At 38.8% G+C, this 72089-nt stretch overlaps 2 protein-coding genes across 3 annotated transcripts in view; both read right to left on the reverse strand.

The window, feature by feature from the left end:
- Positions 1–8572: 8572 nt before the first annotated feature.
- LOC135744850 (stonustoxin subunit alpha-like) lies at positions 8573–58456 on the reverse strand. Of its 2 annotated transcripts, XM_065263228.2 has the most exons (5): positions 58404–58456; positions 58213–58307; positions 11258–12958; positions 11089–11173; positions 8573–10994 (listed from the first exon to the last, which is right to left on the reverse strand). In XM_065263228.2, exons 2-4 carry the CDS (start codon positions 58301–58303, stop codon positions 11133–11135), a joined length of 1833 nt encoding a protein of 610 aa, XP_065119300.1. In that variant the 5' UTR covers positions 58304–58307; positions 58404–58456; the 3' UTR covers positions 8573–10994; positions 11089–11132. The 2 variants fall into 2 exon arrangements, with proteins under 2 accessions (XP_065119300.1, XP_065119299.1); XM_065263227.2 differs by lacking the exon at positions 58404–58456 and having other exon boundaries at positions 58213–58397.
- Positions 58457–64920: 6464 nt separating this feature from the next.
- LOC135744962 (immunoglobulin lambda-1 light chain-like) overlaps positions 64921–72089 on the reverse strand; it is a 9863-nt gene continuing 2694 nt past the window's right edge. Inside the window, exons 3-4 of the mRNA XM_073814168.1 lie at positions 66004–66033; positions 64921–65442 (exon numbers count right to left, since the gene is read on the reverse strand). Of these exons, the coding sequence (XP_073670269.1) occupies positions 65123–65442; positions 66004–66033 (350 nt within the window). The 3' untranslated portion in view covers positions 64921–65122. The remainder of the gene's footprint in view (positions 65443–66003; positions 66034–72089) is intronic.

The raw sequence follows: 72089 nt of genomic DNA on the forward strand, positions 1-72089 counted from the left end.
ACTGACTTTATTTGTAGTTCATACTGTTTTAATACCCTGTATTTTCTTTCTCATTTTTAGGAAACGCACTTAATTACCATTGTTTATTTTTATACCAAAGGTCATACACTTGCAATCATTATGTTGATATCCTATACTGCCCTACAAAGGCAAAAGACATTAACTCACTAGAGTGTAGAACTGAGAAAAATGACTTTAAAGTTTAGACTTTTTAGTGACTTTTGTTTTTTCTAAAAAAAAACAACAACAACAACTTTGACTCAAGATACTTATCCACATTATAAAGGAGGTCTTGAATGTCCCCAAAATATCAATAACTAATTTTCGACCAAAAACGAAGTTACTGCCTTTTGCCTTTGTAGGGCAGTATAGTTTTATAATAACACTTGAATCCATTGTGCGAGCTGTCTCTTTAATACTGCGTGCTTTATATACATGTTGCCGCTGATTGGACTGAAGTTCTGACCCCCCCCCCAAACAAGAGAAAACGTATCACAAACCCTGTTGCACATCCAGGAAACATGACGTTCAACCAGGGCGGGTCTACAGGGGGGCTGGGGGGGGGCATTGCCCCCCCAGATTTTCCTTGTGCCCCCCCAAAAATGTCCAGCCAACCTTTAAATAACGGAGTCTCTTTACATAAAAAACGTCTTCTTAAGGCAAGCGCTAGCGTTTACAGCTCCCGCCCACTAACGTCTGATTAGCTTATTCAAACCGTGGAGGCCTTTTCAGCAGTATTTAAGTCACAGGAAAAGTGCTACTGTTCTCTATGACGGTAACTAAAAAAAACGCATCTTTAAAATATATATCAAAAACAATGCAATTTAGTATTAAATAAACGTAATAACCCAACACATATTAAATTAAAACTTTTTTTTATAGTAAAACATGCCCAAAATAGCCCCTTATCCTTTCTTAGACTCACCTCATTATTTATTCATGCAAATACAACAGCCAATGGCAAGTCTCCAGCAGCATTTAATGTGTTTGTTTTAGACGTAGTTATGTTTATTAAAATTAGAATATTCAGTTTGGTTGTGGCATACTATCTAGTAGATATAAATGATATAAGATGGTTATACAGTAAATATACAGTATTGTAACAGCTGAGCATTGTGTGCAGTTTTAAATTCAAATTTTAGCGGTTTTGTCATCGTCATTCATCAGCTCATTCAGCTCGCGTTTGAGAAAAACTTCACACGCAAAAATCTACAGACTTTTAAGTTCAAGAGGAGCTTTCACTCCGCAAGGTCATCGTAAGGTTAAACGTTGTTTATAATGTTGCGTTGTATTATAATATCTAATTTGCTGTGTTATAAACAAAGCAGTGTGATTTATCTTTGGTCTCGTCGCAAATCACACTTACAGTATTTTAGGGCTTGTGCTTTTGTCTGGTGCTGTTATAGGCAAACAGGATAACCTTTGACGAATTTTTCATGCATGTCAAATTGCTTACATGATGCAACAATATATTATTTAAAGCATTGTTCTTTGTTGTGATATTTGAGGTTGCTGCAGCAGCAATTATAGGGTCAGGAATTAATGACAATACAGCTTATCACATTGAAAATACATTATTTTACATGAAGAAAATGTTTGAGTAGTGGAAATAAAGTTCCTAACAAGTGTTTATTTAGAATAAAGGCATATGTTGGGTAGGGTAGGTATAAGAATGGCTTTAATTTATCTATAAGTAAAATAATAGATTACATGCAGTGTAAACATTAATAAAATATAGCTATATGTACAGCTTTATATTTATATCACCTGCTTGCCTGATTTCATTAACTGTGACTAAATGTGTCAAACTAGTGTAATCATTATAACATTATAAATCATTAATCTAATTGCATCTACTTTTAAAATGTGAACGTGCAAAATGACATATAAATTGCTTTTTATTATAAGACATGCAAAGTAATATTGGATTGAAACATCCATAATTTTAGTGTATGAATCATTTTAGTCGAGAAATGGCTGCCCACCCAAAAATCCTGACTGCCCCCCCAGTCCAGAAAGCCTAGTACCGGGCCTGCGTTCAACCCGGAAACCGTAGCTAAATGTTGCGCACCATTTTAACTTGAACGTGCTACAGGAGTGGATCTGTTGAGAGGGAGAGAGACTTTTGATGTCAGGACTAATTTCTTCTTCTGTTTACCCAGATTATATTGTTGATTAATGTATTTATTGGTTGATTTGTTTCTGAGTAAGTGAGCTCTGGATATGTATTAAGTGTTCTTTAATTGAAAAGAGAACTGAATCTCTATATATTTGATTTCTTTTCTATATGATGTTAAGTATTATCCTGATTTGGGGAAAGTATGGGGAGGGTGCCATTTTCGTTTAATCTTTTCTTTTCTCCTGTTTATGGATAGACAAGGAGAGAGGGAAGATTGATGTTATTTATTTTCGGGTTATCTCGTTCTAGGTAATTTACTAAGATTTCAGGGTTAGTTAGTTTACGTTCAGTTTGTTATTTTGGCCTAGCTCTCTCCTGAAGATTGTTCCCTCTTCTTATTATTATTATTATTATTATACTTTTTATACTTTAAACTTTTTATTTATTCCTTTTGTGATTTGCCATTTTATATTTTTCAAATACAATATATAGTTTGAATCTGTGTTTGTGTGATTTCTGGGACACACTTTTAGTCATTTTCAAGGATTTTTACAGTAACCTACTGGCAACACTGTTGCCAGTAGGCTACTGCAAATAAGATTTACAGTTCTAAACTGTATTTCCATTTTACAGTATTTAAATGCTACTGTAAATATGTAATACAGTGTGCTACCGTAAAAAACCCAGGTTTACAGTATACTACTGTATACTATACTACTATTCTTTTTTTATACATTCATTTTTATTATATTTAAATTAGCTATAATTTTAAGATAAAATTAATTTTTAAATTTTAACCTACAGATACTGCTAACATTTAATTCAAAGAGACAATTTAAAATATTGAAGCCTTTATTTAAAACAATACAAATACTTTAAGAAGTTGTGTGAAAACATACACATTTCAAATCATTTGCAGTAAGACATTTAAAATAACACAAATTATAAACATACATATGTATAACACAGATTACAGGTTTAGTTAATCCGAAAATTATAATTTTATCATTTAAACAATGATTTTCTTTGGTTTTCCAGTTACAATGGGCAGGGGCGTCATGCACCAATTTTTTTTAAGGGGGCACAGTGTCAAAAGCTCACAGAAATGTGTGCATACACAGACATCAAACGAAATATTATAGAGCTTTCAGTCTTTTCCATGGCACTTACATTTCTAACAATCTGAAAACCCCTGCTTTCATCCAAAAACTTCCAAAATATGAGTGATGACTAACTTTAATATCAAATACTATTCAATCGGAATAATGACACATTTGCATCATATTTACATCTGAAACGGCATGTTTTATTTATTTAAGTCTTAATGGCTTGTTTAATTGTGTCATTAATGCATTTTGCACAACAACTGCATTATCATATAAAATTAATGTAATTTTAAATTCATAAAGTATATAAACAACGAAAATGACATTAAGCTATAGCCACGTGATTGATTTTAATGTTCAATAATGATTAAAAAAAAATATGTTTAGATAAAATTATTAGAGGAACGGATTTTTGCATTAAATTTGAACTCATATGTGAGCATGTGAGATTCCGCGCCCTTGTGAACTTTGGCGTTGTGCCAAGAAGATGAATCTCTACTAATATAACGTTGAGACGGTCACATTTAAAACCATACATTTTCTACACAGAGGAGGTTAACTGCACATTACCGTACTGGGGTTTGGAAATGTTGTGAGCGTTTCTAACACGTTTTAATTCCTCAGATGGCCAGCAACAGCAGAGAGCTCGTGAGCGCGCCCAGACGCCGAGGACGTCTGCGACTGTGCTGACTGCGGCGCCAGATGCCGCCAGAATAAAAGTAATGTAACATGATCAAAACACTATCGGAAAATCTCCGAAAAGTGACAAGGATGCAGCACAGAATGTATAATATTGTGCATATTAAACAGATTAAAAGTCAAATAACAGATTAATGGACGCTTATTTAATTTTGAGGTTTGACAATGGGAGTAGTCTGTGACTGTTACGCATTATAAAATGGATCCACATTATACGTGCGATATACTTCAAGTGTCCCAAATACATAAAAAAGGGGTGATAAAAATATAATCCATATAATCAATTTTGACCCATCATTTCTCTAAATGAGTAATGCAAGTAAACAGCTTTACCTGATGGATAGGATGCTCACAGTCAAGTTTACTGTCAGGTCTGCAACAACCAGGATATACCAACAAAATATACACATCAGGAAGAAAGTGTAGATGCAGTATTTGGAGAGTCTTTGGCATAGGACTTCACTCGCAATCATGTCTGCCTTTAGACGACTTTAAATTATGTCAAGTTACATGGAGTTATGCTATAATGATTTGGTGTTATACATTTTGCATCCTACTTTTGAAGCTAGAGAGGTGATCATGATCCACTACCACTGTAACCAGAAAACCCTTATAGATTATATAGATTAAAACTTATATAGATTATTTTACCTTGCTGGTCTTTTTTCATTCTCTCCTCTCGTGTATCTTCAACTGAAAAGCGCCGCTGTCCCAGGGAAAGTCTTGTTTGAAAACTCTTCAGTTTATGTGCACACCTGAAATCGGTCCTCTGAACACCTGAGCTGCTACATGGTTCCTAAGCTAAAATAAGTCAACGCCTGTGTGTATACAATTGTCAAAAATGATGATTTTGAGAAAAATAAAACAAGGATTTGTGTGAATAAGGAAAATATCGTCAAAAGACTGTTTGAAAATATACAGTAGCATACAGCAATTTTCAAAAATACAGTAAATTACTGTATATGATGTATGATGTCACAGAAAATTCCCAAAATGCAACGCGAATTACAGTTATGTACTGTATAAATAGTTTACAGTATTATACTGGGTGATATACAGTAAATAACTGTAAAAATTACAGAAATGTCTAACAGTGCAGGAGGTTGGATTCTCCTGGTATTCTCTCTCCAAAAATTAATTTTCCTCATTAAAGTAAATTTATTTGTTACTTTGTTGCTGACTCCTAAACCCTAGATGGGTAGGTTATGTAACGTGTGTGTTTTTAACGCATTGTAATCGCACTTATTTTTGCACCGCGGAACATTTCTCATTGGAGTCGGCGATTTCGGCGGACCGATTATACTGGAGCACCAACTAGCGTTCATGACTTCAGACAACAACAAACCACAGTGAACATGAACGAAGAAGCTGATCAGATCGTTTTGGTTGGCCCCGTGGATGGGAAATTTTTTCATAAAAAACGAACGTATGGAAGCGTCGATAAGAGCATGGTTGTGTGTAAGCTATGCAACAAGGAATTCACATATCACCGCAGCACATCGAGCCTCAATTATCATCTCAATCAAAGAGTATAGAAGTACAAGAGGGGAAACTCAATAGAACGTTCCATTGCAACAACAGCGCCCAGCAGCAGCCCCACGAATCCGCCATTTTGGAATGAAAGCGAATCGGGAGTCAACTAGAGGTAATGGCAATATCAGCTACTTTCTACATTAAAAGATCAAATTCAAACTGAATGATGATTACACAGAAAAACATAAAATCAGACCAGTGAACATTAATCCCTTTTTACAATCTTCCACTTTTATATAGGCTAATTTTACATAGATACATACCGACATAAACTCATCCACACATAATATTTTAGCTCCATATACACACATATACATCTGAATTGCTCGAAATGGATTAAGTAAAATAAAACACAGCCACTGTCCAAAAGTGGCAATTATACTGTAGGATAACAGACAGAACAATGCATCATGTTCTATAAGATTATAATGTTTGTAGTTTGTATGTACAAAATATATTTCTACCTAGTGGGGTTGGTAACTAATAATAGTAGTAAATGTGTAAAGTAGCATAAAATAGAATTACGAATGAGAGTTTCCCCTCTTGTACTTCTATACTCTTTGTCTCAATGCAAAACATATAGCAGCTAGCGTGGACATTAGCCCGACTCCGAGTACAACGACTTGGTTTAACAAAAATAAACAATATTTTGTTGCTTAAGCTTATGTATTCAGTCATTATTCATGGTATACTAAAAATCCATGTGAAAAAATAACTTCTCAATGTTCTCAGGTCATATTTATATGTGATTAAAATGTGATTAATTTCGAATAATTAATTACAAAGCCTTAATTACAAAGCCTCTAATTAACTGAAAGTTTGAAATAGACCATGGTAATTTAAATTGATTTAATTTATATTTTAAAATGTAATTTATGTAAATGTAATGCAACACATTTATAAATATTGTGTTTGATGACATCGATTTTTTTATTATGTAAGGTTTCATGTAATGTTCAAAACACAATTGTTAGTCATAGATGTTACAGTATTAGTCCAATATGATGGTTTGTTAACACAGCACAGAATTAAGTGTTCAGATGAACAAACTTTCCATAAAAAAAGCGAGTGGCCCGACATTACATGAAACCTTACATAATGAAAAAAATCGATGCCATCAAACACAATATTTATAAATGTGTTGCATTACATTTACATAAATTACATTTTAAAATATAAATTAAAGCAATTTAAATTACCATGGTCTATTTCAAACTTTCAGTTAAAAAGGTAAAGCCAATCACATTGTCTGACCATGTGCAAAATGTGCACATGTGCAACAATATGCCTGTTTAGCTCTCTACCTCAAATTGGTTTTAGTACATGTGCCTGATTAGAAGAAAATAAAGGTGGCTTTTGATAGATTACCCATTATTCTGTGTTAATATGTGGTATAAATGTATGTACATATATTGCAGGTTGCATTTTTATTAAATATTTGTACATATATTTCATGTATATATTTCCATATAATTTTCAATATATTCTACCATATAGTAAACATAAATGTGACCCTATATCCGTACATATATTGTTAATACATTTTCACATGTCTATTGGAATACAATATGGCGGATATTTATAAATATAATATTGTATATTTTTAAGATATATAAACACATATATTAAAGGTACAATTTGTAAGATATTTGCAGTAAAATATCCAAAAACCACTAGTCTGGTGTTATATATTTTGTCCAGCTGATTACTAACAATATCTATAATGTTTTCAACTACTTGTAAATTATGAGAAAATTGCTGCCCTAAACAGTGACACGGGGCAGTGCAGTCGCCTGTAAATGACGTTAATATCTACGTTACCCTTTGTTACTGCCTTTACTGACGTAAAAACCACATTACAACAGTGTCGTGGACAAATGCGGAAGTAATAGCGTCTGTCGGGCCACTCACTTTTTTATGGTAAGTTTGTTCATCTGAACACTTAATTCTGTGCTGTGTTAACAAACCATCGTATTGGACAAATACTGTAACATCTATGACTAACAATTGTGTTTTGAACATTACATGACACCTTACATAATGAAAAAAAATCGATGTCATCAAACACAATATTTATAAAACTTGATTACTTTACCTCATGTGTAACATGATTACTCGCTCCCGTCTGATTGATGGCCATCAGCGATTGAGTTAAAGACAACAAATCCCATTAGTCTACGCTGCTTCAGAGAGTCAATAATCTACGTCATTGTTATTGATTTGATCTGGCGCCCTCTAGCGGCGCAGATTATACAAATTGCATCTTTAAATTAATGTGCAATATATTAAAAGCAACAATTATTTATATATTTTAAAATATACTGCAATATTATATATAGTATATATAGACTATATGTTTCAACATATTACTCCATATATTGCCAATATATACTGCAATAAATTATGTATATTTAGAATATATCAACATATTACTCCATATATTGCCAATATTTACAGCAATATATTACGTATATATAGAATATATGTATCAATATATTACTCCATATATTAAATAGTATAATGAGATGTATTTACTTAATATAAGAAAATGGCAATTATTGCAGTATTGTCCCATATATTGCAATATATCACTTACACACATATATATATAATATAGTCTTATATAAAATATCATGATATATTACGATGTAAATTGCATAATATACAGTATGGAGACACATGAAATATATTGTCATGTAATATTGAGAAATATATATATAAGGGCTTATATGGGCACTTTAACCAGAGTAGTACATGTACATACCAACCAAGAGCTGACATAAAACCAACGTCCCCAAGTGTGTTTTTGTTTGTGAGGGAAATTTATGGAAATAATGAAAATGAGGGTCTAGACTTTAGAACCGATTTCCTTGTTATCAGAAATAATCTACTCTAAGGAGACTCTTTATTGATACTTTGTGCAAGTCTACCATTAAGTTTGGGCACGAAAACTGTTAGCGTTTATGTTGTTACAGCTGAAGCTGTCTATAGCTCTTATTGAGAATATATGCATACTGCTAATTTGGAAGCAGCGAGACAAGAAGGGTTGCGGATCCAAATGCAGTTTATTCCAAAATAATTAGGTAAAACAAAAAACATGGCATGTAAACACAGGGGACACCAGCAAAACACGAGTAATATACGACATTGGCCAACAAACATAGTGTGAACTGACAGAGTATATATATACATGATAAGAACCAATAACAAAACATAAATAATGAGTAACTATGACAACAAACAAGGTGGAGCATGAATTCAATGAATGTCCATGGCAATAAACATGGGGGCAGAGACACTAATCAACATGGGGAAACAGGGCAGACTAATGGCGCTTTTCCATTGCATAGTACCCCACGGTTTGGTTTGGTTTGGTTTAGTTTGGGTTGGGTCAGCTTACTTTTGGGAACTTTTCCATTGGGTGCAGTACGTAGTATCCGATATCTTTTTTTTCGTACCACCTCGGTTGGGGTTCCAAGCGACCCGAGCTGATACCAAACGTGACGCGAAAACACTGTAGGTCACTGATTGGTCTGAGAGAAGTGTCATCGCTATAATGTAAATATTAGCTTTAGCTTACTGCTAGCTTGCGCTGTCTCAAGCAAACATGTTGTTATCTGTGTTCTGCTATAAGTTTCCAAACACCCTTTTAGCGAGGAAAAACATCCACAGGTTGAGAATCCGGGACACCATAACAGTTTTTTCCAGACTTGGAGTTTGTGGCGGCACATTCGCGACGTGCACGTCCGCATTATATATGCTTAAATGCAACTTGAATGAGGCTCAGCAGAGCGCCGTCGACTGACGCCACGGGTCGGGTGTTTGAACAGAAACTGTCATGTGAGACAGAGGTAACGTTACTGATAAACGCGATGTGCAAACATCTATTTGTGGTGGCCAATTTTAATTTTGTGGCAGACTGAGAAATAAATGAATGGATGGGAATGTACAACAACGCTCTCACGTGTATGATGTCACAGCAGTAGGCAGCGTAAATATAACAACACGCCTATAATCCCTGGCACTGCGAAGTGATACTAAACTCGATGGAAAAGCTAACCACGCCAAAGTGAGGTGAGCTGACCTGACCCAAACTAAACTAAGCCGTGGGGAACTATGCAATGGAAAAGCGCCATAAAACACAGGTTACACAGGGACAGGACACGTTACACATATGTTGATAGTTTATTAAATCCTTAGTTGGAATTATTAGTGTTTTCTTTAGTTGGTCGCTCTACTGTTGGATTTAATGTTTATATTTTTCTGATCATTTTAGCAATGTGTTTAGCCATTTTCATGATCAGCTACAGTATTCTCCAATTATAAAACAAAAAGTGTTTCAGTTTAATTACTTTATTGGTTATACATACTGATACATCAACAATCAGCATATGAAACTCAACCAAGACTCTCAGCATGCATTGCAGTTGTTATGTTTATCTGAATAATTTTTATCATTGTCACCATTGTTGAGGTTTTTTGATACGTGTTGGATGTCCAAGTTTGTCATTAAAGTTTTCTGTTCATGCATTTGCTAACCAATACAATTATGCCAGATATTACTGGTTTAATTTTATAATCTTTTACATTAACTTCATTTTATTACAGAAATATCAAAGATGCAAACAACTTCAGTTTAACTTCAAACATCTCTAGTTTCCCTCTGAGATTATATGATGTACACTGCAGAGGAGTGGAATGCATGGCTGTTGTAAACAAAGTAAGCTGTCTGGAATTTGCCAGATGTTGAAAAAGCAAAGACTTTTAGGACTCTATAGTACATTTACATTCATGCATTTGGCAGACACTATTATCCAAAGCGACATACAGTGCATTACAAGGTATACATTTCTTATATCATTATGTGTGTTCACTGGGTTCGAACCCATGATCTTGGCTAACACAATGCTCTACCACTGAGCTATACAAGAGCTATGAAGTTATAAGACAAAGATTAATGTATTTGGCTCTGATGGCAGCATCTTAAAGGTGAGGAGTACAATGTAACAGTGCATGCTATCAACAGTAAAGCATGGTGGAGGCAGTATTCCTGTGCGGAATTGCATAAGCGCGGCAGACGTTGGGGAGCTGCAATTCATTGAGGACATCATAACTTTCACATTTATGCTAAGCGTTGTAGATTAATCTAAGAAAATACATGTTTAATACAGAAGAAAAGCCTTTTTGAATACTGTTACTATAGCTGGATGCATTTAAATAAAATACAAACCCAAAGCATCAAAATCATATCCACTTCTCCCTGTAATGCCGTAACATCTTCCTGACTTTACATCAAGTTTCACAGGCTCACCCAGTAACATAGACTTGACAGAGGACACTACTTGTTTACCTGTACTTCTTGCAACAACAAATTTCAAACCCCTCAACTTTATTTTTTTATTTGGTCACAGAGTTACAGCTAGCATTTTTTTATTATCCTCAAACACAAATTCTTCTTCTATAGTTTATTTTCTGTTACCAATTTTAATATTCTGGCCATTGCTGAAAATCAACTGGATGGTGGACAAGGTGTCATGCTGGTAAAACAGAGGACATATATTTAATCTGTAAGAAATACAAATATTATGATAATATAGCTGGGTAAATTTTAAACAAAAAATATGCACAGACCTTTTGGTAAGAAATGCTGATCCCTTGAATGTTGTATCTTATCTTTATTTACCACTGCCTTTCCTACCCACAATCACAGGATAACCTGAGAAATATAAAAAAATAAAACAGTGTTTGAAATATATGTGTGTAATTGCAAATAAGTAACAAATGTGGAGATCAAATTTACCTGGAGACAGTTGAACAGAGACAGTATCACTTGCTTCACTCATTGCCATTTTACCCACTATCCTGTAGCAGATCAAGTACTGCTTTCCAGACTCCAATGCAGTCAGAGTAAAGTTTTCATCAGTTGTGTTTTTGACAAGCCACTCTTCTTTTTCTTTTTCTTTTAGTTTTACCTCCTTGTATTCCACCCTGAACTGCACTGTTTCTTCACTTAGGGGCTGTAGTATCATGGACACAGTGTTTGCATTGACGCTCCTCACTATGGGTTGGGGTGGTTTGGGCGTTGAAGGCTGAAACTGTTTGTTCATCAGATTGCCTTGTTCATATAAATAGATGGAGGAACCTGGACTGGAGGGATCAGAGATGGCAGAAATAGTAAAGCACATTCTCGTTTTGTCTTTATTGGCCTGTGAAAAGCGTTTGAAGTTAGACAAGTTCTCTCTCATCTTTGCAACGATGTCTGGCTTTTTGAACCACTTTGGGAAAGATGGCAAAGCTTTTTTTTCATCTTGCTCTTTAAACCCAGATTTCAGGAATGCATTCAGAGTTAGAAGATATGGGTCTTCATATTTCAGACATGTCAAGGCCAAACAGACCACTACATCAATATCAGGATTAAGGAGGATGGTTTTCAGACCATTTGAGTCTTTAATTTTGATCCCATTTACAGATTTGGTGTAGGAACTCAAGAGGTTAAGTTCAGACTCTGTGTCATCTAACCACTGGTTAAGCCTGTTGGCACAGAAAGGGGATTCGTTGTGAATCTTCAGGATCTCTTTCAGTGACTGCTCGTTTTCTCCACCTCGAATAGCAGGCAAGACTCTGCCCAGTTCTTTCTCTAAAACCAGCTTGTAAATGCTAAATGAGCTTTGGAATGTGCAAAGCCTCTCTTTAATGTCATGGAAAACATGTACCAGTGTATTTCTGAACAGGTCATTGTATCTTCTCTGTATTCCTTCCAGCTCATTCATTACAGTTTCAATGTTGGACACCCGAATTGTGCTGATTTCTCTCTCCAGACGAGCTGCTTTTTCATTTAACAGAGAAAGAGGATAGAGACAGACTTTTATTGGAATCACATTCTGTGGATATTCCTTCAGCAGGGTGGGAAGCTTCTTGTACACGTCCAATGCCTCCATGTATGTGGTGGGAAGATGCCCAACATGGAAGTCACCATGAAACGTGCAGCTGATGTCCTCAGCTTTTTTTATCTCATCCTCTTTCATTTCTACAGCTCCTGTCCCATCAATGGAAAAAGAAGACATCTTCTTGACCATTACATTCAGTTCCCCTTCAATCTTCTGCTTGTTGTCATCATGTGAGAATGTTCGATCAAACACCATGAAGGCCTGAGCTCCGTATAGCACAGATGTGATCACATGAGTTGCAGTTTTCTGGTCAAATACCTGAGGGTAGGTGATATGTCCAAGCTGGGACATAGTGAGCTGTTCAAATCTTGTGGTTTCTTGGTAATACATTGTTACTCTGGACTGTTGGTTTGAGGATTTGTTGTCATACAGATACTTGGCAGATCCCCCAACCTCCACCATCCCACTCATGAAGCTGGCTTTCAGTGAGGCACTTACATTCAGGAGACTGCACTTATCAGAGAGAGAGTCAGCGCTACTTAACTTCAAATCAGTATGAAGCTGTGAATGAGTGTCCACTTCAACCAACAATTTTTTATCCCAAAGAGTAACACCTGAAATAAGAAGTAACAAGAAATAAAGTTAGTCAGGGTCTGTATTTATCAAGCTTCTTTAAGTGCCATTTTAGTTTTAACAGTTAAGAATTTATGAAATGTTCTTCTATTTTAAACTTGGTTAAAAAAGCCAGTTCGGTTTTCTTTTGGATTTCGTGGTGTTTTATTATATAAAAATTCTAGGCTATATAATTCAGCATTTGCTCTCTTTATTGGTTTGGTGAAAGAAGACTGCTGTTTTTATAGTGTTGCTTTTAGCTGTTTACTTTTCAGTCCGTAGCCCGCTACCCACAGGACAGTCTTGTGCAAAATTAACTTACCATGAACTTGAGTGAAATGAAGCTCAACATTAATGGTACACTTTATACCGCAAATTAGGCATACTCATATTTTACCCTCATTTGTAAAGAAAAACTCACTTTCCAATCCTCAAGAAAAATATATGATTTTTTCTTTCCGTTAACTGGGCGATATCTTTACTCATCCTGATGCAAAGTTAATACTGCCTCATCTTAACCGCAAAAATGATAACGAGCTTGTTTACATTTATTTCGTGGTATAAGCCTGTTCGTTTTTATCTATTGTAGGTTGTTCCACTTGTTCATGAATAAATTAAAATAACATGAAGGCAGATATGTCAAATAAATGTGCTTCAGAGGGGTGAGACGCCGGTCTATTAAAGGAATAGTCTACCCTTTTGCCATATTAAACTATGTTATTACCTCAACCTAGACGAATTAACAAATATCTATCATTTTTTAATGCGTGCACTGTACAGCGCGTCGTGAATGTGTTAGCATTTAGCTTAGCCCCATTCATTCCTATGGTACCAAACAGGAAAGCCACCAAACACTTCTGTGTTTTCCCTATTTAAAGACTGTTACATGAGGAGATATACCAGTAAGTATGGTGCCACAAAATAAAACTTTTTTTTGGTACCATAGGAATGAATGGGGCTAGGTTAAATGCTAACACATTCACAACGCGCTGTACAGTGCACGCATTGAAAAAAGAAAGGTATGTATTAATTTGTCTAGTTTGAGGTAATAACATAGTTTAATATGGCAAAAGGGTAGACTATTCCTTTAAGTCACTGTACTTTGATTAACTCTTTCCCAACAGCATTTTTTCAAGAAGTTGCCAGCCAGTGACACCATTTCTTTAATGATTTTCACAAAATTTTAATGCCAGGAATTTTTTTATTTAAATATAAACATACAATATATCAAATGAAGGAACAGACCTTTTTAAACAACAAAAAAACTTTTTTCTATTTTATAACCTCTCAGATATGGGTAGGTTTCTTCAAAAAAACCAAATTAGCTGGATTGTTTCATAAGATAATAGCACCACCTACTGAATAATAGCAGAAATATGGATTGCCATAACTCAATGGCAAGGAAAGAGTTAAACAGCTACCTTCAGTTAAGACACAAGCTACCAGTATCTCCCGAGCCACATGTTGGAGACCCCTGGGCCCGTATTCATGAAAAATCTTATGGCAAAGAGTTGCTCCTTGTGACAAAATTCTAAGAAAATTCTTAGAAATGTGGATGTTTCCCTTAATATTAAAGAAAAGATCCTAGTAAAGAAGGGAGTAATTCAGAAAGCATCTTAACCCTTAAAAAAGGTCTTATCGTCTGAGTATCGACAACTTTAAGAGGCTTTAGCAGAGGCTTTAAGTCTCTTTAGCAGAAGGAAAAGAGGACAAAATGCGAAGAGGGAGACAAAAAGTGTTGCACAAAATGCATGACACTGAGTTAATTGTACCCGACACATTAGATTGTGCATGGATCATGTTTGTGACCAAGCTTATTAGAGACTTGCTAACATCTCAGCACAGAAAAGCCATAACGCCAAAAATATAAGTAATCACTACATTTACAACAGTAACAGATTCAACAACTGGAAAAAATGCAACTATAGACCCCTTCAAGGTTTGTAAACATTGAATGACGATCGGGTGCGCGCGCAGCATGGGGTCAAACTGTTCATACCATTTAGGCTTTATAATTTAATCTAACACGGCTGAAAAATGATGACTTACCTCAAATGAAGTGAGCACTACAAACACAAGCCTCTTTGATATTTGCATTGTCCCAGTCTGCACGTTAATTGCTTGCAGACGCAGATGTTGTATTTTTTTGTTTTTGAGATTGTGCATGAATCGCGAAAACTTAACGGAAGACCTGGTGCGATTTTCACAGCCCACAACGTAAGTAGGCTTTTTTGACGATACCGAATAATACCCAACTCAATCTGCTGTAATGACTTTTCTGACCCCGACATGCGCAGTGTAAACTGCCTGTGACGTGAACCGTGAAGGGGTCTATACAGCAGAGATGATTTGGGTCTGTTACAGACTTCAATAAGCAAAGTGATCACATGAACTTACAGAACCTCGTGTTGATGTTTATTTTCTATCAAATATGTTAAGTATGACATTAACAGCACGGTACATAATTTATATAAATCTTTCAATCGCCCTGTATTTTAGTCTTTCGACACAGGCCACAACAACTTCTCCAGGCTTTTCAGTGTCTGGCCAGACCCATCCAGTCTCTTCCAATGTCTTGTCTAGTTCAGTTCAGTCCAGTTGCTCGTTGCTAATGTGATCTGTCCTCTTGACGGCGACCATTGCTAACTGCTTGAGGGCACGTTCGTTCACTGCCAGCTTCTTCTTATCGGCAGCAGCCAGCAACCAGGGCTCAACCCTGTAGATGAACAGGTGTGCGTGTAGGGTGGCGTCGGCCATGTTAGTGACCTCCTCTGCTATAGACGTGTAGCTGACTCAGGCGGCTCTCTGTCAACGTGCCAGCTCGCGGCTGTTCTTGTGCTCAGTAGTTAGCTCCTGTCCAAGGTAGACGTAGCTGTCAATCTACTCGATCTCCTTTTGGCCAATGTTGATGTTGTTATTGCGCATCCATTTTGTCTTGGCCAGATTCATCTTCAGGCCGACCCCTGGACCAGCCTGGTCAAGCTGGTCGAGTTGCAGCTGCACATCAAGTCACCTTGGTCAAACACAGCTTACACTGCATAATAAAGCTATTGCCTTTCTTGCACTTGTAGACAAAGTGGTTGATTAACTCTTTCACCGCCAGCGTTTTTAAAAAAAGTTGCCAGCCAGCGCCAGCGTTTTTCATGATTTTCACCAAAGTTTAATGCCTTCCAGAAAATGTTCTTCTTTGTGTGAAAAACGTTTCATCCTACCTTCAGTGGTTCTTTTGCAATCAGCTTTTGAATATGGGTAGGTTTCTGCAAAAACACCACATTTTGAGCAAAAAGCAGAGATAATTCCATTTTTGTGACGGACTTTTCATAGAGATCCCATTCAGAGCGATCTTTAAAACAGACACGGACATGCAGCCCGCTTGCCATAGGGCAATACTTGGCGGGGAAGCGTTTTCTCTTAATTGACGAGATATCTCGTCAATGGCGGGGAAAGAGTTAAATATGGCCAGGGGTTTCTTTCATAAGAATTAAATTCAGAGTCTGCATCACTAGCGCCTGTCTCGTCCGTCTCCATGGTTCTTTTTGAGACTTACAGAACAGATCAATCTACAGGTTATTTAGTGCTGTCACATCCTGAAGTTTACTTCACAGGTTTTCAAAATCAAAGTAAATCCGGTTTAAATGTCAGGAGTTCCTGTCGGAACGAAAGTAACAATAAGGTTACTCATGTAACCCTGGTTCCATGAAATAACGGGAACGAGGATAGCATCAGTAGCTTACACTATGGGGGAAACGTCTCGGTTACGGATGGAACCCTCGTTCCCTGAAGGAAGGGAACGGAGACGTCACGTCGTGACCGACGAATTGGGAACTCGCTTAGAGAGACCAATATGCTTCGTAGTCTACTAAAACGCCAATGAACTTGGCATTGAGATATTTGCATAATGCTGGCGCCGCCCCGCCAGGTGCGTATATAAGCCACAGGTGCAAATATGGAAATTAGCTTCATTTCGCTGAGAAAGCCGGAAAGTGTGACCGGCCGATAAACAGCAGGGAGCAGCCCTGTGGCGACGGGACGTGACGTCTCCGTTCCCTTCCTTCAGGGAACGAGGGTTACATCCGTAACCGAGACGTTCCCTTTCAGTCGGTCACTACGACGTCACGTCGTGACCGATGAATTGGGAATCCCTACCAAAACGCCACTGAGGGCTGACCTCTTCCAGTGTCTGTGTAAAGCCCTCCGGTTCCACTTAAGGATAAGGAGAATTAGGTTTTAAGGCAGAAGGCCGGGCACTAGATGTTCCTTTAACCCCACAGTAGTGCCAGCGACTGGGAAGCGCCCTATCTGAGTGGTATAGGGACGCTGCGGAAGCCACCGCCCCGTTAAGGGCTATTGGTGGGCGAAAGTCAACCGTAGTTGAGGTATAAATGACAGCCGTGGCTGTGTAAGCAAAGCAGTGCTCTGCTGAGGGAAACGTGGGCTAGTAGGATCAACCCCACGGAAAAATACTCACAAAGGAACCTGGTGGGACGCAATGTGGATGCCCGAGCCAAACACAGGTTCGCGAGGATGCAGCTAGTGAGAGGCTGGCAGCGGATGCTCCACAACATAAGGGGTGCCAAGGCAGCGGAGGAAGGCAAAACAAATTATTACGCGTTTTTGCCTTGATGGCCTTCCATACTGAGCTCAGTTTGGAGCAGCAGTCGGAGGCTGCAAGCCGACCTGCGAGCCTGTTCTCTGTGCTTCCCCTAACGAGGAAAGGGCACGAGAGGAGACAGGCTCGACACGAACACTAAAATCGAATGAACGTATTAGGTGTCTCCCAACCAGCAGCTCTGCAGATGTCTGTTACCAAGGAACCACGAGCAAGTGCCCAAAATGAGGCAACACTTCTAGTAGAGTGAGCTCTCAAGTTAAATAGACATGGAATGCCCTGCAGATTATAAGCAAGGGCGATAATAACAACTATCCAATGAGACATCCTCTGCTTAGTGACAGCTTTCCCTCTCTGCTGACCACCGTAACAAACAAAGAGCTGGTCTGAGGTCCTGAGGCTTTGTGTGCAATCCACGTAGAGCTCGTACGGGACATAATAAAGCCATGGTTGGGTCCGCCTCCCCGGGGGCAGCGCTTGCAAGCTCACCACCTGATCTCTGAAGGGAGTGGTGGGAACTTTGGGCACGTAGCCTGGTCTGGGTCTCAGTGAGACAGCGGGACCAAACTGAAGGCACGAATCGTCAACAGAGAATGCATATAAATCCCTTACTCTCTTCACGGAGGCCAATGCTAGCAGGGTCTGAGTTTTCATTGATAAAAACTTCAGACTCGCAGACTGCAAAGGACCGAACGGGGGACCTGTAGGGCTTCAGCACCATGGACAGGTCTCAGGAGGAATAGAGGGAGGGCGCGACGCGCGAGGGGTTTAGCCTGCGAGCGCCTCTTAAAATCTAATAACCAAATCATGCTGGCCAACTGATCTGCCGTTAATAAGTGAGTGATGAGCAGAAATAGCGGCGATATTAACTTTAATGGCGGAGGGACAGCCTACCATCTAACCTAAGATATAAAAGCACAATGTTAAGCATTCTCTGGGGTCCTCGCGTTGCGAAGAGCACCAGGTGACGAAAAAGGGTTTCATTTAAGCGCGTAAGCCCGTCTTGTGGACGGTGCTCGTACCGCGTCGATGGTGTTAGATACCGCTTGCGATAAATCACCTAAACCTTGCGCGCGCTCAACGACCATACATGGAAATCGCACAGGTCGGGGCGCGGGTGCCAAAATGTGCCCCTTCCTTGAGAAAGAAAGTCTTCCTCAGGAGAATTCGCCAGGGAGGGGCTGTCGCGAGGAGCATTAACTCTGAAAACCAATTCCTGGTCGTCCAGTACGGGGCGACTAATAAAAGGCTCTCCTCGTCCTGCCTGACTTTGCACAGTGTCTGTGCGATTAAGCTCACTGGAGTGAATGCGTATTTGCGCATCCCCCGCGGCCAGCTGTGTGTCAGCGCATCCACGCCGAGGCTGCCCTCGGTTAGTGAATAAAACAGGCGACAGTGGGTATCGTCCGGTGACGCAAATAGATCTATCTGCGCACGACCGAACTTATTCCAAATTAGCTGGACCGTTTGGGGGTGGAGTCGCCATTCTCCGGGGCGCGCAGCTCGGGAAAGCGCGTCTGCCGCTGTATTGAGCGAACCCGGAATGTGAATGGCACGAAGGGACCTCAGATGCTTCTGACTCCAAAGGAGGAGATGACGAGCGAGATGCGACAGGTGACGAGAGCGCAAAGACCGCCTTAACGGTAAATAACGCCGCAGTCGCAATGTTGTCGGTGTCGGCTAATACATCCTTCCCTCGCATCTCCATAGCGGAGCGTACAAGTCCCAGATATACAGCGCACTGCTCGCGGCAGTTGGGGTGCTACGCACACCCCTGAGACTGCAAGCCCGTCATACGTGGCTGCTCATCCCGTGCTGGGGGCATCGCATGTGCTACAGAATGCCAGGAGACCCGACTCAGAGGCATATCTTGCTATCAGAAATGCTGGGTCTGACCACGGTGTAAAATAGAAATGACACGCAGGTGTAATGGTTACACGGTGTATGCCATTGCGCCACGCTCTCCTCGAGACTCGATCGTAAAACCAATGCTGAGGCTGTCTCATATGAAGCAGCTCGAGCAGTGTCACAGCTGCAGCTGCTGCCATGTGTCCAGGAGCTTCTGAAATTGTTTCAGAGGGACCGCGTACTTCCCTCGAATTAAACCGAGGCAAGTCAGAACTGACTGGTTGCGCGCTCTTGTAAAACACGCCAATTAGTCGATCGAGTCTATTACCATACTGAGAAAAGGATCCTCTGCACGGGGCAAAGTTGCTCTTTTCCCAGTTGACCTGATGACTTAACGAGTGAGATGCTGAAGCATTAAATCTCTGTGTTCGCGCACGTCTGCCAAGAACGAGCTATTATAAGTTGACGTAAACATAAGCAGAATGCGAACAACGCTCTCTCTCTGAGATTTTAATGCCGTGACTAGCACTTTTCATGGAGACACGGGGAGAGAGAGACAGCTCGAATGGTGTACTTAGTATTAATATGTCCACTCCATGAACGCAGAGCGAAAAACGGTCTAAGGCGAGGGGAGATGGACACATGAAGTACACGTCTACAGGTCTATGATGCAAACCGATCTGAATATTGAAATATGAGCCTCGGCGTATCATCCTAAAGGATCACATTAGAAGAGCCGGTGCGTAAATAAATCGGTCGTAACCCACCGCGTATTTTGGGTACTATGAGATAAAGGCTGGAAAAACCCTATCATCATACTCGGTAAGAGGGACCGGCTCGAAACGTCCTTCGCCAGCAGGACATCGACTTTTGCACGCAGTACATGTGCATCGGACGCTTTCACTATAGTGAAACGAATGTCCGAGAATTTGGGGGAATGCCGGTAATTGTATTTCGTAACCGATGCGGATAGTGCGTAAAACCCAACGAGACGGGCTGGGATCTGAAGCGAAGCATCCAGAGACCATACGAAGAGAATTAACGACACTACCGAAGTACCCGCGGTGGGGCAGCGAAGCGAGACAGGTAGGACTGCCGGTGCGTCTGCTGTGACAGCATAAACATCTACAGTATGTGTGTGTGTGTGACACTGACCTGAGCCCGCTGAGGGTGACGGTCGTCTGGTCTCCTCTGCGGAGAGCGCAGACTCCGATGAGGGTGCTGGTGGTCCGGTCTCCTCAGTGGAGAGCTCGGACTCCTCAGGACACCCGCTGGCGATAGAGGAGAGGTAGGGTGAGCAGGTGTACGCTCACGGCTCTCTCGATCCTCCGGAGACCTGGAGAGGAAAGAGGAATGCACTCTTATGTGTGGTTAAGTGGGTACCAGCTGGACAGCCGGTGGAACATATGCAAACCAAGGATTTTCCACCCGACCCTCTACCGGGGGAAGGAGCGAATCACTGTCTCCTGAAGAGTGATCCTCTGCCACTCCGGGTCACCCGTCTCTGGCCACTTAAACTCCCGATTTTCACGGGAAGCGGCTAAGCGGGCGGGGCGAGCTGCTGACGACCGGTTCCCCTACGCTGCCGAGATGGGGTCCGAGGAGGGGAACGGAGGTGGCCGCCGCAGGACGCCGACGGCGAGAGGCAGACTGAGGAGCCGGCGTTGGTGGACCAGGGCAGCTCTCTTCTGCCGGGGCACGACCTAGGAGATCGCCTCAGACTGTGCAGCGGAGCTGTACGACTCCCCAAGCTCGCCGAAGAGGCCGGTCTGTGAGACAGGAGCATTCAGGAAGTTGTTCTCGTCTGCGTCCGTCATGTAAGCCAGACACAGCCAAAAGTGGCAATCCTGAACCACTGTGGTGGACATCGCACGACTGAAGGTCGCGGCCTCCCTTGTAAATCTCTAAAGTCACTGCAACAACGTTATTGCGTGCAGGGCTGAAGCCGCGTCTCTGCATGCCTGATAGGCAGTGCCCGTAACCGGACGACTGTCTATACAAACACGAGAGGGAAGGGTTGGGTGGTCCCTCCAGGAACGCAGCTGCAACGCAACCCCCCGCTCTACTGAAGGGATCCCCGTCCTTATAGCGGCTCCGTTGGTGAGGGAGGTGAGGGGTGAAAGCTGAACGGCCGAGACGGCCGCAAATCACGTCAGCTCTTCGTGCCGTCGGGAAAGGCAGGCACAGGAGGTGAGGACCGTAGAGGCCCAGGGAGCTCCGAAGTACCAATCATGTGGGCGGGACGGTTCGGGCAGAGAGGGGTTAACCCCTCCAACTCTACCGTCTCCGCCGCTCGAGCGGGCACGGCCGCCATCTCCGGGACGACTCCCCCTAGGAGGGAAAAATGGGCACCCCTCCGATGCTGCAGAAGTGACGGGATCAGAAGGAGGTCCAATGGATTCGGCAGAAATCGCAGAACACGACTCTGCAGTCTCCACCGGAGCCTCAACCGGCTGAGGATGAGAAGGCCGGTAGGTGAAGGACGCATCCTCCGTCCTACTCAGCGTAGTGATGCGAAGAGCGTCCTGCGAGCGCTTGACAGCCGCACCATGGCGGCGTTCAGCACTGCAAAGGCGCGGACGTCGTTCCCGTAGAAACGACAGTCGTCTCCGCAATCCAAGAGGGTTATGCTCTCACAGAGAGAGCAAAAGCTCTCCACGAACGCAGCCTCGGAGCGCTCGTGACCGTCACTGGAATCCCTGTACTTCTTGCATCCAAGATCGCACGGAGGAAAAGCTATCCTGAAAAGGACGCTGATCTCCGAATATACGAGAGAGTGGCTGTCTTTAAAAAGACACAGAGCTCTTACGTATCACTCTTTAGGGAAATCACTCTTAGGTGCTCAGCTGATGATGCGCACAGGGAGAGGCAACGCACACACTAAACTCAAAACAAAAAAGATGCAGAGCAGTGGAATACTGCGAGCGTCCGCTGTGTCAGTACTGCTTGTCAATCAACTTCCGCAACCGTTCCCAGAAGAGCAGAGAGTAGCTTCTCAGTAGCAGATAATGCCGGCTTTTGAAGCGAAAAAGCTAATTTCCATATTTGCACCTGTGGCTTATATACGCACCTGGCGGGGCGGCACCAGCATTATGCAAATATCTCAATGCCAAGTTCATTGGCGTTTTAGTAGAGTACGAAGCAGATTGGTCTCTCTAAGCGAGTTCCCAATTCGTCGGTCACGACGTGACGGCGTAGTGACCAACTGAAAGGGAACTCTAGGGGCATGTTCAAGTTCAAACTGATAAGCAACGTTTTGCTATTGAGGCAAATTGTAAAGTGCTTTGGATGGCCATTGGTCTATGAAAGCGCTACATAAATGCAGTCCGTTTACCATCCTTTTGTTTAGTGATAGGCATACCTAATAAATTATCTGTAAATTCTCAGGGCTCTGACGGGGCTGAGCAGGTTCGGTGGTTGCTCGCAATCCGAGCCAAGCTCCGTGCCCCAGAGAAAAAGGAGAGGAGATGCCAATATCAATAGCGTTTTCATGAAGCTGTGTGTAGCTTTGAGCATTAAGCACCCCAACCATCACGCTCGGGGTGGGACTCTTGCTTTCAGCCAAAATTGATACAGTTTCATAAGCATTTTGCCACGCGGGATTAGTGGGGATGTCGCAGCCATGAGATCCAGTATTCTTTGAAATCGTTTGAGGGGGTGCTTGAGTGCGCTTTGAACAAAATCGCTGCGCGTCTGACTGTGAACGCAAGTTCTGGTGTCAGCCATGCTCGAGCCCTGTTAGAGTCGAGCGTCATGCCTAAAAATGAAATGCGTTATGTCAGGGTAAGCAAGCTCTTTTGTATGTTGATTTTGAACCCTAAATTCTCCAAATGTTGGAGTAGAACGGACATGTGCGCGACAATTTTTCCTCTCTGATTGGGCTAAAACAAGTCAGTGGCCAAGGTAATTCAATATGCGAATGCCGTTCTGTCTCAGAGGAGCGAACACAGCTTCCACACATTTGGTAAATGTGTGTGAAACCAGAGATAATCCAAAGGGCAGGACCGTGTATTGGTATGCTGTCCCGTCGAACGCTAATCTCAGGAGCGGTCTGTGACGAGGGGCTATCGGGAGGTGAAAGTAAGCATCTTTCAGATCCACTGATATAAACCAGTCGCCTGGCCGAATTAATGCCATAATTAGCTTGGCTGTAAGCATTTTGAATAGCCTTCTTGAGAGAACGTGGTTCAAAACACATAAATCAATTATGGGTCTGAGGCCACCGTTTTTCTTCGGAACAAGAAAAAGCGGTTGAAAAACCCTGACTCGCTTTGCACTGCCGGGACTGTCTCTATTTTGCTTTTTTGTTAATAAAGAGCGCACCTCGTCTCTGAGGATCTGATCACGATCGTCTGATAACGAGGTGTAGAGACAGCCGTGAAACCGGGGTGGTCTGCAGGCGAATTTTAGCGAGAAACCATTTTGAATTATGTTTAGAATCCAAACCGATATACCGGGATGGACTGCCAAACGTGAAGTTTGACTGCAAGCATTGATGTAATTATGGACCACGGGCAGTGTGTGTGTGTGTGTGTGTGTGTAAGTGTATTGAGCAAGAAATTTGCTCTTTTTGTGAATGTATTTAAAAATGTATATAAATGTATATAAAAAAAAATTTCTCGCTGTTGCAGCAAGGCTGTGTCCAGTGCCCGAGGGGACTGAAACATGCAAATCTTTCGAGGGTGGTCTGGTCAAGGCGGGACCTGAGTCTTGTTTCCTCCTCGCACTCACTTCAAGGAGTCAGCCGCGCTGTGTCCAGTGTTATCCTGGGACGGGACCGTGATGCCTCGGGGGGGCCGCCATGCCATGCTGGGCATTGACTTTGACGTCCGGCTCGCCTCATTGCTTCTGAAGGTGCGCCGGCGGTGTGGGCTTCGGGCATTGTGTCGGGGGTAGTTTTGGACAGCCGACATCAGACGCTAAGGATGCTCGTTTAGGCAGGAAATGCTGCATTGCTTGCAAAGACTTCTGAGCCTCAGTGAAAAGCTGGGTAAAGCCCTCCACACCGGTTGTACAGGCATCCACACAGAGGAGCATGGCCTGGTATACCTGCAGCACTGCCGTCATATGAAGGGAAGCGGCGTGGCCGTTGGCTGTGTAAGACTTGGTCACCAGCAAAGATGTAAGACGACAGGGCTTTGAAGGGTGGTTCAGCTTGGATCTCCAGCCACTGGCTGATGACGAGCAGAGGTGAACAGTCACAGACTCTTCAAGTGGCAGTATTTTCAAATAGCCGCGTTCGTCTGCACCGGCAACCACTAACAACACCTGGGTGAAGGAGCTCTGGGAACAGATGGAACAGACGTTAACCAATCTCCGATTAAAATGGAGTTTACCCCATAACGTCAGCTACTGACGCAATGTAAAGTGAACTGTATTGAAAGGCAACACTTGTTACTTTTGTCCGGCTGCTAATAGTGTTGCATTATGTTAAAAATGTATATTATATTATATTATTTTCAATGATTCCAGTACAACCCACTTCTGCCTGGTTTAAATCACTAGACTCACTAATCACCAAATTTTACTGGAAAAACAAGACACCAAGTATTTAAATGACCACCCTAAAAAAAAACGAAATACAAGGAGGATTAGAAGCTCCACATTTCTCCCACTATTTTCTGGCCAACAGCTTCAAAATATATACAAATGGATTCACCCTACCTTATCATGGAAACATATGGCAAGATATTGAACAAAGTATTTGTACTGATTTACAAATATCAAATTTACCGTTTTATAGTCAGACAATCAAAAAACGCTCATGCTTTAGAGCATCAACAATAGCGGCAGCTCTTACAGCCTGTTGGAATTTTATCAAATCATAAACACGCCTCTTGCGCCATCTAAATACTGTACACCCCATTTGGAATAACCCAGATTTCACTATTAACAGAAAGCCACTTAACTTCCACACATGGGCAGAAATGGGCATCACAAAACTTCAACATATCTTACTTAATAATAACTCATTTTTCAACTTGGTACAGAAATACAGCATCAGGGGTAATTATTTTTTAGAATACAAATTAAGTCATCTGTCCAGTCAAAAATTAACACTTAGGACATTACTCCAGATCTCTCACCATTAATTTATATATTCTTTCCTAAAAAATTCCTCTCCAAAATATACAGAATAACATTAAAATCATACAACATATTAACAACATTATTACCTAACACTAGATGGGAATCAGATTTATCCATCACTCCTGATACCGATTTCTGGACCCAAATATAAAAAAATATTTATTCAATGATCAAAAATGCCAACTTACAACTCATACAGTATAAATTACTTCATAGGTCTTAGTGGACGGAAATTATTCAAAATTGCTTCACCTCAGAAATCTGCACATTTTGCACACAAAATAACCCAGATAAATATGTTCACGCACTTTAGTATTGCACTCCAATTAAACTTTTTGGTAAATTGTCACTAGATCATTGTCCGTCATTATGGGATGTCACATATCCCAATGGTCCTTTACCTTTGTCTACTTGGAGACTTACTGTATCGGTAACAAACTTTAACTATGCAAATAGTCAGTTACTTTTGGTGCTGCTAACCATCGCAAAGAAAACGATCTTCATGAACTGGAAAGCAAGAAACACAATTCGCATTGCATCCTGGAAAACCTGCTAATACTGTAGACTATATCTCAATGCATTACCTGTCCAACTCTGGTTAATAATAATACACCAGAATCACATCCCTCTTGGACATATATTAACTTACAACAGTCACATATTTGCTTATTTTCTACATTGTAAACTATTTTTTGTAGAAATTACAGAATAACTGGCAACTAGCTGCCAGTTACTTATTGTAGATTTTACATTTATGTTATTTACTGGCAACAGTTTGTTCAAAGTTAAATGAACATGAAATATTTTCAGTCTTTATCTTCTACAGTAAGTTACTGGCAACCAGCTGCAGAATTACAGCAAATATTTTACTGTGATATATGTCTGGGACCAGCCAAAACAATACTCTTTCCCCTATATTTGTGGGTTGAGGGATTGGAATTGATAACTTTTTTGTTTATTATTATCAATCAATCATTCTATTATTATTTTTAAACACATACACTGCAAAATCCCGGGAGTTAAATTAACACTGGTCAGTGTTTATATAGGTCCATCTCTAGAGTGTTAAAAAAAGTAACACCGAAGAGAGTTAGGGCCCTATTTTAACGATCTAAGCGCATTGTCTAAAGCACACAGCGGAACGTCTAAATGGGCGTGTCCGAATCCACTTTTGCTAATTTAACGACAGGAAAAATGTTTTTTGTGCCGAGCGCATGGTCGAAAAGGGTTGGTCCTATTGTAATGGGAGTATTTTGGGCGTAACGTGCAGTAAACCAATGAGAGTCACAGCTCTCATCCCCTTTAAAAGCCAGTTGCGCTGGCGTTATGTCTAATCCCTATTTAGATGACGGACTATGAAAAACTAAGCGGAGGAAGAAGATCCCCAGTTTAAGATTAATGTTAAATAATTGTGTTGTTTTTCACTTGTATTGAAGTTGTTATTTTTTTATTAAAACCTTTAAAACCCGTTTTCTTTTAGTCATGGAAGTAAAAAGCAGGCTTGTAATTGCTTTAAATGTATGGCTATCCAATATCATCAAAAAATTATTTACAAGTATGTAAGATAAGGTTTGTACTCTAAAAATACTTTATTTGTAACAAACAGGAGATAAAGAATTTACAAACGGCTCTCCCCACGTTTCAGCACTTTGGACAGCATTTTTTTAGCAAAGAGTTTTTTTAAGCATTACTTAAAAATGTTTCTTATCTCACCATATCCACAGGTACAGAGTCATCATATACAATAAATCCGTGAGGTAGCATTAAAAAAACATTTAAAAACAGACGCATTTGTTCAAAGCAAAGCATTTATTTACTTACCAGGCTGCAGGTGAAGCAGCTCTTTGCGCCTTCTAACGTCTCATAATTAGTCCTCATTTATGTCCAAGAGACTCAATAATAATCTTTTACATTCAATCCTTTAATCTTTCATATTTAAAAGCATTTTTGTGCTGCTGCGCATTCATGTACCTTGTGATAAGCAAACCCGCGTTGTCCTCCCGTGTATAGGCGCATTTTACTAATGCGCTCTTTAAATAACATAAAACACATTGCGCCATTGACTTTAGACTTTAGACCAGGTTTTTGTTGGTCAATGGCGTAGTCTATTTTAGTTGCCTCAAAATAGCAACGCGCCAACAATGCGCCTGAACACACCTCGTTTTCAGACCAGAACGCCCATGGGCGCAAAAGGGGGCGCAAATGCATTTGCTATTTAAACAATGCGGCGCTAAACGTGAAAATTAGGGTGGAAACTAGCGAAAGACACTTGCGTCGTGCATTGCGCTGCATTGCGCCGCATTGCGCCGGGTGTAAGATAGAGCCCTTCAAATCTGCAATCTGTGACTTTCTCCTCTCTATCACCATCTCTGTTTGAAACCTAAAATTGCATTTTAGATCTTACTTGTAGAGTTATTTTCTTATCCTAGGATTAGATGTTGGCTGTTTCATTTAAAGTCACCATTATTGTGATCAGTGGTTGTTTTAGTTGGACTCTTGACTGTTAGCTTGTTAGTTTTTTCTAACTGTGTTTAAAACACATTGTTATAGCAAAGAAAAAACAATTGTGTAAATGAATATTGATAGTTAATGTACACTGTCAAATATAAACATTTAAATGAACAGATTTAATAATGCAGTTTTTCCTCACTCATCAAACTTTTTCTGTTTAAAATGAAATACTACAGTTTAAGGTCCAGAACTCTCATAGCAGTTTGTTATTCTGAAGGATTTTGATAGGGTGCACATAAAGCATTAACCCCTGCACAATGTAGATGCACAGACATCAAGAATCAGAGTATGAATCTCAACAATGGTGACAAAGTTCATTATTTATTCATGCCCCAGTGCATTCTGGGAGTCCTGGATGAGATTTGTAATTTGTTGATACCCAGCATGCATTGCAGCATGAAGCTTTTAATTTTATTGTCACCATCATTGTGATCTCAAAGTCCAACCCCACGTCCACGTTGTGAGAGACGGTAACAGCCATAAGTACGGGATTGCCAGGCAGGGTGAAGCATGGTGGGAGGCCAATGAGGCCTCCTGGGCCGCTGCGGTAACCATGAAGGCCTGCCTGGACCTACCCGGAAACACGCTGGCAAACGGGGCTCCGGTGAAGCTAGGTGGGCCAATCACCCGCTTAGTGGTTAAATACGATTACAGAAACATTCATGGATAACATTCAGAAAGGTTTGGAAGTAGAAGGTGTCTCCTCCCAGACGAATATGACACTTGACAACTCAAGCCGAAAGGACGTTGCCCAGCTGACCCCCCTTCTTACAACCAAACACAATATAAAGATAGGTTCATGGAACATCAGAACGATGTATCAAGCCGGTAAAGTATCTCAGATAGCAGCTGAAATGAAACAGTACAACCTCTCCCTAATAGGACTCAGTGAAACTAGGTGGACTCAATCAGGAAAAACACAACTTTCTAGTGGAGAAACAATAATCTATGCGGGACATCAACAGGATAATGCCCCACATTCGGAAGGAGTGGGACTAATACTCTCGAATGAAGCAGCCAGGTCACTGATGGAGTGGGAGGCAGTAAATTCACGTATCATCACAGCAAGGTTCTATACCAAGACCAAGAAACTCACTATTATCCAGTGCTATGCACCTACAAATGAAGCAGAACAGCAAATAAAAGACAACTTCTATGATGTACTACAACAAGTCATCCAGAAACAGAAGAAGAAAGACATCATTATTCTGACAGGTGACTTTAACGCCAAGATAGGCCAAGATAACATGGGCAAAGAGCACATATTGGGCAAACACGGTCTAGGGCAAATGAACAATAACGGAGAGCAATTCTCAGATTTCTGTGCATTTTATAATCTAGTTATAGGAGGCAGTGTATTCCCACACAAAAGAGTTCACAAAGCAACTTGGGTCTCTCCAGACCACAAAACTGAAAATCAGATAGATCACATTTGTATCAGCAAGAAGTTCAGGAGATCCCTCCTAGACGTCAGGGTAAAAAGAGGAGCTGACGCGTCCACAGACCACCACCTTCTAATAGGGACACTCCGGTTAAAACTCAAGAAATTTGCAAATTCTGCAAGAAAAATCAGCACCAGATATAATGTCAGCCTTCTCCAAGATCAGAACACCAGAGAGAAATACCAAATCACTCTCTCAAACCGGTTGGAAAAGTGGAAGTAGAGCACCAAACCGTGGACCAACGATGGCAGAACATGAAGCTGGCCTGGATAGAGGCATGCGAGATCACATGCGGGAAAAGAACAAGGCAACACAAGGAGTGGATCACAGGAGATACTCTACAGAAAATAGAATTGCTCAAACAGGCTAAAAACACTATCAACAATGGCCGCACAAGAACCACAAAAGTTAAAGCACAGCAAGCCTACATATTGGCAGACAAGCTTGTTAAAAAGAACATCAAGAAAGATAAAAAACTATTCTTTAACAACCTAGCAACCCAAGCAGAAGAAGCAGCAGCTCAACACAACATGAAGGAGCTTTATGATACCACACGGAAATTAGCAGGCAAACACAAAAGACCAGATAGGCCAATACTAGACAAAGATGGGAAAATACTCACTAAACAAGAAGATCAGATGAAGATGTGGGCCGAGCACTTCAGAGATATACTCAACAGACCCAGGCCAATCGAATTGGCCGATATCCCTCCAGCTGTACACCCCCTACAGGTTAATACCAACAAGCCCACCAAACAAGAAATAAGAAAGGCCATTAAAAAATTGAAAAACAATAAAGCACCAGGGCCTGATGGAATCCCCCCTGAAGCCATCAAAGCAGATCCAGAGATGGCAACAACACTACTTCATCAACTCTTCGAACAGATCTGGGAGGATGAAAGGGTGCCAAACAATTGGACAGAGGGATACTTGGTGAAACTCCCCAAAAAAGGAAACCTAAAAGATTGTAACAACTACAGGGGCATCATGCTTACATCTGTGCCAGGGAAGATTTTAAGCAGGATTGTTCTGGAAAGACTATCAAAAGAATTGGACAAAAAATTCAGAGAACAACAAGCAGGCTTCCGTCAAGACAGATCATGCACCGATCACAGTGCCACTCTCCGTATCATCATTGAACAGATCCTGGAATGGAATACATCCCTCATTCTCACATTCATCGACTTCCATAAAGCATTCGACAGCTTAGACAGAGAGACTTTATGGAGACTCATGGCACATTATGGCATCCCGAAGAAGTTTATAACCATCACCCAGCAGCTGTATTTAAAGTCATCCTGTAGAGTGATACATAATGGAAACCTAACAGACAGCTTTACAATAGAGACAGGAGTCCGACAGGGCTGCTTACTGTCCCCTTTTCTCTTCCTTCTGTCAGTGGACTGGATCATGAAGGCAACCACAGCCGAACAAAATCTGGGTATTCAGTGGACAATGTGGTCCCAGTTAGAAGATCTGGACTTCGCCGATGACATAGTCCTCTTGTCACACACCAACACACAAATGCAGACCAAACTCACAAAACTTGCCAAAAATGCAGCAACCACTGGACTTCACATCAACAAAACAAAAACCAAGGTGATGACCATAAACCACAAAATAGATGCCATAAAACTGGATGGAGAGGGACTAGAAGAGGTGGACACATAAACATATTTAGGAAGCGTTGTTGGGAAGGATGGAGGTAGTGACAAAGACATACAAGCAAGAATAGGGAAGGCAAGACCAGCTTTTCTAACACTTAAGCCCATATGGAACACAAAATATATTTCCAAAAACACAAAACTTCGCATCTTCAATTCCAATGTTAAATCAGTTTTATTATATGGGGCAGAAACTTGGAGAACCACAAAAGCATCATCAAATAAGTTACAAACATTCATTAACCGATGCTTACGACACATCCTGGAGATTTACTGGCCTAACACCATTACAAATGAAGAACTCTGGAAAATCACACAACAAGAACCAATTGAAACTCAAATAAAACGCAGGAAATGGGGTTGGATTGAGCATACCTTAAGAAAACCATCTTCTAACATGACCAGACAGGCCTTAACCTGGAACCCACAAGGAAAAAGAAAGCCAGGAAGACCAAGAAACAGCTGGAAAAGGTCTGTTGAGGCAGAACTCAGGAAAGCAACATCATCTTGGAAGGAAGCAGAGAAGATCGCCCAACATTGAACCACCTGGAGGAAGTTCATGAATGACCTATGCTCCCCAAAGAGCAAAAGGGTGTAGAAGATCATTGTGATTCATACTCTGACTCTTGATGTTTAAGTGTCTACATTATATGGCAGTTAATCTGTAAGTGTCAGTGTTTAAAAATGATTCAGAATGAAAAACTGTTATGAGGGAGCTGGGTATCATACTACAGTATCATATTATTGACAGAAATAATTACTTCTAGTAAGCAATCATTTTTAAATAAAGTGTTATTTGAAAGTATAGCCTAACAACCAAAGAAATGCACTAGCGTCTCCTCTTCAACCACAACAAACATGCGTCAAACACATGTACTTATAATAGCCAAAAAGCTGAAAAGCTAAGACTCAAGAGTCCAATTAAAACAACCACTGATCACAATAATGGTGACTTTAAATGAAACAGCCAACATCTAATCCTAAGATAATAAAATAACTCTACAAGTAAGATCTAAAATGCAATTTTAGGTTTCAAACAGAGATGGTGATAGAGAGGAGAAAGTCACAGATTGCAGATTTTAACTCTCTCCGGTGTTACTTTTTTAACACTCTAGAGATGGACCTATATAAACACTGAGCAGTGTTAATTTAACTCCCGGGATTTTGCAGTGTATGTAATTATTTTTCCCCTTCCTTCTCTCCCTTGGGTTTGGGGTTTGGGGCACTTGCCTCCTTGTCGTCCTCATCTGATCTCTCCTCTGGGGTTCCCAGCCTCAGTCTGGACCTGCTTTTCATGCTTCACTCCTTTATTATTATAGTTTTTTTATGCATTACATAAAAAACTGGCCATTAACCAGGTCTGGTTCTCTAATGCACGTCCAATTTTAAATGCACCACACACTATAGGTTTTCTTTTAAAACCATGATCCTAAAAGGAAATAGATTAAGCTTAGCGTGCAAGCAGTAGCCTGTGTCGGGAATTATCATGTGGGGTCATGGGGGTGGCCCTTGTGTTTTTTAACGAGAAATTGTGGTTTAAAAGTACTTTTTTTTGCCGAAAATGATGATTGTTTTGCTAGGTAAGACCCTTGTGCCTCATTTGGGATCGTTTAGAGCCCTTTGAAGCTGCATTAAAACTGCAATTTTAAACTTCAGTTTAACTGTAAACTGTTGAGGTCCAATAAAGTCTATTAAATTGAGAAAAATCCTGGAATGTTTTCCTAAAAAAAAAAAACTAATTTCTTCTCGACTGAATAAAGAAGGACATCAAGATTTTGGATGACATGGGGGTGAGAAAAAGATATCTTTTTTTATATCTGGAAGGTTTTCAAGCAACCAACTGTCCTGGGGCCGTATTCACAAAGCATTTTATCTTATCACTAAGAGTACTCCTAAATCGCACTAAAAGATTTTAGCTAGGAGTTTTCTCTTAAAAGTTATTCACAACGCCTTTCAGACCTACTTTTAGTAAGGAAAAATGATAACTCCTAAACTAAGAGTGAGTCTTCGTTGCTACGGATGACGTCAATTCTCATGCACGAGCTGCCTCGCAATGACCACGGTGATTGGTTGTTAGATGACAGGGCTGTCACGCGGAACATAACACAGACGCACCAAATCATGGAATTACAATATCGAAATATGTCTGTGTCCTATACAAAATAATAATAATAGTAATGCCATCGAAATGCACATATAAAAGAAAAGTCGTGAATTAAATTAAGTTAAATCAAGCCTAATACAAATGAAAACCGCCAATTGCCTAATAATAAAACGACATTACATGAACACTTGCTTGATTAATGTACATCCTATTAGCCTAAATAGACTACTTAAAACAAGGAAATGTTGCCCATATTAAAGAAGCCTGCCTAATGTAATAAATAAATGATGGTGGAACTCGCCAAAACGAAAAAGAAAGCCCAAATGGATGCAGGATCAGTTACTGCTACTGGCCCAGTTGGTGCTGGACAAAAGAAACGTAATAAAAGGGAAATTCGGCACTGAGATATCAAGCAAAACTAAGCGTGAGACATGCGAGAAAGTGATGCGCGGGTCAATGTACAAAACAACTGGCACCCGACCAACGTTTTCAACTAACCCGCTCGCAACTCGGACCGCAAAAAATAAAAAATAAATAGTGTACCCGACCCGCTCCCTGGCCAGCATTTTTTTTTTGCAAGTAGTAATTGTTTAATAGTTAATTGCCAACTTGCAGATCAATGCAGCATTCCCGCTTATGTCGCGGACCCCGGACGAATGCGAGAGGCGGTGGTATATGCATTATAATCGCAGTAGAGGGTTGAGATTGCAGCCTTTAAACAGACTAGCATGGCAACAGGTATGCCTATAATATTTAATATTTAATATCATTATTGTTTCATGTAATTCTAAAAAACTTCCTGCTTGTCATGAATGTAATGAATTATGAAACAAATGTTATAAACAATATGATTACATTAAAGTGTGCTTTTAAGTAGCCTATGTGCAATGCTTTTGAGTTGGTGAAACTGTCCATGTTAAGAAGGATCAGCACCTAAGACATTTTAAGATCTTTTGTGAATAGGTCTTAGTGAGTTAGGAGTCCTCTCGACTTCTTTTAAGCTGTCCCAGACATAGGTGCTACTTTTAGGGCTAAAATGCTTTGTGAATTACTCTTAGTGAAAAAAATTAGGAGTCCTAAATTTAGGAGTGACACGCCCATTATTTTTAGGAGTTGCTCCTAAATTCGCCAGTTAGGAGCTACTTTTAGCCTTAAAATTCTTTGTGAATACGGCCCCTGAAATAAACCCTGTGAAAGTCCTGATAAAACCTACTTTTCTGGGGCCGTATTCACAAAGCATTTTATCTTACCACTAAGAGTACTCCTAAATCGCACTTAAAGATTTTAGCTAGGAGTTTTCTCTTAAAAGTTATTCACAACGCCTTTCAGACCTACTTTTAGTAAGGAAAAATGATAACTCCTAAACTAAGAGTGAGTCTTCGTTGCTACGGATGACGTCAATTCTCATGCACGAGCTGCCTCGCAATGACCACGGTGATTGGTTGTTAGATGATAGGGCTGTCATGCGTAACATAACACAGACGCACCAAATCATGGAATTTCAACATCGAAATATGTCTGTGTCCTACACAAAATAATAATAGTAATGCCATCGAAATGCATATATTAAAGAAAAGTCGTGAATGAAATTAAATTAAATCAAGGAAGCCTAATACCCAAATGAAAACCGCCAATTGCCTAAGAATAAAAAACGACATTACATTAACACTTGCTTGATTAATTGACATCCTATTAGCCTAAATAGACTACATAAAACAAGGAAATGTTGCCCATATTGAAGAATCCTAATGTAATAAATAAATGACGGTGGATTATGAACTCGCCAAAACGGAAAAGAAAGCCCAACTGGATGCAGGATCAGTTACTGCTGCTGTCCCAGTTGGTGCTGGAAAAAAGAAACGTAATAAAAGGGAAATTCGGCACTGAGATATCAAGCAAAACTAAGCGTGAGACATGCGAGACAATGATGCGCGGGTCAATGTACAAAACAACCGACACCCGCCCCAACGTTTTCAACTAATCCACCCGCAAGTCGGACCGCAAAAAATCCGCGGGTGACCTCAGGCATTATTTCGGATCAACCCGCGCATTACTGATGGGAGAGGATTTGTTGCAGATCAATGCAGCATTCCCGCTTGTGTCGCGGACCCCGGACGACTGCGAGAGGCGGTGGTATCGCAGTAGAGGGTTGAGATTTCAGCCTTTAAACAGACTAGCATGGCAATAGGTATGCCTATAATATTAAATATTTAATTTTATTATTGTTTCATGTAATTCTAAAAAACTTTCTGCTTGCCATGAATGTAATGAATTATAAAACAAATGTTATAAACAATATGCTTACATTAAAGTGTGCTTTTAAGTATGTGCAATGCTTTTGAGTTGGTGAAACTGTCCATGTTAAGGAGGATCAGCACCTAAGACATTTTAAGATCCTTTGTGAATAACTCTTAGTGAGTTAGGAGTCCTCTTGACTTCTTTTAAAGCTCTACTGTGTACTTTATTGAGTTAATTCTTAACAAAAACCCATGTTTTCTTTCAAAAGTATGTGCTCATTCATGTGTAATTACTTCCCACCCACTAATGAAAGTATTCTCGTAAGTGTAGAATCTGCTATTTAAAATGCATACCGTCGAAGCGCTCTCTGGCTGAATCCATGTTGTGCCTCCATCTTTGAAATACATTCGCCGACGAGGGACATTCCTGAAATTCAAGCTTCGCCTTTCGCGCTTTCACTCTACACTCATGCTGGCCGATAGCTGAAGCCTCCGGAGGTTGCATGTGTAGGCGGTATACGTCATCAATACAGTCTTATTTCAGAATATTAACAATTATAAAGCTGACAATTATTTTTAGTTAATTATAAATTGATGTAATATGCGTATGACTTGCGAATGTAATGCTCAGTTGATTTAAATAAACCAGGCTTGATGACGTATCGTATCCAGCCTGTGACCTGCGTAGCTGAATACTTCGGATTTTACAACAACCGCACACCGTGATGAACCTGCGATCTAATGCTTTGATTTGAAAGCCTGTTGATGACATATTCTCGAGGACATTAAAACAAATCGCCAAGGAAGCGAAACGGGGATTTTAAACGACAACGCGACAGGAAAAACATCAAGACCAAAGTCACTATTGGAGTTAGTTTTCCAAGAGGGGGCTCAAGGGACACTGAAGTTGCACTTTCTATATTCTCCACAGGTAATTCAGCATATTCGTTTACATCTATACAGTCCATGTTGTAAACTTGAAGTTTTATAGTTCCTTGGCTAACTTTAGCATGATTATGCATAACACTTGTTAGTGTAAACATGCATGTGGTTTAATGTGTCCGAACAGACACACGCCGTCTCTCCGCCCATTTATGTAATCTGAGGTACTGAGATAAATGTTTTTCATCTTTTCTGACCTCTAGCACAAACACACGGTGACAGCGCTATTTTTAGCCTTTCATTGATAAAAGCGTCTGATCTGCGCGTCTTTCGTTTCATTTTACAAGCGTGTGAAAGTTGCGCGATCTTTTTTCACCAATATGAGAGAAAGCTCTTACATATACACGGACATGTAACGTGTACTTAAAACATAAGCATTGTACTCTGACATAATGTCTGACATAATACTCTGATAAAAGCGTCTGATCTGCGCGTCTTTCGTTTCATTTTACAAGCGTGTGAAAGTTGCGTGATCTTTTTTCACCAATATGAGAGAAAGCTCTTACATATACACGGACATGTAACGTTTACTTAAAACATAAGCATTGTACTTTGACATAATATTAATTCGCGTCCATTTAAACCCGTCATGGTTGCTTTTTGTATGTGATTTTAAGCGGACATATCATGACAATCAGACTTTTTTCATGTTAAACATAAATCGGTGTGCTTTGATGGATCACAGGCAAAGGACATTGCAAATTGTTCATTTTTTTCTCATTGCTTTTGCTTTGTAGCTACTGGAAGCCATGTTAACCTTGGCATGACACGGCCGGGCCACCGTACGAGTTAAAACGCGTTCCGAATGGGGGGGCTAGAAAGTATTATTCAGTTGCTTGTCATATAGACTTTCACCGCTAGATGGGAGTAGATCTTACACAGTGGAGCTTTAAGCTGTCCCAGACTTAGGTGCTACTTTTAGGGCTAAAATACTTTGTGAATTACTCTTAGTGAAAAAAATTAGGAGTCCTAAATTTAGGAGTGACACGCCCAGTATTTTTAGGAGTTGCTCCTAAATTCGCCAGTTAGGAGCTACTTTTAGCCTTAAAATTCTTTGTGAATACGGCCCCTGGTGTGTACATGGTGCTCGTTTTTATTGATTATAGTGCATGTTGCATAATTTCATAACAGCCCGTGGTTTTATTGTACTTCTGCAACTATTTAAGTATTTACAGCTCAGCAACCTCAAGCTTCCCAGCTAACAGAAAAAAGTTCTAAGAACGTTCCCTGAAAGTTCCCAAGGTTCCCAAAAATGTTCTGCCAACGGAAAAAGTGTCCAGTTTTCTTGACATTCTAAGAACGTTTTTGTGTTGTCTCAACGTAAGAGGAATCTTACATTTTACCATTTTTAAACGTTATGACAATGTCATGTTTTAAAGGAGCGGTGAATCAAATACTCAATTTTAACTTGATAATTTGTTATATAAGAGGTCATCATACTTAAATGAACATCCTGCAAGTTTCAGAACTGAAACGTCCGTGCTACTGAAATATAACTGTTTTTGGCACCAAGCCAGTAAAACAAGCCAGTGTGGAATTCGGAAATCTATGACGTCAAAGTAGAATTGAAGCACCGCCCCATAGCCAAATACAAGGACCACTTTTGAAGTCCCGCCCACAGCTTCGCGTGACACACATGTGTCTCAACAAGTAAATATGTCTTTAAAGATTGACAAATGTAACCAAAATGACTTTTAAATACATTTTTTTCTGAGAGACTTTTATTTTGACGCGGTGATCTGTTATGATAGACTGGAAACGCATTTTCGGTTGTGGAAGAACCGCGTGGGAACAACACAGAAGCTAAATACTTTAATTCGGAGGCTTGGAACATAACATTAAATGCCTGGAAAAAGTTTGCTTTTTAAGAAGTTCCAGCTCGTGTGGGGAGTGTTTGTTAACTTTGGTTACACGGATTTATTTGCAAAGAAGTCGATGCTGGATTTGCAGAGAGACTGTGATTAAAAGCACCACTTATATTGGATCTGACAACAATGACACAGCATTATACACAGTAAGACATTTTACTTTATTTAAGTTACTGCGTTTCACTATTGCTTTGTTAGAAGAGATCGCTTGATATGTCTGTTGTAACATCCGTGTCTAAACACGTATGTTTGACTGTTTTAATGTACTAAAAACATTAAACGATTAATAAAGATACACCACTTAACAACACGACTGTAATTCAACGGTAGAAATATACAGTGTTATTTATAAAGAAGGATTTATCAGCCGCAGTTTAGATTCTGATGCCCGTTTACTGTGTTGTATACGGTAATTTAGGCGAGTTACGTTTGAAAGGTCAAACACTCAACAAAGCTTATTTTTTATCATATAACTGTGGTATTTAACATTACGTGAATGTAAAAGCAACCTCACAAGCACAATCGAATTATACAAAGTTATTGATAAGGATTTATTAGCCGCAGTTTAGATTCTGATGCGCGCTTACTGTGTTGTATACGGTAATTTAGTCACGTCGAGTTTTGTTTCTACTTTAATATACGTATTGTCATTTATGTGTATCATATTTAGCACCCAGAATCTTTTGTGGCTCAAACATATTTGTGTTGGGCTGCTATTTTTATCACATTAATGTTTTTAAAACATTTCCCCACATGTAATGACGGGGAATGAAGCCGTCCAATCATAGCAGTGGGTGTTTACGTCCAGGTCTTCAATGCGGCCCGCCCCTTCAAACGAACCATTTCTCCAGACAGCCACTAATCTATGTTACAAAATAGCCTATTACTTATTGATTTTTATGTTTTTGAATGTAAAAACCACGCGGACATCAGAAGTAGACATCAGGCAACAGTATAAAACAATAAAATCGACAAATTCACCGCCCCTTTAATGTTCACACAATGTTTAAAACAACAACTGTTTATTATAATGACTTGTTTGACTGTTATGTAAATGATAGAGAAACATTGCATTTTATTATTTTATAAAACATTATTTCTGAATGTTCAGTAAATACACTAGTCAACATTTGAAGTGGATAAAAAAAGTTAATCGAAGTTGTCCTAAGATAAGAATTGGTATTGGGTATTGGTATTAAGATAACTTTTATGTAAAGGTTTTGATCCACTTCAAATGTTGACTAGTATATATTGCTGTAGAAAACACAATTCACTTATTAGGCTTAGATGTTGATGTTTTGTTTCATTTTAAGTCACCGTTATTGTGATTAGTGTTTGTTTTAGTTGGACTCTTGACTCTTGGCCTGCTAGTTTTTTCCCTGGTTGTGTTAACTTTGTGTTAATACAACACATTTGTTATGAACATGTAAAGTTAATTGTGTAATTCTGTGGTAGTTGGTAGTGTACATTATGGTAAAGATCACTACCTAATTAATTTACTAATCGAAAGTGTATTTTCTGTCAATGATGTAAATGAGATCCAACACTTTCACAGCAGTTCGTCATTAAGGAGTTTTAGACACTTAACACAAAAAATATCTGCTGTATAATTGGGACACACGAATCAGAGTATGAATCTCAACCATGGTGACAAATAAAATTGTAAAAAAAAACATTATTTATCCATGCTGCAGTGCATGCTGGGAGTCCTGAATGAGATTTGTAATTTGTTGATACCCAGCATGCATTGCAGCATGACGTTTTTCATTTATTTGTCACCATGTTTGAGATTCATACTCTGATTCTTGATGTTTGTGCGTCCCAATTATACAGCGGATGTTTGTGTCCAAAGTTTCCAAAACTCTTTAATGAAAAACTGCTGTGAAAGTGCTGGATCTCATTTACATTATTGACAGAAAATAAACTTTTGATTAGTAAATTAATTAAGAGTGATCTTAACCATTATGTACACTAGTGGTGTGTCGTTCATGAACGATTCGTTCATTTTGAAAGAATCTTTAATATGACTCGGGACTACCGAGTTGTCTCAGAGAGTGATTCGTTCATTTTGTGTTGACCGCGCATGCGCATTGTGCAACATATGGGCTCTGAATCTGAAACAGAAATGATTAGTTCATCATTCTCTTGAGTCTCGAGTTCGGGACAGGTTCGAGTCTTTTGTTCTTCCTGTCAGTCCCATAGAGGCTACACTACCAGTACCGGAAAGAGAAATGATTAGTTCACCTTTCGAGTTCGGTCGGGTCCGAGTCTTTCGTTCTTCAATAAGATGGAACTTTTATTTTTCAAATAATGTTTTTGCACATATTTTGTATTTAATTTACTAAATATAAAACAATATAGGATACATTCAGACACAATCAATAATACGAATCTAATGTTGAATTTAATGTGATATACCAGCGGTCACGTGACATAAGGACTCGGACCCGGCCGAACCCGATCTCAAGACTTGAATGAACTAATCATTTATCTTTCCGGTACTGACAGCATAGCCTCTATGAGGCTGACAGGAAGAACGAAAGACTCGAACTCGTCCCGAACTCGAGAGAATGATGAACTAATCATTTCTCTTTCCGGCCCTGTGCTGTATATCATACGGCACAGCCTGGCCGAACACAGAGAGTCAGTAAGACAGTGACGAGTTGACAACTAACATCTGTAAGTTAGACATGAGAGGAGGCGTACAAATGTGATAAATATGGAGTTCAGTTTCTTATATTTTGGCTTTGGCTGCATTACCATGACTTGTACACGAGGACTGACTTAGGAGTAAGTTAATAATTTCTATCTCTTGTGTATGTTTCAGAGCTTGTGTCAAGAAATAATGAAATAAGGATTTTTATTTCTCATAACTTGTTAGAAATGTCATATTTGTTTGCATAAGTGGTTATTTTGGGGTAATTTGTGAAATTATAGGTAATCATATTTTAAATGAACGAAAAGAACGAAATGACTCAAAAAAAGATTCGTTCATTTTGATGAACGAGATTCAAAGATCCGAATCAGAAAAATGATCCGAACTTCCCATCACTAATGTACACTACCAACTACCACAGAATTACACAATTAACTTAACATGTCCATAACAAATGTAAAGTATTAACACAAACTTAACACAACCAGGAAAAAAACTAGCAAGTAGAGTTGTGACGTTCGCGAACGAACCGATTCTTTTGAACGGCTCACAAACATGAACGATGGGAGCCGAGTCGCGGCTGGAGGGGAGCCGTTCTTTCTGTCGTTCTTTTTTCCTATGCGTGTTTCACACAGATGCACACAAAATTAGCTCCTCCGCGAGACAGAACAGTTATAGGGGGAGGGGCGCACCCAGCGGAGGGGTTGTTCATTTAAGACTTGAAGGGGCTGATGTCCTATTTGCAAAGTTTACATTAGTAATAGTAGTAATATTGGACTGTATGTAGACATTTCCATTTTATTTATTCTAAATTGTGGAAGTGTTTGTAGTAAAAGCTATTTTCACAGAAATTCATTGCAGCAGGCTTTGTTTTGATATTTATTTGTGAGCAGGTATTGTATGAATAACATAAGACAACGTAGCTTTACACTTTGTAGCCTACTAAAGATAAATCCAAAATAGTGATGTCACTGTCTAATGTTGTGAAACCCTATGGAATATAGTCTACACACGACAAATGAGGTAATGATCAATATTTCAGAATAATTCAAACTCAGATATTGGTGTGTGATATCTGAGTTTTAATGATTTGACTACAAATCTAACCTCATCATTCCTCCCAGTGATTATTTACAGTTTTACAGGATAAACTGAGATGCCCCCAAGCTGGCTTCTTAAAACTGACTAAATATTTAAAAAGAGCCAAATGAGCCGTTCTTTTGAACGGCTCTTTGAAAGGAACGGATCGCCAAGATCCGGATCCCCTGAAAGAGCCATAAATCCCATCACTACTAGCAAGCAAAAAGTCAAGAGTCCAACTAAAACAAAACTAATCACAATAATGGTGACTTAAAATTAAACAAAACATCAACATCTAAGCCTAATAAGTGAATTGTGTTTTCTACAGCAATATGTTTACTGAACATTCAGAAATAATGTTTTATAAAATAATAAAATGCAATGTTTCTCTATCATTTACATAACAGTCAAACAAGTCAGCATAATAAACAGTTGTTGTTTTAAACATTGTGTGAACATTAAAACATGACATCGTCATGACGTTTAAAAATGGTAAAATGTAACATTCCTCTAACGTTGAGACAACACAAAAACGTTCTTAGAACGTCAAGAAAACTGGACACTTTTTCCGTTGGCAGAACATTTTTGGGAACCTTGGGAACTTTCAGGGAACGTTCTTAGAACTTTTTTCTGTTAGCTGGGTTATTGTCAACATCTAGATCAAGGTTGAGTGGTACACCAACTTCCTGACAACAGTAGGTGATGTTTGCCTCATACTACTGCTTGAACAATTCATACCAAGGAGATCAAGGAGCAATGGTAGTGTTCATGCAAAGGTAAAAAAACAACAACAGCACACAGACTTACTCACAAAGGCATCCTCTCACGCACACTCTTTTACATACTCACACACGCATCCTCACATTCACATCATGATCTAAATGATCTATAAGATGTCAGTCAGACCATTTTATTAGATAGATAGATATATAGATAGCATCCTGAGCATCCAGGCATAACAAACAAAACAACAATACAAAAAGGGTACCAAAAAGTACAGACAGGTTCTACAATAAATAGAATTTACACTGTACAGCAATTCACAAAATATACACATAATGTACTCTGAATATAATTCACAAAAAATATACACAGGATATGTATAACATATTTAGTGTTTATTTGGCTGGTTGGTATGATTTACTTTTGTACCCGAGATCCAGCACAACACTGCATAGAACAATGAGCTGGCTACCACAGACTGGTAAAAACATGGTAAGGATTTTTTTGCATACATTAAATGACCGTAGCCTCCTCAAGAAATACAGTCGACTTTGTCCCTTCCTGCATATAGTCCAGTTAAGCTTGTTGTCAATGTGAACACCCAGATGTTTGTATGAGTCCACAATCTCCACATCACAGTCACTTATACAGATAAGGGTGAGTTGGGCCTTTTTTCTCCTGAAGTCGATAACCATTATCTTTTGTCATATTAAACTGTAGGTGATTAGCTTCACACCACTCCACAAAGCTGCTAATAAGTGTCCTGTATTCCATCTCATGCCCCCCTTAATACACCCCACAACAGCAGGGTCATCTTATACTTTTGCAAGTGACATGACTTTGTGTTATACTAGAAGTCTGAGGAATAAAGAATGAAAATAAATGGTCATATAACTGTACCTTGAGGAGCAACCTATGTTGCTAACATGCTGGGGCACACAGTTACAAAGCCTCACAAACTGTGGTCTGCCTGTAAGGTAATCTGTGACCCAGGAGATCATTGAGGTATCAACCTGCAAATAAGCCATTTTTTCCTAATAAGGCTGGATGGATGGTGTTAAAAGTGCTGGAAAAAAACATTGCCCTCACAGAGCTGCCAGATTAATCGAAGTATGGAGAGATCCTCCACTCCAAGTGATGAGATGATCTCAGATGTGATAATTCTATCCTCTACATAGTCTTCGTTATGTGTGAAGACACAGACATGATTTTTTTCAGAGTACTGGTACTCTCTTTAGGCCTAGACTCAAGTTAAAAAAGGCGCTGGAATATTCCACTCAATTGGTCAGCACAATCTCTCAGGATTTTAGGACAAATACCATTTGGGCCTGCAGCCTTACCCTGCTTGTTTCTCAGTGATTGTCAGTCCAGTAAGGGGGTTGTTGTTATCTGAAGATGTATACAGTATGTGGGCATCAGTTGTGGGGTGGGGGGTGGTGGGATGTGCTGAGGGCTGTTGTTGATGTTTCCAAAGGATAGCTCTGGGAGGATGGGTGATGGGTCATTGGAGGGTGGGTGATGGAGGATAGGTGATGTTGTGTTTTGGCAGGTTCTGAGTTAAACCTGTAAAAGAACATGTTTAGCCTGTCAGCCATCACTGGGTCGCTCTCCATTGTTCGTATTGGTTGTTTGAGACCAGTGATTTCCCTCATTCCACTCCAAACCTTTTTCACATTGTTCCTCTGCAGCTCATCCTCCAGTTACCTTCTGTAGGAGTCTTTGCCCTCTCTCAGCTTTCGTTTGAGTTGTTTTTGTACCCGCTTTACCTCTTACCCCTTCTGAAAGCTCTTTTCATTTAAAAAGCGCTATCAGATCCTTTGTGATCCAAGGTTTACTGTTAGGGAAGCAACGTACCTCACTAGTGGGGATGGTATTTTCCACACAGAAGTTGATGTAATCAGTTACACAATCCACCATACTGTTAATGTCATCCCCTTGCTCACACAGTACATCCCAGTCTGTGATGTCCAGTGCACTGCGCAGGTCTTCGACCCCATCCTGAGTCCATCTCCTCACTGTTCTAGTAGTCACAGGTTGGGGCTGGACAACAGGTTTATAAAGTGGAATAAGCAATACAAATAGAGTACAAAACCCTGACCCAAAGCATAATGTTAGCAGTGTTAGCAGTGAGCATGATAAAGATGACAGTGACAATGGAGTAAGTAATTTGCCAGAAACCAAACTCAACTGGAGACAGGCATGTGCAGGTGGGGGTGTGGGGGTTGCCTGAGCACCTGCCCATTTGAACCTTGATGGACAAAGTGCCCTTTTTGTCAAATAATTTTTTTGTAATTAATTATCATTATTAGTAAAATTAATGAATAATAATTTAGCCATATATAAAATGAGTCACATGATGACCTATTGACCTTTGACCAGACAATCTCTTCCGGGATGACCCCTTGCGTGAGCACACTCACATGCTCTACTAACGCAAACACCAAATCTAACCCTAAACCGAAAATGGTTTGAAAATACGAAAAAGCAGTTGAGTAACCAATCCGTGAGAATGCCACCGAAAAATGAGCAAAAAATTCCATGACTATCCCACGGAACTTTGTGAGATCATGTTGCTTCAGCGGTATCCACCATGGCACTGATTTCAGCATCTGCCTCAGGTTGGGGAACCACGGTTGGCTTTGCCATAAGGGAGCAATCAGCAACACTCCGCATTTGAATGCCGAGGTGTAAAGAATGCCGTGTAAGGGATCTCAGGTTTCAGAAGGAGAACAAAGCTGCCCTCGTTCCCGGGTTTCGGACACAATATGTCTGAGTACGAATATATTGTATTGCAATATGGAGGGTTTAAGTATTAACACTAAATCAAAACTAAACAACAGATTTGTAAATGAAAAGGTTTAATTACAGTACTGACTTAAAGTTACAGTTGAAATGGTTACACTATAAATGCATGAAATGGTAAAAAATACAAACAATTAACTGTTTCCAATGTATGTGAGATATTACCTGATAAGATAGAGAACAGAGAAAGAAAGAAAGTATAGAAGAAATAGATTCACACTTGAGAACTGGAACCCCAGAGCTCAGGTGAAGAAGAAAAGGAAAGGGAGAAGGCCAATGCAAAATGCAAAAGCCCAGAGCTCATAAAAACCTTGACCTATATCCTCTATCCCTTGACCATGTGACTAAACCTAACTTGATACATTCAAATTGACCAATCAGAAGATCACCTTTAACCCCCAATGTACTTGACCAAGACCAACATAATACATTCAAACTGACCAATTAGAAGACCACCTTTAACCCCCACTGTATTGGATAACAGTTGTGACAATAGTCTTTTATCACTAAGCACAGGGGGTTGTGACAAGTTGTGACCAAGTAATAAATTCCTATATTTTTAATCTTACAATCCGCCCTTTGGCAACATGGGCCATATGTAGAAAGATCCATGATGACACAGTTCATAAGATTATGCTTTCAGTTGTGTGCAGTGGTCATCTTCAGACTTATTGTCCAAACTGGTTGCTGGTTGATGAGACTTGAAGACGTCCTTCTCCTTTCAACCCTGCATGAAAGGCTTCATCGAATGGAATTGCACCTTTCATAGTTATGCAGATTTCCATCGATACTTCACACCTTCACAAGAACAGGCCCTGAAGGGGGACTTCACTTTTGTCATTCTCTTTGAGGCAACACACAGGATGTGAATCAGCAGGAATCCTGTGATTTAAGCAAATGGCACAACAAACAGCACAGCATATGGCATTTGTTACTGAAGTTTTAAATGGTCAGATTGGTTTTCAGCCTTAAATCCCTGTCAAATACATTAAAACATGGTCAAGGTGAGAATAAAGAAAAAATAATAAAAGCTTTAACATTGTTTTTGGAAACATGTAACTACAATGCTTTTTTAACTTGGCAAATGTTATTTTTAACAAATGAAAACAAAGAACATGATAGTTTTTAAATGTTTGCATAAAGAGCAAATTAAATGTAAAACATGATAGCAAAATTAATGAAATTATTACACATAGAAAATAACTCTTTATCAAGATTTCAATATTTGAGACATAAAACTAATCAAACTTTTTGAAAAAAAAAAAAAAAAACAGATGCTTGACATCAGACAGTTTAAAATAATGACTGATGTGATGCAAATTGTGTTTGCTATGTGATTGAATTTAACTGAGGCTATGTGTGAATACCATGCTGCAACAAAGGTGATGAAGATAAAATTGTGATGCAAATTTGGTCCTGTTGTTAAAACAGGGAGCCAGTTTGATATTATAAGTATGAGATTGTAATCTGGCTCTGTAAATTTCTCACACCAGTATTTTTAGTTAGGAAGCATGGTAAAAGTGCTACTGGATCCTGTTGTGAGGTAAAACATTTTCATTAATGCAATTATATAACACAATGTAGCCACATGGCATTTTTGTGCTCTTCTTTAGGGTCTTACTGCAGCTATACAGAGAATATCAGAGTTTACCACTTAGGAGACAAATATTTCAACATAGAAACACATACAACTTGAAACTGGTAGACAATTTCAAGAGCAAAAGTTATTCCATTAACACAAAACAACTGGTCTAGAATACATGTAGCTTCAACAACCTCTCACGTAACTATTCTGTCAAACACTTGCAGTGGAAACAGTCAAGTGTTATAAGAAATTAACTTCATTAGCCTATGTGTACATATAGTACAACAAACAACTAAAATTTGTGTTCTATAGAAACAACAATGCATTACAAGCAATTACAAATCAGGAAATGCAAACAGGATCATCTATGAGAATGTTAAACACATGCTAACTGGCTGCTAAGCCACTAGCAAGTGAGGTTAACAGCTGGAGTCCTTGCATGAACAATGCAGTTAACTCAGTAAGAGTTTTACCAGCAAAACCAGATTGTTTACATCTGTCCTTAGAAAGTGATTTCCTACATTTCAAATAATAAGGTGGAGGTCTGCCCCTGCCCAGTGACCAGCATTTCTCCTCTGTATGGCTTATTTTATGAGAGGAACTACAAAGCCTGTTCATTTTGCCACTGGGTTTGTAGCTTGGTTCTCCTCCCAGCTAACAGAAAAAAGGTCTAAGAACGTTCCCTGAAAGTTCCCAAGGTTCCCAAAAACGTTCTGCCAACGGAAAAAGTGTCCAGTTTTCTTGACGTTCTAAGAACGTTTTTGTGTTGTCTCAACGTTAGAGGAATGTTACATTTTACCATTTTTAAACGTTATGACAATGTCATGTTTTAATGTTCACACAATGTTTAAAACAACAACTGTTTATTATATTGACTTGTTTGACTGTTATGTAAATGATAGGGAAACATTGCATTTTATTATTTTATAAAACATTATTTCTGAATGTTCAGTAAATATATTGCTGTAGAAAGCACAATTCACTTATTAGGCTTAGATGTTGATGTTTAGTTTAATTTTAAGTCACCATTATTGTGATTAGTGTTTGTTTTTAGTTGGACTCCTGACTCTTGAATTTTTGCTTGCTAGTTTTTTCCCTGGTTGTGTTAACTTTGTGTTAATACACCACATTTGTTATGAACATGTAAAGTTAATAGTGCAATTCTGCAACCTGATCTCACGAATTTCCGTGGCATAGTCACGGAATTTTTTGCTCATTTTTCCGTGGCATTCTCACGGATCTCCGCAAATTTCCGTGGCCCTGCCACGGACTTTCTTTTCCGTGGCATTCTCACGGATTGGTTACTCAACTGTTTTGTCCTATTTTCTTACCATTGTCGCTTCGGTTTAGGGTTAGATTTACATAAAATGACATCCCTACCCAAACCCAACTCTAACCCCAACACCAGGCAACAATTGATTAAAGTTTAGAAAATATAAAAGAATACATCCGAAAAAATAGTATAAACAAATTCTTAAAGTGACATACTAATGCAAACACCAAATCTAACCCTAAACCGAAGCGACAATGGTTTGAAAATAGGAAAAAGCAGTTGAGTAACCAATCCGTGAGAATGCCACGGAAAAGAAAGTCCGTGGCAGGGCCACGGAAATATGCGGAGATCCGTGAGAATGCCACGGAAAAATTAGCAAAAAATTCCGTGACTATCCCACGGAACTTTGTGAGATCATGTTGAATTCTGTGGTAGTTGGTACATAAAGGTAAAGATCGTCACCTAATTAATTTACTAATCAAAAGTTTATTTTCTGTCAATAATGTAAATGAGATCCAGCACTTTCACAGCAGTTTGTCATTAAGAAGTTTTAGAAAGTTTGGACAAAAAATATCCGCTGTATAAATGGGACGCACAAACATCAAGAATCAGAGTATGAATCTCAACCATGGTGACAAATAAATGAAAAACTTCATGCTGCAATGCATGCTGGGTATCAACAAATTACACATCTCATTCAGGACTCCCAGCATGCACTGCAGCATGGATAAATAATGTTTTTTTTAACAATTTTATTTGTCACCATGGTTGAGATTCATACTCTGATTCTTGAGGTTTGTGCGTCCCAATTATTCAGCAGATATTTTTTAAGTTTCTAAAACTCCTTAATGACAAACTGCTGTGAAAGTGATGGATCTCATTTGCATCATTGACAGAAAATACACTTTTGATTAGTAAATTAATTAGGTGATGATCTTTACCATTATGTGACAACTACCACAGAATTACACTACTAACTTTACATGTTCATAACAAATGTGATGCATTACCAAAAAGTTAACTCAACCAGGGAAAAACTAGCAAGCAAAAAAAGTCAAGAGTCCAACTAAAACAAACACTAATCACAATAATGATGACTTAAAATTAAACAAAACATCAACATCTAAGCCTAATAAGTGAATTGTGTTTGCTACAGCAATATATTTACTGAACATTCAGAAATAATGTTTTATAAAATAATAAAATGCAATGTTTCTCTATCATTTACATATAGTCAAACAAGTCAATATAATAAACAGTTGTTGTTTTAAACATTGTGTGAACATTAAAACATGACATTGTCATAACGTTTAAAAATGGTAAAATGTAACATTCCTCTAACGTTGAGACAACACAAAAACGTTCTTAGAACATCAAGAAAACTGGACACTTTTTCCATTGGCAGAACGTTTTTGGGAACCTTGGGAACTTTCTTAGAACTTTTTTCTGTTAGCAGGGCTGGAGCTTCAGGAGGTCTGTGACTCTCTAATGCTTCTTTCATATCATGCGGTTCTATTCCTGCATGTTGATGCATCACCCCAATCACTGAAATAGGAACACTTTTCTGAGTTCTGGAAAATACATTCTCTTTAGTACAGGTAGCATCTTTTTTAGTCCCATCGCTGAAAAGCGTTTGGGGAGACTTAGTGTCTCGCACAATTAGTTTAGCCTTAACATCCGCAATAATGTCTTTATACTTCTCACACTGTTTAGAAAGGGCTAACTGCTCAGATGATAGTTTATCTATCTGAGTTTGAAGATCTTGAATCTTTGCCTCTGACTTTCTTAATTCAGCATTTTTGGTATTCAATTCAATACACTTAGAATTCAGGATAGACCCAACCTGTCCAGCCATTTTACGTAGCTCCAAGCACTTCATGTAATTCAAAGCCTCAATGATTTCAGCATGTTTGGATTTTCTTTGTTCACTACCAACCATGCGCCACCATGTGAGAATATCATCAGTGGTAGCAGAGTAATCCAGACCCTTTCTATATAATTTAGAAAGTGTAGGTTCAACTTTCTCGCTCCATAAATCAAACAATATATCATTACTGGAGTTATTCCCTTCCATCCCCGAGGAGATAATCTGAAATAATCTCTTAACTGTACAACAATGTTAGGACTATTTAAGGTCCTTCTTTTTTCTGTTTCATACAATACATGCAAATGGAGATTTAACTAACCATGCCATGAAACAATGAAAACAGACTTTCCCACTGTGTGGTCAGAAGGCCTTTAACCCATTCACAGGATTAACTGTGATAAAGTCCTCATTCAGTTGATCAATCAAAGTAAAACTCAGAAAACTCACCGCAAGGGATCCCCGTACGGGCCACCAAATCTGTAAGGGATCTCAGGTTTCAGAAGGAGAACAAAGCTGCACTCGTTCCCGGGTTTCGGACACAATATGTCTGAGTACGAATATATTGTATTGCAATATGGAGCATTTAAGTATTATAAGATTAAAAATATAGGAATTTATTACTTGGTCACAACTTGTCACAACCCCCTGTGCTGATAGTGATCAAAGACTATTGTCACAACTGTTTATCCAATACAGTGGGGGTTAAAGGTGGTCTTCTGATTGGTCAGTTTAATGTATTATGTTGGTCTTGGTCAAGTACATTGGGGGTTAAAGGTGATCTTCTGATTGGTCAATTTGAATGTATCAAGTTAAGTTTAGTCACATGGTCAAGGGATAGAGGATATAGGTCAAGGTTTTTATGAGCTCTGGGCTTTTGCATTGGCCTTCTCCCTTTCCTTTTCTTCTTCACCTGAGCTCTGGGGTTCCAGTTCTCAAGTGTGAATCTATTTCTTCTAAACTTTCTTTCTTTCTCTGTTCTCTATCTTATCAGGTAATATCTCACATACATTGGAAACAGTTAATTGTTTGTATTTTTTACCATTTCATGCATTTATAGTGTAACCATTTCAACTGTAACTTTAAGTCAGTACTGTAATTAAACCTTTTCATTTACAAATCTGTTGTTTAATTTTGATTTAGTGTTAATACTGTAAGGTAGGAACCACCCACTGGTCCAATGACGGTCTCCAGAGGCGTGGCGAAGGATTCTCGCACGTTTCAGTCTTTCCTTTCACATTAGATAATAAGATATGGATTTATGCATTTCTTCATTTAGATTATTAATCTCTTATCTGACTCCAATTAAATAAGACATCATTAATATTTATATAGATTGTTATTTTACTAATAGTATAATTTTGATGGATGTTTGTTTATTTATTCTGATTACGCTCTGGTATTACACTTGTTCATTCGGTTCTCACAATCGCACATGATCCTAGTACGGGCCTCATAATTAATATACTGGTCAACGGTCATAAGCAAATCAGTATTGGTCGCTGCCAGAGGTTGGACTATACACTTAAGCGGCCGCTCTCTGCGTGCTCAACTTTAAACATACTTTATTTAGTCCCCTTAGAGGTGACACTTAAATATAACAATAATTATTTCTAACCAAAATTAATAAATAGAATAATATTGAAATAAACAGAAGTTGAGGCTGCCCCTATTTAGAGTAATCAGAAATGTTACTCTAAACGGAAACACAGCCTTCACGCTTCTAAGTACACTTAAACTAACGCCAATTGCTATTCGTGTCTCACAAATCCTCAGCTGATGTATTATTCACTATCTAAGTGGGATTGGGCCGATCCTAGCCTGATTTCAGTCCTTACGGTAACTACGGATACAACGATATTACTTGCAGTGTCAACATTTACTGAACAACACAGAATAAAATCAAACATAACAATTTATCAACCAGGAAGGAAAATCACAATTCAAAGCCAATTCACAGTTCAATTAAAACATAACACAAATACAAACCAATAGTGTTTACATTAAACAGGAAATATAAAACCTTTCATACCTGGTAAAAGAAGACACACAGTAGTTGTGCGGGATATCTGTTTACAGATTCCCTGAAATGCTCTCCTTATATACCCAGATAAAATAAACATTATGTAAACATTATTTATCAATGGAAGTTTGCAGTGATTGCTTCTTACAGACCTGTGGGAGGCACCTCGTCCTGGATACATTTGTAGTGGGGTATAAGCCCCATGCATAGAGTTAAGTTTTCTTAACTCTATTAAACCTTTTTTATTATTTGTTTTATTGATGTGGGAATTAGACCTGTGTACCATTCGCGATAAAACCTTTGTAATGAAATTAAACATGAATATTTTGCACTGTTATTTACATTTGAAATTACCTTTCTTACACATAATCATCTGGTGTGCTGTAAAACGTCCTGTGTTGAGGAAGTAACAAGGAAAGGAGGTCTGCAGGTCTTACATTTGTATGGAGATGTGGTGTTTGAAAATCAAGTGTAACTCTCCGGGGAGTCTACTGTACTCAAGATAAAGTTTTGGTTCTCGAGAGGGGTGTTTTGGGGGTCTTGGTCCCCTGCCGTGAGTCCTGGAGGAAACTTGTTGTGTTGCAAAAAGTTCTCTTTTGATGTCCTTGCTGCCCCGGGCACCTACAGGGCACACACACTGCACTCTCGGGCATCCATGCTGTGTTCTCAGGAAGGGCTGACGTTTTGGTCAGGATCAATAAAAAATCTTACAGCTGTGAAACTGGAGCGATCTGCGAACAAATTGTAGCTAGTAACCATTTTGAATTATGTCTAGGGTCAAACCCAGCACTACAGGGATGGATTGCCAGACGTGAAGTTTGATGGCGAGCAGCGATGTTATCATAGATGGCGAGCCGTGTGTGTGTATTGAGGAGCACATTTTTTTTTGTGAAAATGTTTGTTTCGCTATCACAGCGAGGTTTTGTTCAGCGCCTTGGGGACTGAAACACACTGCATTTTCAAGGGTGGTCTGGCCTAAGCAAGCCCTAAACCTTGTTTCCTCCTCGCACTCACTTCAGGGACATGGACCGTGACGTCTTGGCGGGCCGACATGCCATGCTGGATGCTGATTGTTTGACCTCCGGCTCAGCTCGAGGTTGTTGCTGAGGCTTTGCAAACTTCGAGCGCTGTGTCGACAGCGGTAGTGGCGAGTCAGATGTCACTGAGTAAAGTGCACACTGAGTTTTCTGTTGTTTAATTGAAGTAGACCGCGATAAACTGTTTTTGCATTGCGACTTTATTCATGTCCCCACCAATTACAGAATTAAACTTACGCCCTTTATAAAATGCTCTACTCATCAGCACAATGGTAACAATTTAAAAACTAATAGAGCAGAATACTAAATATTAGGGCGCACTCACATTATCCAAACCAAACCAAGCCCCAGCGCGATTGTCACCCCTCCCTACTACCCCAGATGCACGCACTCACACTGTACTTGTATCGATCCGAGTCCGGGCGCGCTTTCGTCATTAAGATGCGATTGTTTTGAAAAAAACAGGAAGTAAAGCTCTCTCTTAACACTGGAACCCACCGTAATGATAAGTCTGTGTTTTTTATTCGGAGTCGTTTGGTGCGCGATTACAGACAGCCCTCTCACATGTCATCATATTGCTTAGTTCATCTGTCACGTGCGCAGCTCAGACATTAACGTAACCCCGCGGCGCGCATCAAAAGGTTTTTACGGAGGCAGATGAAGGTGAGTGGTCGCGCAACTGACGTCTTCACCTTTTGAATCGCGCTCAGGCGCGAATGCGCTCACACCACAGCCTTCCGCGCCTGAGCCCAAGTGAACCGCGCTCCGGCCCACCTCTGCAACCCGGCCGCGGCGCGAAATAACCAATCCACCCCCGGGTGCAGAACAGAGCTATCACACTTGTCAAACAAACCAGGCTTTGGGGGTCAAACGCGCCCGAGTGCGGTTTGGTTTGGATAGTGTGAGTGCGCCCTTAAAGACTCCCTCTTTTCTCATAGTGTCTTAAAAAAATGCATTAAATAAGACTAGGGATGCAACGATTATAGATTTTGATGGTACGGTTATAGTCTGATAAATAATCACGGTTGTACGGTTATTATGGACTCATTTATTTTACAACATTAATGTAAAAAAAATCACATGAATAATTTTTTGAACAATTGCTAAATTCTTTTGTATTTTCAGTTTGTGTATTTTTTCTGTAATTCTTGGACAAATGATAATAATAATAACCTAGCAGGCTTTGACTTAAACAGTATAGGTGCCTTTTGAAACCTATAGGCTATTCATTTTAATGATCTTTTGAATAAATGTAATTTTATATTTGGACTGAATAAATGTATATTATTTTGATTTGTTTGAAGTATTAGTAAAAATTATAAGAGCCTCTCAAAACGAATAATAACACAGGGTCATCTTGGAATGGGTTCTGCAAGTCATTTTGCACTGGCAGCATTAACGTTTTAACTCATGCTATTAATTCATAAATCTTTAACGCGTTAAAATAATTCAACGTTATTAAATACAGTCAGACCACCAGGAGCCCCGCCCGGGTTTGATCCGCGAGGAGGAGGTTTTTAATGCTGCACAGACCGATTGGAGTGTGGCTCTTTCACGCACCTGTGCAGGCACGCACGCACGCACACACACAAGATGCACAAACAACCAAGAGACGTGTCACGCGCACAAATTCTTTTGAACGCGGAGCTTTGTCATACAGTGCGCTAACGAGCATGTCGCATGCCGCACGCGCCTCTTGGTGGTTCGTGGATCTGGTTTGTGTGTGCGTGCGTGTAACAAAAACACGCAGTGTAGCGGAGGCTTTACGGTTACTTATCCGTGACATTTTAGAGCGTGGTTAATAGTGAAACTGGTTAATCGCTGCATCCCTAAATAAGACTTTATCCCCACCCATTTTTTTACTAATAGCCTACTGCTTCTATAAAGACATGAAAGATTACAATGTTAACCTTAAAGCACATTATGTTTTGTCTATACTTGTGACCTATGAAGTTGACATTTTATTTTTTATGTTTTTGTTTTCAGGAATTGACTCACAGCAATTCACAACTGTTGCTTTCATAGGAGTACCAAGCATCAGCATTAATAATAATAAAAAAAGTCAATTGAGGGAGTGACTCAATTCTTGACTGATTCTTGACTGAAACCTGACTGATTGTAAGCAAGTTGTTTAAAGTTGACAAGCTAAACTGGAACTTTATTCTTATTTTATTTAGTGATGCACCGATGTATCGGCCGCCGATATTTATCGGCCGATTTGTGATAAATTTGAAACCATCTGCATATCGGCAATAGCACGAGAAAGGCCGATACCGATTGTTTATTTATTCACTGCATAAAGAAATCCATTATATGTAAAAAAAAAATGAGTTAATGTTGTTAATAAAATAAATGCTGAATAGCAAAAACCACCTTTGAAGGTTGTCATGCTGTCTTATCATATTTGTTTTAGCTTAATTTGTGCCTCTCTTGTTATGTTGGTCAGTTTAATATTAATTAGATCCAATCCATGTTCAGTAAAAATAATTTGATTCAGAAATAAACTAACTAATAGACCAACTGTATAGGATTGTATACAAGTGTTTAATATCGGTATCGGTATTGGCCAGAAGTTGTCTGTTTAAATCGGTATCGGCCCAAAAAAATCCTATCGGTGCATCACAAATTTTATTACATGGTCTAATAAATTTTTTCCCTCTTTATGAAAATTTTAAAAACTACTACACTTTGTACATCATTGTAATGTTTAATCTTGTTTCATAAACACTTACGGCAGTTTTTCCAAGTCTTCATTTGGTTTAGCCTTTCCTGTAAATGGTTCAATAAATACCGTACCGTGGGCATCATACCGGAATACAATCGTACCGTTTTTTTAACCGTTACATCCCTGCTGCCACCTCAATTGTTTCTGATTCCATGACTTTTATAAATAACAAAAAAAAAACAGCAATTTATAAAGCACATATGTTCACTTGTCTATTATGCATGGGCTTTTTATATCCTGTCATCGTCTTACTTTCACTTTCTCTTTTACAGATGCTGAGGGTTTGCACTGTCATCACATCCCAGCAAAACACGCCTTAGCAGAGATGCAATGCAGGATATGCAGTGCATAGGGTGTGTGCTGCACAAGGTGGGGCTGCAATACTGTGCCACAATCATTATTTGAAAATCTTTAATGGAATAAATAATAAAATGTTATATATAATCAAAAGCTTAAAGGTTAAATGAAATAAGATGAATCTTTGTGTGATATTTTAAATAAGTTAAAAAGTTGTTTTATTATATAAAGTATCAATCTAAACCTCATAAAGATACAGTCACCTAACCAAAACTGGATTGACTTGGGATGTGTTGTGGGAAAATTACAACAACGATGTATATCTTTGTGGATAAACTGAGATGGGTAAACCCAACCTGTCATTTTACCACAGTAGTTCTTAAAGTTAATCATTTAACATTGTCGTCTGAAAAAGCAAACGGATTAACAGTAGATATAGTTCAGATCTGTACTGCTAAAAGTAGGCGTGGCATGTTTGAAAATGAGAGGTTGATTTACATCTAAGAGAAATTAAGGGGATTGTTAAAATTGTTGATTCTGATCTTCACACTTCTTGAGCTCTTAATCCTCATCCTCGGTTACTACAATCAAGTTCAGAAGAGGTGAAGAGAACATCTACGACTATACACAGCACATTGATTTGGGCTACATTACAGATTAGGTAGACTAACTTTAAGTATTGGTTGTCTGTGATAGAAAGTCAACTTCATAAAAGTCAAATGTATAGGCAAAACAAAATCTACTTTAAGGTTAACAATACACGATTGTAATCTTTCATGTCTTTATTGAAGCAGTAGCCTGTTGTTGAAACTGGGTGGGGATATGTAGTGGTTTTTTTTTTTTTTATTACCATTATGTCAGTAACAATTAACATTTGTATTATACATACAAATAGTATTATACAATAACATAGTATTATACAATAATAAGAACAAACATTATTTTATGAGGGGGTGGGGATAAAGTGTTATTTAATGCATTTAAAAAAAAGAAAATAGAAGAAAAGATGGACATATTAATGTTTAGTATTTTGCTCCATTAGTTTTTAAAAAGTTACGATGTGCTGACGAGAAGAGAATTTGTTAAGAGTGAGAACAGTCTCATTGAATTGTATCAGATAATAACATGATTGTTGCTTTGATCAGAAAGCATTATACTGTAAATATAAATGCATAAATTGCATTTATTTAAGAAATGTTTAGGCCTCAGTAAGTTCTTGTTTCTGGTGAATATTAATTGTAGTTACTTTGCTGATGTGTTTTGCTGGTATAATATAGACTATAATTGTAATAACTTTTTGTTTCTAAATAATTTAAGTAGAACTGGCATTAATGTGTAGCAGCATTGCTGAATGTAGTATACTTGTATAACTTAATTTAATTGTGCTAAGATAACAAAAAAATAAGTTCAACTAAATGCCTTTATTTAAATTTAAATAATTAAATTGCTTGCAACCACTTACGCAAAAAAAATGTAAATCTAATAAATAATCAGTTTTATTTATATAACGCATTTCACAATTGTTCATTGTACCAAAGCAGCTTCACATGAAACAAAAACAAAGAAAACACAGAAATGAAAACAACAACAAAGCATGGCAGTTTTAAATAAGCTTATAATGGAGTATTTGAAGTTACATGGAGTAATTTCTTATTTAATAATGTAATAAGTTGTACTCAGTCCCAAGCTATATGGAGTGCATGGAAGTATTAATTTTGTTAGTAGTATATACTAGTATTAGCATAGTTCTTAAGGTACACTATTACTGAAATGAACATGAGCTATTTTTAAATGTATAACACAGTTTTAAAATTATTTCATATTAAATACTAAGCATTTCATATTAAAAAAGCATAAATAAATAATAGATACACCACCTGGAATGAATGAATCTTTTCGGCAGTCGTAAAGCATACCAGGATGCAGAGGTCTTCCTAAAGCTGCCATCTCAATTGTTTCTGATTCCATGACTCTTATAAATAACAAGAAATAAACAGCAATTTATAAAGCACAGTTATGTCCACTTGTCCGTTATGCATGGGCTTTTTATATTCTGTCATGGTCTTACTTTCACTTTCACTTTTATAGATGCTGAGGGTTTGCACTGACATCACATCCCACGCCTTAGTAGTGGTGCAATGCAGTATATGCAGTGCATAGGGTGTGTGCTGCACAGGGTAGGGTTGCAATACTGTGCCAAAATTATTATTTGAAAATCTTTAAATGGAATAAATAAAATGTTATAAATAATCAAAAGCTTGTTAATGTTAAGTTTAATGCAAGGAATTTTTGTGTGATATTTGAAATAAGTAAAAAAAAATTTATTATATTAAGTATCAACCTAAACCTCATAAAGATACAGTCACCTTACAAAAACTGTATTGACTTGGGACGTGTTTCGGGAAAATTACAACAGCGATGTATATCTTTGTGGATAAACTGAGATGGGTAAACCCAATCTGTTATATTACCACAGTAATTCTTAAAGTTAATTATTTAACGTTGTCGTCTGAAAAAGCGAACGGATTAACAGTAGATATAATTAAAATCCGTATTGCTAAAAAGGCACGTTTGTTTGTGAAGGATATATATAAGTGACGTCACGCTGAACAGATCGCTGAACAGATCGTGCATCGTAGCTCCATGGAGTTCATCATCTAAAATCCTTTTTACCATCTTATTCCTATTTATATAATATAACTTATTAGTTTTACATAGGAATACTTTACCGTGACGATTATTGAGCAGTACTACCACGTGAAACTATTTATCACTAATAAACACCCAGTGTTACCATATAGCCCGCTATCCACAAACGGTGGAGGCTGAAGCTAGCATTTTCCGATCTAATGGCGGATTCATCTGATATATGCTTTTCTGACCTGTCCTCACCTGAGCGGGAAGCTGTGGAGGAGTTGTTTCCCGGTTTTAGCAGATCCAACACGAGGTACAGCGCCCACTTCACCCTGCCTTGCGACGTCCACAAGCGAACGAGGCGCGCAACAAACGAGCATTCCAAGCGATGCAGTTTCACGGACCATGAACGACTGAACGGAGAGGCCATCGCCCAACATGTAAGCGATCGGGAAGCTGTGGAGGAACCGCTGCCCGGCCTTCGCAGATTCAGCATGCCCCACATCACCCTGGCCCCAGACGTTCGCAGGCGACCGAGGCATGTCACAACCGAACACCCCACGCGATGCAGCTCCGGGGACCGCGTTCAGGTTAACGAAGACGCCATCGCCCAGCATGAAAGCGGTAAGACTCCGCTTGTTATTGTAACATGTACTACTTGCCACATGTATAGTTTAGCTTCTGCTGTTAGCATAGAGGGGTTTACATGCACTAAGTGTATTGAAGTATTAAGGTTAACTGAGAAGGTTGCTGAACTAGAATCGCGCATCCGAACGCTATTTGAGGATACCAAAACCGCTAATGTTACTGTTGCAAATAATCTATCGAGCGAAAAGACTAATGGCTCGGTTCCGACATCAGATGGTAATGTAAATATTACAAATACTGTATCGAGCGCGCATAGTGTTTATCAAAATACACATGGCTCGGTTCCGTCATCAGAGTCAAGTCGGCGGTCAAACTGGGTGACTGTCAGGCTGTATACCGGGAGCCAGAACGTCTGACATTAGATCCAAACTTAAAGTGCTGGCTAATGCTAAGCGGAAGTTTTCTAAGATTGTTATTCACGCCGGCACGGATGACACCAGGCTCTGCCAGTCGGAAATCACCAAAGATAGTATTAAGGAGATGTGTGAAATTGCAAAAACAATGTCAGACAATGTAATATGCTCTGGTCCCCTCCCTGCCTACCGGGGAGATGAAACACATAGTAGATTAGTGTCTCTCAATGGATGGATGTCAAAGTGGTGCCCTCAGCATAATGTAGGGTTTATAGACAATTGGAAGCATTTCTGGGGAAGACTATTCCTCCTAACCCGAGATGGCCTTCATCCGTCATCGGAAGGAAGTGCTATACTCACTAGAAATCTGATCAATAGTCTTAATTCTGATATAGTCTGACTATCCAGGGCCCAGGTCAGGAAACAGACGGATCGGCTTAACCGTCCGTCTGTTAGTTGCCGTGATATGTAAAGACCACTTATATCCCAGCACTTCGAGTCAATCTTACCGAAATATCAGCACATTTCAACTGTATCTGTTCCCCGAACAAATAAATACAGGGCACTAGGGATGGGCGGATCGATCCTAAAGTATCGATATTTCCGATCCTGCCTTTGTATCAAAAGGATCGATTCTCAAATACAGGTATCGATTCTATTTGTTTGTTTGTTTTCTCAAAGTGATTTGAGAATTTTTTGTAATAGTTGGACGCTGTTTTGTATATAAATAGACTTAAATCGTAACGTCAGTGGGAACTATCTTCTTCCGCTGTATTACTGCGTTTGCTCATTCAGTCTTATCTCCTTCCGCTGTATCACGCGTTTGTTTGTTCGTTCGTTCGCTCATTCAGTCCCATCTCCTTTTGCTGTATTACAGCGTGCGTTCATTCGCTCAGTCACTACCAGCACACTCAGTCGGCGCAGGCAGGTTTAAAAAAGGGGTTTAAGTGCATTGTTGCATTCAGTTAATAATGATGAAGCCTCGTGTGACATTTGTCAACAAAAAAATACGCCACTGTGGTAATACCACAAATATGACAAAGCATATAAAAGCAAAATAACTGTTACAGAGCACGAAGCAATGCAGCCTCACAGTCATCCCTGGTTTGATTTTTTAGTGCATTCCAGTAACTTTTATCAGGGTCTTGTTTTATTTTTAAAAGCAGTAGACTTTATCAGTCAAAGAAAAAACAGGCTCAAGAGGAAAATATTAATTTCAACATTCACTTGTTTTATCTCAAAAACGTATAAAGGGAAGAAATGTCGTAATAGTGTGCAGTGCAAAAAGGTGTCATGTCTATTATTTGATATTAATAATGATGGCTATCAAAAGACCCCATAAAATCACTTTAATAAACTTTAATACATACATAAAAATATTTCATAAAAGTATCGGAATCGGAATTGGCGATACTTGTCTTAAAAGTACTTTGTATCGGATCGACAAGAAAATAACTGGTATCGCCCATCCCTACAGGGCACCGCTTGTTACATCTGGTACAAATCTGATCAATATAAAATTAGAAAACAATACATTAACAGATGAATCTTGAATGTTAAAATTCGGCCTTCTTAACATTAGATCGCTTACCAATAAAGAACCTATTGTCAATGAAATAATTGCAGACCAAAACTTAGATGCACTCTGTTTAACAGAAGCCTGGCTTAAAGCAGACGACTACATTAGTTTAAATGAATCCACCCCACAAGACTATTATTATAAACACGAACCTCGATTAAAGGGGAGAGGGGGTGGTGTAGCTACAATATACAACACAATTTTTAAAGTAAGCCAAAAATCTGAGCTAAAATTTAAATCATTTGAACTAATGTTGTTAAATATGGAAATAACTGATCGTAACCACAAACAGCTTTCTTTTGCCTTAGCGACAATCTATAGACCACTGGGCCACCATGCAGATTTCCTTAATGAAATAGCAGATTTCCTATCTGAGCTTGTAGTCACTGTAGATAAAGCTCTTATTGTTGGTGATTTTAATGTCCATGTGGATAATCCAAAAGATGCATTAGGACGGGCGTTTATGGATGTTCTAAATTCTCTCAATATTAGACAAAACATGACAGGGCCAATGCATACTCGTAAGCACACATAAGACTTAATTCTGTCACTCGGACTCAATAGTAATGACGTCGAAATATCACCTCAGAGTGATGCAGTTTCTGACCATTACCTTGTGTCATACACTGTACTTCTAGATAGGATCACTCAATCCACAACATGCTACCGACTAGCCAGAACAATAATTTCCACCACTAAAGATAGCTTTATTAGCACTCTTCCAGACCTGTCCCGAATGAAACATGTAGCAGATAACTGTGACGATCTAGATATTGTAATAGAAAACCTAAACAATGTCTGTTCTAACACATTGGATGCCGTTGCTCCCATTCGAAAAAAGAGATTCAAAGAAAAACCGCCAGCTCCATGGTATGACCATCACAAGCGGTGCTAAACCTGCTTTCAAGTTAATTTCAGGGATAACCCTGCTTCTAAATTACAAGTGTGAAACGATCCTTAACCCAGGCACGGTTTACAACAAAGATAACCCAGGGTTAAGTGCAGTGTGAAAAGCCCTATAGACGGTTTCACCGGACGCACGTGATACACATCTAGATCCGAACTTTACTTCCGGTTTCTTTTAAATGGTCTGACTAGTTGGTAAACTGATCTCTTGAACAAATGCCTCGTCGAAAATAACACGTTTTGGTGTCCTAGGTAATCTATGTGTTGTTTTTTTGCTTGTTATATAAATAAACTACGTTTAAAGTACTTTGTTGTTATTTATTATTAGCAGAGTTTACCGGAAGTTACGTGCGGACTGCGACAGCCGCTTGTTTATGTTGTTACTGCTGAAACCGTCTATAGGGGCAGTTTTCCAGACAGGGCTTTGATGAATCCAGGACTAGGGCTTAGATAAGGACTTTTAAGTAGTTTTTATCTATCTATCTATCTATCTATCTATCTATCTATCTATCTATCTATCTATCTATCTATCTATCTATCTATCTATCTATCTATAGCATAAGGCAGGGATTCCCAAAGTGTGACATGGGCACGGGCACGTCTAATGCACAGGATACGCGAGCAATGTGTTTTCATGCATGGTAAAGAGACCGCCAATGAATTATATAATAAAATACTTAAAAAGACACTGTAGGGAACTAATTAAAGGCTTTCATTTAATTTTGTTTGAAACTTAAGCTGTTATAATGAATCTGCAAACTATTATACACCTTTTGTGCGAACAGTAAAGGCTTTCGTGAATGATGGGTCTGCACGTTACGCACGCATCTAGAAGGAGAGCGCACTGGTTAACATGAGGAAACTCTCATATATCATCTTTTAGCTGACGGCAGTAAGTGTACGTTTTTTACCATTGTAAACTCGAATGGCATCTAAATATCACAGTGGTTAAACGCATACACGGGGCGCGCTTTAATCTACCCTGAGCGTAGCTGCGTCTGGTCGTAGTTTCAGATGGTGAAACACGCGTAAATATTTTCACAATGTCAGACGTAGCTAAGCTCGACGTAGGACTTACACCCAACTTCTTAACGTCCAGCTGTTGCAACCGGCCCCTGGTTATTTGGCATGATTAAACATGAGTCTTTAAAAACAAATCTTTTTTTTTGAAGTGGGGATTGGGGGTGCGCCAACCCGGTTGGGACATAGAAGGGGGTGCGCAGGAAAAAAAGTTTGGGAACCCCTGGCATAAGGGAAATTCTGTCACATTAAACTAGCATGGGATGTGCAGATACTTTGAGTTCAATAGACAGTAACTAACTATGTACTCTGACAATAAATATAGTTTTGTATGTTGTTTCAGTGAGCCTTAAGAACATCATGTTTTGGATAAAATTCATGGACCAACAGTGACATCCGTTATTTATCTGTTGTCATTACAACCTTGAAAGTAGACAAACAGAGCTGTGGAGATTTGTAAATTGAAACCCAAACCATCATTTATCATACATTTGGGGAAAGGTAGAGTATTCAAGCAACTTTAGAGTAATCGTGGCCCCTGCCACCATGAAACCTCATACACTAAATATTTATTTATAAGCTAAATCAAAAGTTTTCATAGGATTTTGGTTTGTTGGAATTTCTGTATTTCTAGAAATCAGTCTGCTCTCTGCCGTATCTTCATTAACTTCAGCGGCCCCATTTTGTACAGCAAAGAGGTAATTTTGTTACGTTTAGTTGTGTCTTTTGTTTTTCTCTCTTTTTACTTCACTTGTTTTTATTTGTCAACCGTCCCTGATCATTTGTGGTTCAAACCGAAAACAAGAATCTGTTTTGAGGTCATTACTTACGTAACTAAAATAATCAGCAGCAGGTCTGCAGGTGTTTCCTATGTGCAGAAAATCTCCACACATCACTGCATCTGCTAGAAGAGGAACTTCTTCTTTACATTGACTGTATTTCTTACGACTAATAATAACTAATTTGTTAAAATTCTGTTTAACTCATTTGTAAGTCGCTTTGGATAAAAGCCTAAATGACTAAATGTTAAATAAAAATGCAATAATTTTGAAGTAACATTTATTGATACAGAGAATAATAAAGTATGCCAATATTTCATTTTTAAATCTTATCTGTAATTACAAGATTATTTTAATATTTTATAATAATTCCTGCATTAAGACACATTATTACACTTTTTTACTAATTAAGTGATGAACATTACAATTTGTACTGAAGAGTGAAGAGAGTAGTTCACTTCACCCACATCGCAGACGTGTTTTAGTTTCATACTAAACATTAAAGCTTTTATGGAGTCTTTTACAGTACTTATTTAGCACATTTGCTGTGTAACAAAAAAAAATCATTTTTATTTAATTTAAACTTAAAATGAAATTGGATATTTGGGTAGGTTAACATCAGTTTTCTATAAAAATCAGTAAGAAAGCAGTTTATGAATTATGCAGTTTATTGCAGATCAAAAGCACAATAATGTACAAGGATCATTTATAAAGAAATTCACAAATTTTTTCACACAAAACATATTGTCAAAGAAATTAAGCTACTCAGATTAATTATTTAATATTGCCTATATCTTTGTTTTCTAATACACACTTTTGATAAAGAAATACTACAAAAACAAGGACAAGGCAGTATACTTGGCATTTATTAATTGCATTGAGATTTCTTGATCTTTGTGTTTGTGATCTTTCCAGCAGCAGTCACTTTACATGTGAGATCTTTGTCTTTCTCCCACTCTGATCTCTCAATGGTTAAATAACTGCTCAACTTGAATTTCTCATTCGGCTGCTGTTCAGCAGATCCGGTAAAGATGCCATCAGTAACTGAGTTTCCATTCACAAACCAACTCACATCAGCAAATCCCACAGACATGTCATTGATCAAACACACCAGAGTCACTTTACTGGAGCTCACATCTTCACTGGATGGAGGCAAAATCTTCACAACAGGAGGAGAAACACCTGAATCTACACAACACAAATCATGAAGAAAGATGAAGAAATAAATGCACTTTATCACAAAATAAGAAGCGTTCTGTAAATATTGTGTTATAACTGTGTTTGAGTTCATTTAAATAAACCCATCCGATTCCCAATCCCATCCAAATGTATTTTTTATTATCATTCTCGGACTAATTTAAACAGGTAAGTTGGTTTTGTATTTTTTTAGAGAACTGAAACAACTGAATAAATGTGTCCATCATTTAGTTATTAACATTGATGTTTAACAGGTGATTAAATCAAACACAACATTACCTAACATCTCTGCAAAAATGTAGAGCAGATACGTTTGTGTGCTATTTAAACATTAATTGTGTTACAAAAATACATAAATTCTGGATAATTTATATAAAATAACAAGTGGAAGCCCATAAAACATAAATAGTAAAAATGCACATGAAGCCTTAAGTGTTGATTAAACAGTAAAATCTTTCTCCAAAAAATCAATTGCATCAAATATCATTTTTGTATTTTATAAACATTTAAAATATAAAAACAGCTTAGTATGTGAGTAGAAAGATGACTTACCGGTCACAATGAGTTTTGTTCCTTGTCCGAATACCACAGTGATAGATTTCAGATCTTCAGTCGTACAAAAACCTCCTCAGTCTCTGATGTGATACAAACAGAAGTGAAACAGTCACTCAACTTCAACTCATCTCTGTCTCTTTTAGTAATATTATTTTAACATACTTGTGATTTCAATATTTTAAAAAATTGTGTTAAAACTCAACAAAAACTAATAATAATAATAATAATACATTTTATTTATAGCGCGCTTTTCTAGAACCCAAAGCGCTACAATGCACATTATAAGATACAATACAAGAATAAAAGAAAATAAAATACAAAAAAAACAGTCCAACACTATTTAAAAATAGAAAAAAGAAATTAATGACACTCCATGTATGCAATTTTAAACAGATGGGTTTTTAAAAGCTTCTTAAAACTGGATAGTGAATCCCAGTGGCGGCTGGTGCTAAAAAAATTTGGGGGGCGCAAAAACACTCAAAATCAAACTTTTACTGTAGTTATGCAGTACTCTTAAAAGCCATTTATCAGGTGATGAGTATCATTAGGCTACTACTTAGCTAAAATGCTGAAAATGTTACAGTTGAAATCAAACGCACAAAATAAATGTACTTTGAATCTGTAATGAACTAATATCAAGGTAATCATTCACACACACACACACACACACACACACACACACACACACACACACACACACACACACACACACACACAGAGGTTGCGATAGACTTTTTCAATCTTCGTCATTTTTTGATAAACAGCGATGTAAAGAGTCCTTCACAGTCAGTTATTATCCGTAATTTCATGTTTTAATTATTTTCATTTTCGTTCACATGTCCATTTCTAATCATAAACTTACAAGACGAGCATACAAGTCAAATGTGTTTATTCATTTGTTTAGAGAACAGATAAACGGAGACCGTGCATCACTTTACCATCACATGAAGCAGATTAATTAATGTTTTTTTCTCACAGTGACAGCGGAGGCAATAAAACACGGAGCTTTATGCTGAACAGGCAAATATGAACAAATCCAAAACACTACTGCGATTAAAATATCAATAAACATGTAAAAATCTGAATGGAAACTCATCTGAAACCATCTTGTGTAATAAACGCATGAAGGCAGATTAATGCAGACTCTTGTCATTAGATTTTGTATCTTTACCTTAGACAGGCGTCTTGTTGCAGCACTCCTGTAGTGTTTAACTTCAGCAGCCATGCGCAGACCAATCAGTGTATGACATCAAAATATCGCGAGAATGTTTAGAAACCAGGGCGTCATTTGAGCAACACACTGCCACCAACTGGACATACATAAGAATTACATTCTCAAGTTAAGTTGTATGGGCAATCTGCCAAAATGGCGTTCAGATTTTTCTTTATTCTGCTTCAATTTTCTCCGTCAAAGACTTTTCGTTTAACGCGACCGAACACACACAAAAAGAGACACTAAAGTTGCCTAATCACAGACTCGTACGTTTCTTTTTGCTTTTATAAAAATAGCACAAGCACATTTTTCCCTCACAACAGGGAGTACATACAGTCCATCAGCTCAATATGCACAGTTCGTGAAGTTTCCTTAAAAACAGTGGTTTTCTCATGGGTGCTTTTTAAACTCTACAACACTGTACAACAACAAAACTAACAACAAACTTGACCAAGTTGGTCGATCTGGTCCAAGCTTCTTAATCCTTTATTTATTCATCAATTAAATACCTTGTATAGGGTGATTTTGTAAGGATAAAAGCATATTTTCCTTCATCTCAAGATATTTCACTTGCTTTCACTGATCTGTACTGTAGCTATCAGTTAACACAGCAATCTCCAATGCGGTTATGAGACTCTGAGAACGATCCAATCACAGGAGGTAAAAAACATTCAAAGAAATATTGATTCGCTTACAACATAAGTGGGAGTGTTTGGGGTGCACAGTCCTTTGCCCCAGGGCGGATCCGAAACCAGCCACTTAGAGCTCAGCCTCAGGTCACATGTTTTTACCCTTTTTCCTGACCTACATAGACACTCATTAGGGGTGCGCCCCAGACACACAAACATGACACACACACAACGAACTCAGTTTTGATTTTTAATTGTTTTAAATAAATTATAACATGACTAACAGTGAAATAGTACAACTAAATGATTTTATTTTGTATTAATTTGCACTATATATTTAACTTTTTGGTAACATGTTAAAGTAGCTTTCCTCTCTGGCCAGCTTTAAGGGGGCGGCGCCCCAGCGCCCCCTAGTGACCAGCCGCCACTGGTGAATCCGCTTCTCTGACAGCCAGGGGAAGTACATTCCATAACCTGGGTGCAGCAACAGAGAACGCTCTTTCCTCCATAGATTTCAATCTACACAAAGGCTGTTGGAGAGTGAGAGAATCAGCAGACCTAAGGGAGCGATGAGGCCTGTAACGACTGACTAAGTCACAAATATAGGAAGGGGCAATCCCATGCAAAGCTTTGTAAGTTATAGTGAGTGTTTTAAAAACAATACGCGACTGCACAGGAAGCCAATGCAGACTATAAAGCACGCCTGTGATATGTTGACGTGATGAAGTATGTGTAAGAACACGTGCCGCTGAGTTCTGTACATACTGCAGCCGTTTAATTGATTTAGCAGGTAAACCTACAAAAATAGCATTACAATAGTCAATTCTGGAAGTAACAAAAGCATGAATAAGCCTTTCAGCATCAGGTGGTGTGAGAAAAGGTCTAATCCTTGCAATGTTTCTAAGATGATGGAAAGCAGACTTTGTAATACTCTTAATGTGAGAGTCTAGTGTCAGGTGAGTGTCAAAAATCACTCCAAGGTTACGAACCTGAGCAGATGGAGGTACTACACTGTCATCCATAGTCAGATTAAGATTATTCCCTTTATGAATGACTGCTGGTGTGCCAATAAGTAACACCTCTGTTTTCGAGCAATTTAATTTTAAGAAATTATGGTGCATCCATGTTCTTATTTCCTGCACACACTCAGATAGAATTGTGGAGGTGCGAGTAGAATCAGACTTGGAGCTGATGTAGATTTGGGTGTCATCAGCATAGAAATGATATCTCAAGCCATATTTCCTAATAATTTGCCCCAGAGGAAGCATATAGACACTAAACAATATGGGACCCAAAACTGATCACTGAGGAACACCGTGAGAGACCTGTCCAATTTGAGATTTATTGTTTCCCAGGACAACAAACTGTGAACGATCAGTAAGGTAAGATTTAAACCAGCTCAGCACAGTACCAGTTATACCAAGCCACCTCTCCAACCTATTTATTAGAATAGAATGGCACACTGTATCAAATGCAGCACTAAGGTCTAACAAGACCAAGATGGTAGAGGCTCCAGAGTCAGCTGAGATGAGTAGGTCGTTCATAATTCGAACCAGAGCTGTCTCTGTACTATGTCCCTTTCTAAACCCAGACTGAAAAGGTTCAAAAAGCTTGTTGGAAGTCAAGGGTGAGTCAAGTTGTGCCGCAACAACAAGTTCTAGGACTTTAGCAAGAAAGGGTAAATTAGAGATGGGTCTATAATTTGATAGATCAGATTTATTACATCCAGGCTTTTTAAGGACAGGTGTAATAGCTGCAACTTTAAGAGCTTTTGGAACTATACCAGTATTAAGAGAGGTGTTCACAATGTTCATGATAAAAGGACTAATTGAAGGAAGACACCCCTTTAAAACAAATGTTGGAATTGGGTCAAGAATACATGTAGTTGTGTTCATAGCCATCACCAATTTCAGAATACAGTTATCAGTGACAATGTTAAAACCAGAAAATGAGCTTTCCAGGAAACTTGATGGATAAGTCTCAATAGCTGTAGTGCAGGGTAACAAACTGATTGACTTGTGTATATTTTCAATTTTTTCCATAAAAAAACTAAGAAACTTGTTACACTCCTGTACAGAAGAACAGATGGGTAACTTAACCGGTGCAAGAATGCTGTTGATGGTTTTAAAAATCTTATTAGGGTTTGCAGCACCATCACTAATGATCAGTGTTGGGAGTAACGCATTACAAAATATAATATATTACAGTAATATATTAGTTTTTGCTGTAACGCAGTAATATAACGCATTACTAATAAAATTTTGGTAATATTTTACTCGTTACAGTCTTAGTAACGAGCGCGTTACAACAATGCATTTCAAAAATAGACGTGTTATTTTTTTATTTTATTTTTTTGACTAATGCGCGCGACCAGCATCCACACAGGAAAAAGCTGCGGGTAAAATAGTAATGTCTGCGTCCCAAACAGCATAGTTCCATACTATATAGTAGGCGAAAAGCACTACTTCTCGTACTCTTTGCCTACTATATAGTATGGAAGTAGGCGGTTTGGGACGCAGCGTATGTCTGTTTCCAGGTGCTGTATGCAGCATGTTCATTTTTACTTTAATTTTGTATTTGACGCGTTTCTTAAAGAGCCGAATCTGGGAAGTCCGCGGCTGTATAAGCATTGACTAAAGTGGTCGCAATCAGGTCCGGTAGCGCCGCATACGCAAAATTCTGCGAATGAGAGCACTAAGTAAAAGCAACAGAAAGTTTCTATCGGTCTCCTGTGCTGCTTGAACCTCAGAAGTAAAGAGACTTTTAGAAATCTTGCCAGTAAAATCCATTTCACCACACCAGCAATGACAAGGTAAGCTAACGTTGCTATGGTTACAGTCCATATACATAATAGATTGCTAGGCTATTCCAATGCTATCTACAGTTTTATTACAAACAGCAACCTAAACTACAACATAACATTAATGTAGACTTAAACATGGTTATTTAAATAGTACATTTAAACATCACTGGTTAAAGAGTAACTAAACCCCTGGTCAGAGCCTGACTCCGCCCACTGGCAATATTTGAAAAATGCAAGAAAAGTGGGCAGATCCCAAGGAGATAGAGGGGACGAACTAAGTGTTTGGTGGTGAGATCGTAACAAGGGCGTGATGAGCTTGAACCTGCTTACGTCACGAGTCATTTTTTGGACCCAACATCCAATAAGAAAATTCAACTGCAGTAGCCACCGTTCAACCTGAAGAGGGCAGCACTCAGACGTTTTTACACCATATATTGTATTATTGAAACACTTTATATCCAAATGTCAAAAAACTTACTAAAATCAATGAACAGCACTAATAAAGCATCATTCTTACAGATTATTAACTAAAAAAAGTTGGTTTAGGGTTTAGTTACTCTTTAAAGTTTTTAACAGCCTTTGTATTGGGAGCCTATATTCATTGTTTGGCAAAAAGCAGTGTTCCTCTGTTTGTCTGTGTTTTATTAAGCAATTATATGTTAACCTACATGTAATCCTTATATTGTACTGAAATTAGCTGTATTCCTTGAGGCCTGATCCTCCAATAGCACTTTTTGATAAGTTGGGTCAACCCAGTGCATGCCAGGTTTGTGCTGTGAATCTGAATTAAAAGTGAATTAAAGAATAGAAATGAAAAGAGGTTGGTGTCTTGCCATGTTATTAGTCTATAGGTTGTATTATAGTGGGCTCTAGCTTTATTGTGTTTGGTATGTGTACCATCATTTACCAGACTTTTACCAGATCATTTGTCCATGTTTATGACTCTGACAGTCATTGTTACTGTTTTTTGCCATAAGTCTTCACTGTGCCTATTCAAAGCTCGAGGGCCAACACATAACTTCTAGATTTATAAGCATCAATAAACTACATTTTAACATTTTATAATGCCTAGTCATACTTCTGTTATTTTGATGAAAGTAACTCAAAAGTAACACAAAAGTAGTGTAACTCATTACAGTTCAGAGTCAGTAATATTGTAATGTAACTAATTACTTTCAAATTACAGTAATTTGTAATATATAATGTATTACACTTTGGAAGTAACTTGCCCAACACTGCTAATGATAGCCGAATAATACTGTGTTCTTGCTGCTTTTAGTGCTTCAGCATATTCACTCAAATGCTCATCATACATAAGCTTATGAACAATCAAACCAGAGTTCTTATATTGGCGTTCAAGCTGCCTATCTTTCGTCTTAATAGCCCTTAACTCAGTAGTATACCATGGAGATGATTTACTAAATGAAACAACACGTTC

This window comes from Paramisgurnus dabryanus, chromosome 3 (genome assembly GCF_030506205.2).
Source record: "Paramisgurnus dabryanus chromosome 3, PD_genome_1.1, whole genome shotgun sequence".
Classification (NCBI taxonomy): Eukaryota; Metazoa; Chordata; class Actinopteri; order Cypriniformes; family Cobitidae; genus Paramisgurnus; species Paramisgurnus dabryanus.

What these genes read in the sequence shown, in the direction of transcription:
- LOC135744850 (XM_065263228.2), bottom strand. Translation starts at nt 58,303, where the DNA reads ATGGAATCAGAAACAATTGAGATGGCAGCTTTAGGAAGACCTCTGCAT. An exon ending in AAAAGATTCATTCATTCCAG is followed by an intron (nt 12,959 to 58,212) that starts GTGGTGTATCTA and finishes TTCTTATTTCAG; the next exon opens with GTGTTACTCTTTGGGATAAA. An exon ending in CTCTGTTCAACTGTCTCCAG is followed by an intron (nt 11,174 to 11,257) that starts GTAAATTTGATC and finishes TATATTTCTCAG; the next exon opens with GTTATCCTGTGATTGTGGGT.